This window comes from Triturus cristatus, chromosome 5_1 (assembly GCF_964204655.1).
Source record: "Triturus cristatus chromosome 5_1, aTriCri1.1, whole genome shotgun sequence".
Taxonomy (NCBI): Eukaryota; Metazoa; Chordata; class Amphibia; order Caudata; family Salamandridae; genus Triturus; species Triturus cristatus.
This window is the reverse complement of record NC_140587.1, coordinates 131525954-131598042: the sequence shown is the minus strand read 5'-3', so window position 1 is coordinate 131598042 and position 72089 is coordinate 131525954.

Here is a 72089-nt window from a genome sequence, read left to right as displayed (position 1 = left end):
AGGGTTCACCCCTGGATGGAAGTGTGAGAATAAAACACTTCACATACTCAGGAAAGTGTATTTAGCTGCTTTACAGTATCAGAATAAGGCCTGCAAGGCCTTGGGCCTACTTCCAGCCTCCTGGCACCAGTTTTACTGATACTTGTGACATTTGCAGGTGTTAGGCTTCAAGGGGATGAAGTCGCACCTTCTACCCAGAGTTATGGAGCTCCGCGCAGGGTGAGATTTCAGGGTTCACCCCTGGATGGAAGTGTGAGAATAAAACACTTCACATACTCAGGAAAGTGTATTTAGCTGCTTTACAGTGTCAGAATAAGGCCTGCAAGGCCTTGGGCCTACTTCCAGCCTCCTGGCACCAGTTTTACTGATACTTGTGACATTTGCAGGTGTTAGGCTTCAAGGGGATGAAGTCGCACCTTCTACCCAGGGTCATGGAGCTCCGAGCAGGGTGAGATTTCAGGGTTCACCCCTGGCTGCAGGTGTGAAAATAAAACACTTCACATACTCAGGAAAGTGTATTTAGCTCCTTTACAGTATCAGAATAAGGCCTGCAAGGCCTTGGGCCTACTTCCAGCCTCCTGGCACCAGTTTCACTGATACTTGTGACATTTGCAGTTGTTAGGCTTCAAGGGGATGAAGTCGCACCTTCTACCCAGGGTCATGGAGCTCCGCGCAGGGTGAGATTTCAGGGTTCACCCCTGGCTGCAGGTGTGAAAATAAAACACTTCACATACTCAGGAAAGTGTATTTAGCTCCTTTACAGTATCAGAATAAGGCCTGCAAGGCCTTGGGCCTACTTCCAGCATCCTGGCACCAGTTTTACTGATACTTGTGACATTTGCAGGTTTTAGGCTTCAAGGGGATGAAGTCGCACCTTCTACCCAGGTTTATGGAGCTCCGCGCAGGGTAAGATTTCAGGGTTCACCCCAGGCTTGAGCTGAGAAAATAAAACCCTTCACATTCTCAGGAAAGTGTTTTTATCTCCTTTCCAGTATCAGAATAGGGCCTGCAAGGCCTTGGGCCTACTTCCAGCCTCCTGGCACCAGTTTTTCTGATACTTGTGACATTTGCAGGTGTTAGGCTTCAAGGGGATGAAGTCGCACCTTCTACCCAGGGTTATGGAGCTCCGCGCAGGGTGAGATTTCAGGGTTCACCCCTGGATGGAAGTGTGAGAATAAAACACTTCACATACTCAGGAAAGTGTATTTAGCTGCTTTACAGTATCAGAATAAGGCCTGCAAGGCCTTGGGCCTACTTCCAGCCTCCTGGCACCAGTTTTACTGATACTTGTGACATTTGCAGGTGTTAGGCTTCAAGGGGATGAAGTCGCACCTTCTACCCAGAGTTATGGAGCTCCGCGCAGGGTGAGATTTCAGGGTTCACCCCTGGATGGAAGTGTGAGAATAAAACACTTCACATACTCAGGAAAGTGTATTTAGCTGCTTTACAGTGTCAGAATAAGGCCTGCAAGGCCTTGGGCCTACTTCCAGCCTCCTGGCACCAGTTTTACTGATACTTGTGACATTTGCAGGTGTTAGGCTTCAAGGGGATGAAGTCGCACCTTCTACCCAGGGTCATGGAGCTCCGAGCAGGGTGAGATTTCAGGGTTCACCCCTGGCTGCAGGTGTGAAAATAAAACACTTCACATACTCAGGAAAGTGTATTTAGCTCCTTTACAGTATCAGAATACGGCCTGTAAGGCCTTGGGCCTACTTCCAGCATCCTGGCACCAGTTTTACTGATACTTGTGACATTTGCAGGTTTTAGGCTTCAAGGGGATGAAGTCGCACCTTCTACCCAGGTTTATGGAGCTCCGAGCAGGGTGAGATTTCAGGGTTCACCCCAGGCTTGAGGTGTGACAATAAAACACTTCACATACTCAGGAAAGTGTTTTTATCTCCTTTACAGTATCAGAATAGGGCCTGCAAGGCCTTGGGCCTACTTCCAGCCTCCTGGCACCAGTTTTACTGATACTTGTGACATTTAAAGGTGTTAGGCTTCAAGGGGATGAAGTCGCACCTTCTACCCAGGGTTATGGAACTCCGCGCAGGGTGAGATTTCAGGGTTCACCCCAGGCTTGAGGTGTGAACATAAAACACTTCACATACTCAGGAACGTGTATTTAACTCCTTTACAGTATCAGAATAAGGCCTGCAAGGCCTTGGGCCTACTTCCAGCCTCCTGGCACCAGTTTTACTGATACTTGTGACATTTGCAGGTGTTAGGCTTCAAGGGGATGAAGTCGCACCTTCTACCCAGGGTTATGGAACTCCGCGCAGGGTGAGATTTCAGGGTTCACCCCTGGATGGAAGTGTGAACATAAAACACTTCACATACTCAGGAAAGAGTATTTAGCTGCTTTACAGTATCAGAATAAGGCCTGCAAGGCCTCGGGCCTACTTCCAGCCTCCTGGCACCAGTTTTACTGATACTTGTGACATTTGCAGGTGTTAGGCTTTAAGGAGATGAAGTCGCACCTTCTACCCAGGGTCATGGAGCTCCAAGCAGGGTAAGATTTCAGGCTTCACCCCAGGCTGGAGGAGTGAAAATACAACACATCACATACTCAGGAAAGTGTATTTAACTCCTTTACAGTATCAGAATAAGGCCTGCAAGGCCTTGGGCCTACTTCCAGCCTCCTGGCACCAGTTTTACTGATACTTGTGACATTTGTAGTTGTTAGGCTTCAAGGGGATGAAGTCGCGCCTTCTACCCAGGGTCATGGAGCTCCGCGCAGGGTAAGATTTCAGGTTTCACCCCTGGCTGCAGGGGTGAAAACAAAACACTTCACAGACTCAGTAAAGTGTATTTAACTCCTTCACAGCATCAGAACAAGGCCTGCAAGGTCTTGGGTGTGTTTCCAGCCTCCAGGCACCAATTTACTGATACTTGTGACATTTGCAGGTGTTAGGCATCAAGGGGATGAAGTCGCACCTTCTACCCAGGGTTATGGAGCTCCGCGCAGGGTAAGATTTCAGGTTTCACCCCTGGCTGCAGGGGTGAAAACAAAACACTTCACATACTCAGTAAAGTGCATTTCACTCCTTTACAGTAACAGAACAAGGCCTGCAAGGCCTTGGGCCTACTTCCAGCCTCCTGGCACCAATTTACTGATACTTGTGACATTTGCAGGGGTTAGGCTTCAAGGGGATGAAGTCGCACCTTCTACCCAGGGTTATGGAACTCCGCGCAGGGTGAGATTTCAGGGTTCACCCCTGGATGGAAGTGTGAACATAAAACACTTCACATACTCAGGAAAGAGTATTTAGCTGCTTTACAGTATCAGAATAAGGCCTGCAAGGCCTTGGGCCTACTTCCAGCCTCCTGGCACCAGTTTTACTGATACTTGTGACATTTGCAGGTGTTAGGCTTCAAGGGGATGAAGTAGCACCTTCTACCCAGGGTCATGGAGCTCCAAGCAGGGTGAGATTTCAGGGTTCACCCCTGGCTGCAGGGGTGAAAACAAAACACTTCACAGACTCAGGAAAGTGTATTTAACTCCTTCACAGCATCAGAACAAGGCCTGCAAGGTCTTGGGTGTGTTTCCAGCCTCCAGGCACCAATTTACTGATACTTGTGACATTTTAAGGTGTTAAGCTTCAAGGGGATGAAGTCGCACCTTCTACCCAGGGTTATGGAGCTCCTCGCAGGGTATGATTTCAGGTTTCACCACTGGCTGCAGGGGTGAAAACAAAACACTTCACAGACTCAGTAAAGTGTATTTAACTCCTTCACAGCATCAGAACAAGGCCTGCAAGGTCTTGGGTGTTTTTCCAGGCACCAGTTTTACTGATACTTGTGACATTTGTAGTTGTTAGGCTTCAAGGGGATGAAGTAGCACCTTCTACCCAGGGTCATGGAGCTCCAAGCAGGGTGAGATTTCAGGGTTCACCCCTGGCTGCAGGGGTGAAAACAAAACACTTCACAGACTCAGGAAAGTGTATTTAACTCCTTCACAGCATCAGAACAAGGCCTGCAAGGTCTTGGGTGTGTTTCCAGCCTCCAGGCACCAATTTACTGATACTTGTGACATTTTAAGGTGTTAAGCTTCAAGGGGATGAAGTCGCACCTTCTACCCAGGGTTATGGAGCTCCTCGCAGGGTATGATTTCAGGTTTCACCACTGGCTGCAGGGGTGAAAACAAAACACTTCACAGACTCAGTAAAGTGTATTTAACTCCTTCACAGCATCAGAACAAGGCCTGCAAGGTCTTGGGTGTTTTTCCAGGCACCAATTTACTGATACTTGTGACATTTGCAGGTGTTAGGCATCAAGGGGATGAAGTCGCACCTTCTACCCAGGGTTATTGAGCTCCGCGCAGGGTAAGATTTCAGGTTTCACCCCTGGCTGCAGGGGTGAAAACAAAACACTTCGCATACTCAGTAAAGTGCATTTCACTCCTTTACAGTATCAGAACAAGGCCTGCAAGGCCTTGGGCCTACTTCCAGCCTCCTGGCACCAATTTACTGATACTTGTGACATTTGCAGGGGTTAGGCTTCAAGGGGATGAAGTCGCACCTTCTACCCAGGGTTATGGAGCTCCGCGCAGGGTGAGATTTCAGGGTTTACCCCTGGATGGAAGTGTGAACATAAAACACTTCACATACTCAGGAAAGTGTATGTAGCTGCTTTACAGTATCAGAATAAGGCATGCAAGGCCTTGGGCCTACTTCCAGCCTCCTGGCACCAGTTTTACTGATACTTGTGACATTTGCAGGTGTTAGGCATCAAGGGGATGAAGTCGCACCTTCTACCCAGGGTCATGGAGCTCCGCGCAGGGTGAGATTTCAGGCTTCGCCCCAGGCTGGAGTAGTGAAAATAAAACACATCACATACTCAGGAAAGTGTATTTAACTCCTTTACAGTATCAAAATAAGGCCTGCAAGGCCTTGGGCCTACTTCCAGCCTCCTGGCACCAGTTTTACTGATACTTGTGACATTTGTAGGTGTTAGGCTTCAAGGGGATGAAGTCGCACCTTCTACCCAGGGTCATGGAGCTCCGCGCAGGGTGAGATTTCAGGGTTCAACCCTGGCTGCAGGTGTGAAAATAAAACACTTCACATACTCAGGAAAGTGTATTTAACTCCTTTACAGTATCACAATAAGGCCTGTAAGGCCTTGGGTGTGTTTCCAGCCTCCAGGCACCAGTATTACTGATACTTTATGACATTTTAAGGTGTTAAGCTTCAAGGGGATGAAGTCACACCTTGTACCCAGGGTCATGGAGCTCCGCGCAGGGTAAAATTTCAGGCTTCACCCCAGGCTCGAGGAGTGAAAATAAAACACTTCACATACTCAGGAAAGTGTATTTAACTCCTTTACAGTATCAGAATAAGGCCTGCAAGTCCTTGGGCCTACTTCGAGCCTCCTGGCACCAGTTTTACTGATACTTGTGACATTTGCAGGTGTTAGGCTTCAAGGGGATGAAGTTGCACCTTCTACCCAGGGTTATGGAACTCCGCGCAGGGTGAGATTTCAGGGTTCACCCCAGGCTTGAGGTGTGAACATAAAACACTTCACATACTCAGGAAAGTGTATTTAACTCCTTTACAGTATCAGAATAAGGCCTGCAAGGCCTTGGGCCTACTTCCAGCCTCCTGGCACCAGTTTCACTGATACTTGTGACATTTGCAGTTGTTAGGCTTCAAGGGGATGAAGTCGCACCTTCTACCCAGGGTCATGGAGCTCCGCGCAGGGTGAGATTTCAGGGTTCACCCCTGGCTGCAGGTGTGAAAATAAAACACTTCACATACTCAGGAAAATGTATTTAGCTCCTTTACAGTATCAGAATAAGGCCTGCAAGGCCTTGGGCCTACTTCCAGCATCCTGGCACCAGTTTTACTGATACTTGTGACATTTGCAGGTTTTAGGCTTCAAGGGGATGAAGTCGCACCTTCTACCCAGGTTTATGGAGCTCCGCGCAGGGTAAGATTTCAGGGTTCACCCCAGGCTTGAGCTGAGAAAATAAAACACTTCACATTCTCAGGAAAGTGTTTTTATCTCCTTTCCAGTATCAGAATAGGGCCTGCAAGGCCTTGGGCCTACTTCCAGCCTCCTGGCACCAGTTTTTCTGATACTTGTGACATTTGCAGGTGTTAGGCTTCAAGGGGATGAAGTCGCACCTTCTACCCAGGGTTATGGAGCTCCGCGCAGGGTGAGATTTCAGGGTTCACCCCTGGATGGAAGTGTGAGAATAAAACACTTCACATACTCAGGAAAGTGTATTTAGCTGCTTTACAGTATCAGAATAAGGCCTGCAAGGCCTTGGGCCTACTTCCAGCCTCCTGGCACCAGTTTTACTGATACTTGTGACATTTGCAGGTGTTAGGCTTCAAGGGGATGAAGTCGCACCTTCTACCCAGAGTTATGGAGCTCCGCGCAGGGTGAGATTTCAGGGTTCACCCCTGGATGGAAGTGTGAGAATAAAACACTTCACATACTCAGGAAAGTGTATTTAGCTGCTTTACAGTGTCAGAATAAGGCCTGCAAGGCCTTGGGCCTACTTCCAGCCTCCTGGCACCAGTTTTACTGATACTTGTGACATTTGCAGGTGTTAGGCTTCAAGGGGATGAAGTCGCACCTTCTACCCAGGGTCATGGAGCTCCGAGCAGGGTGAGATTTCAGGGTTCACCCCAGGCTTGAGGTGTGACAATAAAACACTTCACATACTCCGGAAAGTGTATTTAACTCCTTTACAGTATTAGAATAAGGCCTGCAAGGCCTTGGGCCTACTGCCAGCCTCCTGGCACCAGTTTTACTGATACTTGTGACATTTGTAGGTGTTAGGCTTCAAGGGGATGAAGTCGCACCTTCTACCCAGGGTCATGGAGCTCCGCGCAGGGTGAGATTTCAGGGTTCAACCCTGGCTGCAGGTGTGAAAATAAAACACTTCACATACTCAGGAAAGTGTATTTAACTCCTTTACAGTATCACAATAAGGCCTGCAAGGCCTTGGGTGTGTTTCCAGCCTCCAGGCACCAGTATTACTGATACTTTATGACATTTTAAGGTGTTAAGCTTCAAGGGGATGAAGTCACACCTTGTACCCAGGGTCATGGAGCTCCGCGCAGGGTAAGATTTCAGGCTTCACCCCAGGCTGGAGGAGTGAAAATAAAACACTTCACATACTCAGGAAAGTGTATTTAACTCCTTTACAGTATCAGAATAAGGCCTGCAAGTCCTTGGGCCTACTTCGAGCCTCCTGGCACCAGTTTTACTGATACTTGTGACATTTGCAGGTGTTAGGCTTCAAGGGGATGAAGTTGCACCTTCTACCCAGGGTTATGGAACTCCGCGCAGGGTGAGATTTCAGGGTTCACTCCAGGCTTGAGGTGTGAACATAAAACACTTCACATACTCAGGAAAGTGTATTTAACTCCTTTACAGTATCAGAATATGGCCTGCAAGGCCTTGGGCCTACTTCCAGCCTCCTGGCACCAGTTTTACTGATACTTGTGACATTTGCAGGTGTTAGGCTTCAAGGGGATATAGTCGCACCTTCTACCCAGGGTCATGGAGCTCCGCGCAGGGTGAGATTTCAGGGTTCACCCCTGGCTGCAGGTGTGAAAATAAAACACTTCACATACTCAGGAAAGTGTATTTAGCTCCTTTACAGTATCAGAATAAGGCCTGCAAGGCCTTGGGCCTACTTCCAGCCTCCTGGCACCAGTTTTTCTGATACTTGTGACATTTGCAGGTGTTAGGCTTCAAGGGGATGAAGTCGCACCTTCTACCCAGGGTTATGGAGCTCCGCGCAGGGTGAGATTTCAGGGTTCACCCCTGGATGGAAGTGTGAGAATAAAACACTTCACATACTCAGGAAAGTGTATTTAGCTACTTTACAGTATCAGAACAAGGCCTGCAAGGCCTTGGGTGTGTTTCCATGCTCCAGGCAGCAGTTTTACTGATACTTGTGACATTTGCAGGTGTTAGGCTTCAAGGGGATGAAGTCGCACCTTCTACCCAGGGTTATGGAGCTCCGCGCAGGGTAAGATTTCAGGATTCACCCCTGGCTGGAGGTGTGAAAACAAATCACTTCACATACTCAGTAAAGTCTATTTAACCCCTAACAGTATCAGAACAAGGCCTGCAAGGCCTTGGGCCTACTTCCAGCCTCCTGGCACCAGTTTTACTGATACTTGTGACATTTAAAGGTGTTAGGCTTCAAGGGGATGAAGTCGCACCTTCTACCCAGGGTTATGGAACTCCGCGCAGGGTGAGATTTCAGGGACCACCACTGGATGGAAGTGTGAAAATAAAACACTTCACATACTCAGGAAAGTGTATTTAGCTACTTTACAGTATCAGAATAAGGCCTGCAAGGCCTTGGGCCTACTTCCAGCCTCCTGGCACCAGTTTTACTGATACTTGTGACATTTGCAGGTGTTAGGCTTCAAGGGGATGAAGTTGCACCTTCTACCCAGGGTTATGGAACTCCGCGCAGGGTGAGATTTCAGGGTTCACCCCAGGCTTGAGGTGTGAACATAAAACACTTCACATACTCAGGAAAGTGTATTTAACTCCTTTACAGTATCAGAATAAGGCCTGCAAGGCCTTGGGCCTACTTCCAGCCTCCTGGCACCAGTTTTACTGATACTTGTGACATTTGCAGGTGTTAGGCTTCAAGGGGATGAAGTCGCACCTCCTACCCAGGGTTATGGAACTCTGCCCAGGGTGAGATTTCAGGGTTCACCCCTGGATGGAAGTGTGAACATAAAACACTTCACATACTCAGGAAAGAGTATTTAGCTGCTTTACAGTATCAGAATAAGGCCTGCAAGGCCTCGGGCCTACTTCCAGCCTCCTGGCACCAGTTTTACTGATACTTGTGACATTTGCAGGTGTTAGGCTTTAAGGAGATGAAGTCGCACCTTCTACCCAGGGTCATGGAGCTCCAAGCAGGGTAAGATTTCAGGCTTCACCCCAGGCTGGAGGAGTGAAAATACAACACATCACATACTCAGGAAAGTGTATTTAACTCGTTTACAGTATCAGAATAAGGCCTGCAAGGCCTTGGGCCTACTTCCAGCCTCCTGGCACCAGTTTTACTGATACTTGTGACATTTGTAGTTGTTAGGCTTCAAGGGGATGAAGTCGCGCCTTCTACCCAGGGTCATGGAGCTCCGCGCAGGGTAAGATTTCAGGTTTCACCCCTGGCTGCAGGGGTGAAAACAAAACACTTCACAGACTCAGTAAAGTGTATTTAACTCCTTCACAGCATCAGAACAAGGCCTGCAAGGTCTTGGGTGTGTTTCCAGCCTCCAGGCACCAATTTACTGATACTTGTGACATTTGCAGGTGTTAGGCATCAAGGGGATGAAGTCGCACCTTCTACCCAGGGTTATGGAGCTCCGCGCAGGGTAAGATTTCAGGTTTCACCCCTGGCTGCAGGGGTGAAAACAAAACACTTCACATACTCAGTAAAGTGCATTTCACTCCTTTACAGTAACAGAACAAGGCCTGCAAGGCCTTGGGCCTACTTCCAGCCTCCTGGCACCAATTTACTGATACTTGTGACATTTGCAGGGGTTAGGCTTCAAGGGGATGAAGTCGCACCTTCTACCCAGGGTTATGGAACTCCGCGCAGGGTGAGATTTCAGGGTTCACCCCTGGATGGAAGTGTGAACATAAAACACTTCACATACTCAGGAAAGAGTATTTAGCTGCTTTACAGTATCAGAATAAGGCCTGCAAGGCCTTGGGACTACTTCCAGCCTCCTGGCACCAGTTTTACTGATACTTGTGACATTTGCAGGGGTTAGGCTTCAAGGGGATGAAGTCGCACCTTCTACCCAGGGTTATGGAGCTCCGCGCAGGGTGAGATTTCAGGGTTTACCCCTGGATGGAAGTGTGAAAATAAAACACTTCACATACTCAGGAAAGTGTATTAGGTGCTTTACAGTATCAGAATAAGGCCTGCAAGGCCTTGGGCCTACTTCCAGCCTCCTGGCACCAGTTTACTGATACTTGTGACATTTGCAGGGGTTAGGCTTCAAGGGGATGAAGTCGCACCTTCTACCCAGGGTTATGGAGCTCCGCGCAGGGTGAGATTTCAGGGTTTACCCCTGGATGGAAGTGTGAAAATAAAACACTTCACATACTCAGGAAAATGTATTTAGCTGCTTTACAGTATCAGAATAAGGCCTGCAAGGCCTTGGGCCTACTTCCAGCCTCCTGGCACCAGTTTTACTGATACTTGTGACATTTTCAGGTGTTAGGCTTCAAGGGGATGAAGTAGCACCTTCTACCCGGGGTCATGGAGCTCCGCGCAGGGTGAGATTTCAGGGTTCACCCCTGGCTGCAAATGTGAAAATAAAACACTTCACATACTCAGGAAAGTGTTTTTATCTCCTTTACAGTATCAGAATAGGGCCTGCAAGGCCTTGGGCCTACTTCCAGCCTCCTGGCACCAGTTGTTCTGATACTTGTGACATTTGCAGGTGTTAGGCTTTAAGGGGATGAAGTCGCACCTTCTACCCAGGGTTCTGGAACTCCGCGCAGGGTGAGATTTCAGGGACCACCCCTGGATGGAAGTGTGAACATAAAACACTTCACATACTCAGGAAAGTGTATTTAGCTGCTTGACAGTATCAGAATAAGGCCTGCAAGGCCTTGGGCCTACTTTCAGCCTCCTGGCACCAGTTGTACTGATACTTGTGACATTTTGCAGGTGTTAGGCATCAAGGGGATGAAGTCGCACCTTCTACCCAGGGTTATGGAGCTCCGCGCAGCGTAAGATTACAGGTTTCACCCTTGGCTGCAGGGGTGAAAACAAAACACTTCACAGACTCAGGAAAGTGTATTTAACTCCTTCACAGCATCAGAACAAGGCCTGCAAGGTCTTGGGTGTGTTTCCAGCCTCCAGGCACCAATTTACTGATACTTGTGACATTTTAAGGTGTTAAGCTTCAAGGGGATGAAGTCGCACCTTCTACCCAGGGTTATGGAGCTCCGCGCACGGTAAGATTACAGGTTTCACCCCTGGCTGCAGGGGTGAAAACAAAACACTTCACAGACTCAGGAAAGTGTATTTAACTCCTTCACAGCATCAGAACAAGGCCTGCAAGGTCTTGGGTGTGTTTCCAGCCTCCAGGCACCAATTTACTGATACTTGTGACATTTTAAGGTGTTAAGCTTCAAGGGGATAAAGTCGCACCTTCTACACAGGGTTATGGAGCTCCTCGCAGGGTAAGATTTCAGGTTTCACCCCTGGCTGCAGGGGTGAAAACAAAACACTTCACAGACTCAGTAAAGTGTATTTAACTCCTTCACAGCATCAGAACAAGGCCTGCAAGGTCTTGGGTGTGTTTCCAGACTCCAGGCACCAATTTACTGATACTTGTGACATTTGCAGGTGTTAGGCATCAAGGGGATGAAGTCGCACCTTCTACCCAGGGTTATGGAGCTACGCGCAGGGTAAGATTTCCGGTTTCACCCCTGGCTGCACGGGTGAAAACAAACCACTTCGCATACTCAGTAAAGTGCATTTAACTCCTTTACAGTATCAGAACAAGGCCTGCAAGGCCTTGGGCCTACTTCCAGCCTCCTGGCACCAATTTACTGATACTTGTGACATTTGCAGGGGTTAGGCTTCAAGGGGATGAAGTCGCACCTTCTACCCAGGGTTATGGAGCTCCGCGCAGGGTGAGATTTCAGGGTTTACCCCTGGATGGAAGTGTGAAAATAAAACACTTCACATACTCAGGAAAATGTATTTAGCTGCTTTACAGTATCAGAATAAGGCCTGCAAGGCCTTGGGCCTACTTCCAGCCTCCTGGCACCAGTTTTACTGATACTTGTGACATTTGCAGGTGTTAGGCTTCAAGGGGATGAAGTAGCACCTTCTACCCGGGGTCATGGAGCTCCGCGCAGGGTGAGATTTCAGGGTTCACCCCTGGCTGCAAATGTGAAAATAAAACACTTCACATACTCAGGAAAGTGTTTTTATCTCCTTTACAGTATCAGAATAGGGCCTGCAAGGCCTTGGGCCTACTTCCAGCCTCCTGGCACCAGTTGTTCTGATACTTGTGACATTTGCAGGTGTTAGGCTTTAAGGGGATGAAGTCGCACCTTCTACCCAGGGTTCTGGAACTCCGCGCAGGGTGAGATTTCAGGGACCACCCCTGGATGGAAGTGTGAACATAAAACACTTCACATACTCAGGAAAGTGTATTTAGCTGCTTTACAGTATCAGAATAAGGCCTGCAAGGCCTTGGGCCTACTTTCAGCCTCCTGGCACCAGTTTTTCTGATACTTGTGACATTTGCAGGTGTTAGGCTTCAAGGGGATGAAGTTGCACCTTCTACCCAGGGTTATGGAGCTCCGCGCAGGGTAAGATTTCAGGGTTCACTCCAGGCTTGAGCTGAGAAAATAAAACACTTCACATTCTCAGGAAAGTGTTTTTATCTCCTTTCCAGTATCAGAATAGGGCCTGCAAGGCCTTGGGCCTACTTCCAGCCTCCTGGCACCAGTTTTTCTGATACTTGTGACATTTGCAGGTGTTAGGCTTCAAGGGGATGAAGTTGCACCTTCTACCCAGGGTTATGGAGCTCCGCGCAGGGTGAGATTTCAGGGTTTACCCCTGGATGGAAGTGTGAACATAAAACACTTCACATACTCAGGAAAGTGTATGTAGCTGCTTTACAGTATCAGAATAAGGCATGCAAGGCCTTGGGCCTACTTCCAGCCTCCTGGCACCAGTTTTACTGATACTTGTGACATTTGCAGGTGTTAGGCTTCAAGGGGATGAAGTCTCACCTTCTACCCAGGGTCATTGAGCTCCGCGCAGGGTGAGATTTCAGGGTTCACCCCTGGCTGCAGGTGGGAAAATAAAACACTTCACATACTCAGGAAAGTGTATTTAGCTCCTTTACAGTATCAGAATGAGGCCTGCAAGGCCTTGGGCCTACTTCCAGACTCCTGGCACCAGTTTTACTGATACTTGTGACATTTGCAGAGGTTAGGCTTCAAGGGGATGAAGTCGCACCTTCTACCCAGGGTTATGGAGCTCCGCGCAGGGTAAGATTTCAGGTTTCACCCCCGGCTGCAGGTGTGAAAACAAAACACTTCACAGACTCAGTAAAGTGTATTTAACTCCTTCACAGCATCAAAACAAGGCCTGCAAGGTCTTGGGTGTGTTTCCAGCCTCCAGGCACCAATTTACTGATACTTGTGACATTTGCAGGTGTGAGGCATCATGGGGATGAAGTCGCACCTTCTACCCAGGGTTATGGAGCTCCGCGCAGGGTAAGATTTCAGGTTTCACCCCTGGCTGCAGGGGTGAAAACAAAACACTTCACAGACTCAGTAAAGTGTATTTAACTCCTTCACAGCATCAGAACAAGGCCTGCAAGGTCTTGGGTGTGTTTCCAGCCTCCCGGCACCAATTTACTGATACTTGTGACATTTGCAGGTGTTAGGCATCAAGGGGATGAAGTCGCACCTTCTACCCAGGGTTATGGAGCTCCGCGATGGGTAAGATTTCAGGTTTCACCCCTGGCTGCAGGGGTGAAAACAAAACACTTCGCATACTCAGTAAAGTGCATTTCACTCCTTTACAGTATCAGAACAAGGCCTGCAAGGCCTTGGGCCTACTTCCAGCCTCCTGGCACCAATTTACTGATACTTGTGACATTTGCAGGGGTTAGGCTTCGAGGGGATGAAGTCGCACCTTCTACCCAGGGTTATGGAGCTCCGCGCAGGGTGAGATTCCAGGGTTTACCCCTGGATGGAAATGTGAAAATAAAACACTTCATATACTCAGGAAAGTGTATTTAGCTGCTTTACAGTATCAGAATAAGGCCTGCAAGGCCTTGGGCCTACTTCCAGCCTCCTGGCACCAGTTTTACTGATACTTGTGACATTTGCAGGTGTTAGGCTTCAAGGGGATGAAGTAGCACCTTCTACCCGGGGTCATGGAGCTCCGCGCAGGGTGAGATTTCAGGGTTCACCGCTGGCTGCAGATGTGAAAATAAAACACTTCACATACTCAGGAAAGTGTTTTTATCTCCTTTACAGTATCAGAATAGGGCCTGCAAGGCCTTGGGCATACTTCCAGCCTCCTGGCACCAGTTTTTCTGATACTTGTGACATTTGCAGGTGTTAGGCTTTAAGGGGATGAAGTAGCACCTTCTACCCGGGGTCATGGAGCTCCGCGCAGGGTGAGATTTCAGGGTTCACCCCTGGCTGCAGATGTGAAAATAAAACACTTCACATACTCAGGAAAGTGTTTTTATCTCCTTTACAGTATCAGAATAAGGACTGCAAGGCCTTGGGCCTACTTTCAGCCTCCTGGCACCAGTTGTACTGATACTTGTGACATTTGTAGGTGTTAGGCTTCAAGGGGATGAAGTCACACGTTCTACACAGGGTCATGGAGCTCCGCGCAGGGTGAGATTTCAGGCTTCACCCCAGGCTGGAGGTGTGAAAATAAAACACTTCACATACTCAGGAAAGTGTATTTAACTCATTTACAGTATCAGAATAAGGCCTGCAAGGCCTTGGGCCTACATCTAGCCTCCTGGCACCAGTTTTACTGATACTTGTGACATTTGTAGGTGTTAGGCTTCCAGGGGATGAAGTCGCACCTTCTACCCAGGGTTATGGAGCTCCGCGCAGGGTAAGATTTCAGGTTTCACCCCCGGCTGCAGGTGTGAAAACAAAACACTTCACAGACTCAGTAAAGTGTATTTAACTCCTTCACAGCATCAAAACAAGGCCTGCAAGGTCTTGGGTGTGTTTCCAGCCCCCAGGCACCAATTTACTGATACTTGTGACATTTGCAGGTGTGAGGCATCATGGGGATGAAGTCGCACCTTCTACCCAGGGTTATGGAGCTCCGCGCAGGGTAAGATTTCAGGTTTCACCCCTGGCTGCAGGGGTGAAAACAAAACACTTCACAGACTCAGTAAAGTGTATTTAACTCCTTCACAGCATCAGAACAAGGCCTGCAAGGTCTTGGGTGTGTTTCCAGCCTCCAGGCACCAATTTACTGATACTTGTGACATTTGCAGGTGTTAGGCATCAAGGGGATGAAGTCGCACCTTCTACCCAGGGTTATGGAGCTCCGCGATGGGTAATATTTCAGGTTTCACCCCTGGCTGCAGGGGTGAAAACAAAACACTTCGCATACTCAGTAAAGTGCATTTCACTCCTTTACAGTATCAGAACAAGGCCTGCAAGGCCTTGGGCCTACTTCCAGCCTCCTGGCACCAATTTACTGATACTTGTGACATTTGCAGGGGTTAGGCTTCGAGGGGATGAAGTCGCACCTTCTACCCAGGGTTATGGAGCTCCGCGCAGGGTGAGATTCCAGGGTTTACCCCTGGATGGAAATGTGAAAATAAAACACTTCATATACTCAGGAAAGTGTATTTAGCTGCTTTACAGTATCAGAATAAGGCCTGCAAGGCCTTGGGCCTACTTCCAGCCTCCTGGCACCAGTTTTACTGATACTTGTGACATTTGCAGGTGTTAGGCTTCAAGGGGATGAAGTAGCACCTTCTACCCGGGGTCATGGAGCTCCGCGCAGGGTGAGATTTCAGGGTTCACCGCTGGCTGCAGATGTGAAAATAAAACACTTCACATACTCAGGAAAGTGTTTTTATCTCCTTTACAGTATCAGAATAGGGCCTGCAAGGCCTTGGGCATACTTCCAGCCTCCTGGCACCAGTTTTTCTGATACTTGTGACATTTGCAGGTGTTAGGCTTTAAGGGGATGAAGTAGCACCTTCTACGCGGGGTCATGGAGCTCCGCGCAGGGTGAGATTTCAGGGTTCACCCCTGGCTGCAGATGTGAAAATAAAACACTTCACATACTCAGGAAAGTGTTTTTATCTCCTTTACAGTATCAGAATAAGGACTGCAAGGCCTTGGGCCTACATCTAGCCTCCTGGCACCAGTTTTACTGATACTTGTGACATTTGTAGGTGTTAGGCTTCAAGGGGATGAAGTCGCACCTTCTACCCAGGGTTATGGAACTCCGCGCAGGGTGAGATTTCAGGGTTCACCCCTGGATGGAAGTGTGAACATAAAACACTTCAAATACTCAGGAAAGTGTATTTAGCTTCTTTACAGTATCAGAATAAGGCCTGCAAGGCCTTGGGCCTACTTCCAGCCTCCTGGCACCAGTTTTACTGATACTTGTGACATTTGCGGATGTTAGGCTTCAAGGGGATGAAGTCGCACCTTCTACCCAGGGTCATGGAGCTCCGCGCAGCGTGAGATTTCAGGGTTCACCCCTGGCTGCAGGTCTGAAAATAAAACACTTCACATACCCAGGAAAGCGTATTTAGCTATTTTACAGTATCAGAATATGGCCTGCAAGGCCTTGGGCCTACTTCCAGACTCCTGGCACCAGTTTTACTGATACTTGTGACATTTGTAGGTGTTAGGCTTCAAGGGGATGAAGTCTCACCTTCTACCCAGGGTCATGGAGCTCCGCGCAGGGTGAGATTTCAGGGTTCACCCCTGGCTGCAGGTGTGAAAATAATACACTTCTCATACTCAGGAAAGTGTATTTAACTCCTTTACAGTATCACAATAAGGCCTGCAAGGCCTTGGGTGTGTTTCCAGCCTCCAGGCACCAGTATTACTGATACTTTGTGACATTTTAAGGTGTTAACCTTCAAGGGGATGAAGTCACACCTTGTACCCAGGGTCATGGAGCTCCGCGCAGGGTAAGATTTCAGGCTTCACCCCAGGCTGGAGGAGTGAAAATAAAACACTTCACACACTCAGGAAAGTGTATTTAACTCCTTTACAGTATCAGAATAAGGCCTGCAAGGCCTTCGGCCTACTTCCAGCCTCCTGGCACCAGTTTTACTGATACTTGTGACATTTGTAGTTGTTAGGCTTCAAGGGGATGAAGTCGCACCTTCTACCCAGGGTTATGGAGCTCCGCGCAGGGTGAGATTTCAGGGTTCACCCCTGGATGGAAGTGTGAGAATAAAACACTTCACATACTCAGGAAAGTGTATTTAGCTGCTTTACAGTATCAGAATAAGGCCTGCAAGGCCTTGGGCCTACTTCCAGCCTCCTGGCACCAGTTTTACTGATACTTGTGACATTTGCAGGTGTTAGGCTTCAAGGGGATGAAGTCGCACCTTCTACCCAGGGTTATGGAGCTCCGCGCAGGGTGAGATTTCAGGGTTCACCCCTGGATGGAAGTGTGAGAATAAAACACTTCACATACTCAGGAAAGTGTATTTAGCTGCTTTACAGTATCAGAATAAGGCCTGCAAGGCCTTGGGCCTACTTCCAGCCTCCTGGCACCAGTTTTACTGATACTTGTGACATTTGCAGGTGTTAGGCTTCAAGGGGATGAAGTCGCACCTTCTACCCAGGGTCATGGAGCTCCGAGCAGGGTGAGATTTCAGGGTTCACCCCAGGCTTGAGGTGTGACAATAAAACACTTCACATACTCCGGGAAGTGTATTTAACTCCTTTACAGTATCAGAATAAGGCCTGCAAGGCCTTGGGCCTACTGCCAGCCTCCTGGCACCAGTTTTACTGATACTTGTGACATTTGTAGGTGTTAGGCTTCAAGGGGATGAAGTCGCACCTTCTACCCAGGGTCATGGAGCTCCACGCAGGGTGAGATTTCAGGGTTCACCCCTGGCTGCAGGTGTGAAAATAATACACTTCTCATACTCAGGAAAGTGTATTTAACTCCTTTACAGTATCACAATAAGGCCTGCAAGGCCTTGGGTGTGTTTCCAGCCTCCAGGCACCAGTATTACTGATACTTTGTGACATTTTAAGGTGTTAAGCTTCAAGGGGATGAAGTCACACCTTGTACCCAGGGTCATGGAGCTCCGCGCAGGGTAAGATTTCAGGCTTCACCCCAGGCTCGAGGAGTGAAAATAAAACACTTCACATACTCAGGAAAGTGTATTTAACTCCTTTACAGTATCAGAATAAGGCCTGCAAGTCCTTGGGCCTACTTCGAGCCTCCTGGCACCAGTTTTACTGATACTTGTGACATTTGCAGGTGTTAGGCTTCAAGGGGATGAAGTTGCACCTTCTACCCAGGGTTATGGAACTCCGCGCAGGGTGAGATTTCAGGGTTCACCCCAGGCTTGAGGTGTGAACATAAAACACTTCACATACTCAGGAAAGTGTATTTAACTCCTTTACAGTATCAGAATAAGGCCTGCAAGGCCTTGGGCCTACTTCCAGCCTCCTGGCACCAGTTTTACTGATACTTGTGACATTTGCAGGTGTTAGGCTTCAAGGGGATGAAGTCGCACCTTCTACCCAGGGTCATGGAGCTACGCGCAGGGTGAGATTTCAGGGTTCACCCCTGGCTGCAGGTGTGAAAATAAAACACTTCACATACTCAGGAAAGTGTATTTAGCTCCTTTACAGTATCAGAATAAGGCCTGCAAGGCCTTGGGCCTACTTCCAGCATCCTGGCACCAGTTTTACTGATACTTGTGACATTTGCAGGTTTTAGGCTTCAAGGGGATGAAGTCGCACCTTCTACCCAGGGTTATGGAGCTCCGCGCAGGGTGAGATTTCAGGGTTTACCCCTGGATGGAAGTGTGAAAATAAAACACTTCACATACTCAGGAAAGTGTATTAGGTGCTTTACAGTATCAGAATAAGGCCTGCAAGGCCTTGGGCCTACTTCCAGCCTCCTGGCACCAGTTTACTGATACTTGTGACATTTGCAGGGGTTAGGCTTCAAGGGGATGAAGTCGCACCTTCTACCCAGGGTTATGGAGCTCCGCGCAGGGTGAGATTTCAGGGTTTACCCCTGGATGGAAGTGTGAAAATAAAACACTTCACATACTCAGGAAAGTGTATTTAGCTGCTTTACAGTATCAGAATAAGGCCTGCAAGGCCTTGGGCCTACTTCCAGCCTCCTGGCACCAGTTTTACTGATACTTGTGACATTTGCAGGTGTTAGGCTTCAAGGGGATGAAGTAGCACCTTCTAGCCGGGGTCATGGAGCTCCGCGCAGGGTGAGATTTCAGGGTTCACCCCTGGCTGCAAATGTGAAAATAAAACACTTCACATACTCAGGAAAGTGTTTGTATCTCCTTTACAGTATCAGAATAGGGCCTGCAAGGCCTTGGGCCTACTTCCAGCCTCCTGGCACCAGTTGTACTGATACTTGTGACATTTTGCAGGTGTTAGGCATCAAGGGGATGAAGTCGCACCTTCTACCCAGGGTTATGGAGCTCCGCGCAGCGTAAGATTACAGGTTTCACCCTTGGCTGCAGGGGTGAAAACAAAACACTTCACAGACTCAGGAAAGTGTATTTAACTCCTTCACAGCATCAGAACAAGGCCTGCAAGGTCTTGGGTGTGTTTCCAGCCTCCAGGCACCAATTTACTGATACTTGTGACATTTTAAGGTGTTAAGCTTCAAGGGGATGAAGTCGCACCTTCTTCCCAGGGTTATGGAGCTCCGCGCAGGGTAAGATTTCAGGTTTCACCCCTGGCTGCAGGTGTGAAAACAAAACACTTCACAGACTCAGTAAAGTGTATTTAACTCCTTCACAGCATCAGAACAAGGCCTGCAAGGTCTTGGGTGTGTTTCCAGCCTCCAGGCACCAATTTACTGATACTTGTGACATTTGCAGGTGTTAGGCATCAAGGGGATGAAGTCGCACCTTCTACCCAGGGTTATGGAGCTCCGCGCAGGGTAAGATTACAGGTTTCACCCCTGGCTGCAGGGGTGAAAACAAAACACTTCACAGACTCAGGAAAGTGTATTTAACTCCTTCACAGCATCAGAACAAGGCCTGCAAGGTCTTGGGTGTGTTTCCAGCCTCCAGGCACCAATGTACTGATACTTGTGACATTTTAAGGTGTTAAGCTTCAAGGGGATGAAGTCGCACCTTCTACCCAGGGTTATGGAGCTCCTCGCAGGGTAAGATTTCAGGTTTCACCTCTGGCTGCAGGGGTGAAAACAAAACACTTCACAGACTCAGTAAAGTGTATTGAACTCCTTCACAGCATCAGAACAAGGCCTGCAAGGTCTTGGGTGTGTTTCCAGACTCCAGGCACCAATTTACTGATACTTGTGACATTTGCAGGTGTTAGGCATCAAGGGGATGAAGTCGCACCTTCTACCCAGGGTTATGGAGCTCCGCGCAGGGTGAGATTTCAGGGTTTACCCCTGGATGGAAGTGTGAACATAAAACACTTCACATACTCAGGAAAGTGTATGTAGCTGCTTTACAGTATCAGAATAAGGCATGCAAGGCCTTGGGCCTACTTCCAGCCTCCTGGCACCAGTTTTACTGATACTTGTGACATTTGCAGGTGTTAGGCATCAAGGGGATGAAGTCGCACCTTCTACCCAGGGTCATGGAGCTCCGCGCAGGGTGAGATTTCAGGGTTCACCCCTGGCTGCAGGTGGGAAAATAAAACACTTCACATACTCAGGAAAGTGTATTTAGCTCCTTTACAGTATCAGAATGAGGCCTGCAAGGCCTTGGGCCTACTTCCAGACTCCTGGCACCAGTTTTACTGATACTTGTGACATTTGCAGAGGTTAGGCTTCAAGGGGATGAAGTCGCACCTTCTACCCAGGGTTATGGAGCTCCGCGCAGGGTAAGATTTCAGGTTTCACCCCCGGCTGCAGGTGTGAAAACAAAACACTTCACAGACTCAGTAAAGTGTATTTAACTCCTTCACAGCATCAAAACAAGGCCTGCAAGGTCTTGGGTGTGTTTCCAGCCTCCAGGCACCAATTTACTGATACTTGTGACATTTGCAGGTGTGAGGCATCATGGGGATGAAGTCGCACCTTCTACCCAGGGTTATGGAGCTCCGCGCAGGGTAAGATTTCAGGTTTCACCCCTGGCTGCAGGGGTGAAAACAAAACACTTCACAGACTCAGTAAAGTGTATTTAACTCCTTCACAGCATCAGAACATGGCCTGCAAGGTCTTGGGTGTGTTTCCAGCCTCCAGGCACCAATTTACTGATACTTGTGACATTTGCAGGTGTTAGGCATCAAGGGGATGAAGTCGCACCTTCTACCCAGGGTTATGGAGCTCCGCGCAGGGTAAGATTTCAGGTTTCACCCCTGGCTGCAGGGGTGAAAACAAAACACTTCGCATACTCAGTAAAGTGCATTTCACTCCTTTACAGTATCAGAACAAGGCCTGCAAGGCCTTGGGCCTACTTCCAGCCTCCTGGCACCAATTTACTGATACTTGTGACATTTGCAGGGGTTAGGCTTCAAGGGGATGAAGTCGCACCTTCTACCCAGGGTTATGGAGCTCCGCGCAGGGTAAGATTTCAGGTTTCACCCCCGGCTGCAGGTGTGAAAACAAAACACTTCACAGACTCAGTAAAGTGTATTTAACTCCTTCACAGCATCAAAACAAGGCCTGCAAGGTCTTGGGTGTGTTTCCAGCCTCCAGGCACCAATTTACTGATACTTGTGACATTTGCAGGTGTGAGGCATCATGGGGATGAAGTCGCACCTTCTACCCAGGGTTATGGAGCTCCGCGCAGGGTAAGATTTCAGGTTTCACCCCTGGCTGCAGGGGTGAAAACAAAACACTTCACAGACTCAGTAAAGTGTATTTAACTCCTTCACAGCATCAGAACAAGGCCTGCAAGGTCTTGGGTGTGTTTCCAGCCTCCAGGCACCAATTTACTGATACTTGTGACATTTGCAGGTGTTAGGCATCAAGGGGATGAAGTCGCACCTTCTACCCAGGGTTATGGAGCTCCGCGCAGGGTAAGATTTCAGGTTTCACCCCTGGCTGCAGGGGTGAAAACAAAACACTTCGCATACTCAGTAAAGTGCATTTCACTCCTTTACAGTATCAGAACAAGGCCTGCAAGGCCTTGGGCCTACTTCCAGCCTCCTGGCACCAATTTACTGATACTTGTGACATTTGCAGGGGTTAGGCTTCAAGGGGATGAAGTCGCACCTTCTACCCAGGGTTATGGAGCTCCGCGCAGGGTGAGATTTCAGGGTTTACCCCTGGATGGAAGTGTGAAAATAAAACACTTCATATACTCAGGAAAGTGTATTTAGCTGCTTTACAGCATCAGAATAAGGCCTGCAAGGCCTTGGGCCTACTTCCAGCCTCCTGGCACCAGTTTTACTGATACTTGTGACATTTGCAGGTGTTAGGCTTCAAGGGGATGAAGTAGCACCTTCTACCCGGGGTCATGGAGCTCCGCGCAGGGTGAGATTTCAGGGTTCACCCCTGGCTGCAGATGTGAAAATAAAACACTTCACATACTCAGGAAAGTGTTTTTATCTCCTTTACAGTATCAGAATAGGGCCTGCAAGGCCTTGGGCATACTTCCAGCCTCCTGGCACCAGTTTTTCTGATACTTGTGACATTTGCAGGTGTTAGGCTTTAAGGGGATGAAGTAGCACCTTCTACCCGGGGTCATGGAGCTCCGCGCAGGGTGAGATTTCAGGGTTCACCCCTGGCTGCAGATGTGAAAAGAAAACACTTCACATACTCAGGAAAGTGTTTTTATCTCCTTTACAGTATCAGAATAAGGACTGCAAGGCCTTGGGCCTACTTTCAGCCTCCTGGCACCAGTTGTACTGATACTTGTGACATTTGTAGGTGTTAGGCTTCAAGGGGATGAAGTCACACGTTCTACCCAGGGTCATGGAGCTCCGCGCAGGGTGAGATTTCAGGCTTCACCCCAGGCTGGAGGTGTGAAAATAAAACACTTCACATACTCAGGAAAGTGTATTTAACTCCTTTGCAGTATCAGAATAAGGCCTGCAAGGCCTTGGGCCTACATCTAGCCTCCTGGCACCAGTTTTACTGATACTTGTGACATTTGTAGGTGTTAGGCTTCAAGGGGATGAAGTCGCACCTTCTACCCAGGGTTATGGAACTCCGCGCAGGGTGAGATTTCAGGGTTCACCCCTGGATGGAAGTGTGAACATAAAACACTTTAAATACTCAGGAAAGTGTATTTAGCTTCTTTACAGTATCAGAATAAGGCCTGCAAGGCCTTGGGCCTACTTCCAGCCTCCTGGCACCAGTTTTACTGATACTTGTGACATTTGCGGATGTTAGGCTTCAAGGGGATGAAGTCGCACCTTCTACCCAGGGTCATGGAGCTCCGCGCAGGGTGAGATTTCAGGGTTCACCCCTGACTGCAGGTCTGAAAATAAAACACTTCACATACCCAGGAAAGTGTATTTAGCTATTTTACAGTATCAGAATATGGCCTGCAAGGCCTTGGGCCTACTTCCAGACTCCTGGCACCAGTTTTACTGATACTTGTGACATTTGTAGGTGTTAGGCTTCAAGGGGATGAAGTCTCACCTTCTACCCAGGGTCATGGAGCTCCGCGCAGGGTGAGATTTCAGGGTTCACCCCTGGCTGCAGGTGTGAAAATAATACACTTCTCATACTCAGGAAAGTGTATTTAACTCCTTTACAGTATCACAATAAGGCCTGCAAGGCCTTGGGTGTGTTTCCAGCCTCCAGGCACCAGTATTACTGATACTTTGTGACATTTTAAGGTGTTTATTTATTTATTATTTTATTTTAGGTTTTTATAGAGCGCGTAGTCACCCTCGAGTATCCCAGCGCTGAAACCTCGAACTCCTAAAGGGGGGGGGCAAGGGAGAAATCAGGGAAAGAGGAGGGTTTTGAGGGATCTCCTAAATCTTAGAAGGTTTGGTTCCGCTCTAAGGTTCGGGGGAAGTGCGTTCCAATTCTTGGCCGTGTTTACCGAGAATCTGCGGCCGCCGACGCGGGTTTTCTTCACCCTGGGGACCACGATAAGGTTTCCCTGTTCAGACCGGAGCGCTCTCGGTGGTCTGTATGGGGTGATCCATGTGCTCAGAATGGGGGGGCCGGCGTTGTGCAGGGTCTTGTGGGCTAGGCAGAGGGCCTTGAATGCGACTCTTTCCCTTACGGGGAGCCAGTGGAGTTTTCTCAACGCTGGTTTGGCCGATGTTCTTGATGGAGTGTTTGTGAGCAGGCGGGCTGCGGCATTTTGGGTTTTTTGTAAGATCTGGAAGGTGGCTTCCGGTGCGCCGAGGTAAATAGCGTTGCTGTAGTCCAGCCTTGCTAGCACTAGACCTTGAATTAGCAGGAGGCGAGACTGGAATGGTAGTAGGGGAAGTACCTTTCTGCATGATCTCAGAAGCCCATAGCAGATGCCGGCAGTTTTCCTAGCCTGAGTCCTAAAGGTGAGATCTGTCTCAAGCCACACTCCTAGACTCTTGACCTCTGTTTTGGGGGAGGGGGGGTCACCCATACTGGCAGGCCAGATGTCAGGTGGAAGACTCGAGGCTTTGTGGCCGAGGAGCAAGATCTCTGTTTTTGACCCGTTGAGCTTTAGGTCAGAGTCGCTCATCCATTGGTGGACGGTGGAGAGACAGTCACGCAGGTTGGAGGGTTTAAGTTTGGGGTGTGAAAGAGTCACCACTAGCTGGGTGTCGTCTGCGTAGCTGACGATCGTGACTCCGAATGGGGCGACCAGCTCCTCCAGTGGGGCCATATACACGTTGAAAAGCGTGGGGCTCAGTGAGGAGCCCTGCGGCACGCCACACCAGAGGGGAATTGGGGGGGAGCGGCTTTCTCCTTCCCAAACTTGGAAGGAGCGTTGGGAGAGGAAAGATGTGAGCCATGTCAGCGCACTGTCTTGTATGCCTGTGTTGTCTAGGCGCTGGGCTAGAACCTGATGGTTGACAGTGTCGAAAGCCGCGCTGAGGTCCAGGAGGACCACTGCCACTGATCCTCCCGTGTCAATGATTTCCCTCGCTTTTTCTACGGCCGCCAGGAGGGCGGTGTCTGTCCCCTGACCTGGTCTGACGCCGGTTTGGGAGTTTTTTAAGAGAAGGTTAGCCTCCAAGAAGTGGGACAGCTGTTTATTTGCAAGCTTCTCTGCAACCTTCCCTATCCAGGGAAGGAGTGAGATGGGTCGATAGTTGGCCAAGTCCGTGGGGTCTAGTGATGGCTTCTTCAATAGGCCTTTAACCACGGCCTCCTTCCAGCTTTGAGGGACTTCTCCTTGGGTGAACGAGGTGTTAATGAGGGCCGTGAGTCTAGCTACAATAGTCCGTGCGATGATTTTTGTGAACCGTACTGGCACTGAGTCGCTGGGAGCGCCACTTTTCGTGGCTGCTAGGGTGGTTGCCACTTCTTCTTCCGTAAATGGTCCGAATGAGGCTAAACGAGGGAGATCGGACGAGTCCGTGGGATTTCTTGATGTGAGGATACAGTCCTTGGCTGATCCGGGGGGGGCCTGATTAGTAGTGGGTAGGGAGGAAAGGATATTCTTTATTTTATTATCAAAGAAATTAGCCAGGTTGGTGCATTTTTCCTCGGCTGCTTTGGGGTCCAGGGCTATCTGGGTGGGGGCTGGGACATGGAGAAGCTCTTTAAGGATGGAAAAGGTCTCCTTAGCAGAGCACACTGAGCTCTTTATTCTTTCCTCAAAGAAGGAGCTTTTTGCGCTGTGGAGGGCTTGTTTGTATGCCTTCATGGTTGTTTGGTAGGCGTTTTTGTTCATTAGCGATTTATTTTTCCTCCAAGTTCGCTCCGTCTTTTTGCACTCCTTCCTGAGGATGTTCAGGGCCGGAGTGTACCAAGGGGCATGGTTAATCCTTTTTACATGCTTGAGGGCGCGTGTTAGTGGGACGAGGCTGTCTAGGGGGTTGGTGAGCCAGCTATTAAACTCCCTATCGGCGGTGTTGGGGTCAGTGGAAAGGGGACCGTCGGATTCCCTCAGCTTCATTTCCCATTCTTCTGGTCTTAGCTTGTTCCAACGTCTGGTTAGAATCTTGGTTTTCTGTTTAGGAACCGTGGCGGGCTGATAGGACCAGTGCATGGGGACCATAAAGTGGTCGGTCCATGGAAGAGGGGTGGGGTCTTGTGTTTGAAGATTTTTGATGTTAGAGAAGACTGGGTCTAGGAGGTGCCCTTTCTCCTGCGTGGGTTTCGAGTTCAGGAGCAGGAGGTCAGCTGACATGAGGTCTGCTTGGAGATTGGCGGCCGTGTTATCTGCTTTGTCTAGAAAGTGTTAAGCTTCAAGGGGATGAAGTCACACCTTGTACCCAGGGTCATGGAGCTCCGCGCAGGGTAAGATTTCAGGCTTCACCCCAGGCTGGAGGAGTGAAAATAAAACACTTCACACACTCAGGAAAGTGTATTTAACTCCTTTACAGTATCAGAATAAGGCCTGCAAGGCCTTCGGCCTACTTCCAGCCTCCTGGCACCAGTTTTACTGATACTTGTGACATTTGTAGTTGTTAGGCTTCAAGGGGATGAAGTCGCACCTTCTACCCAGGGTTATGGAGCTCCGCGCAGGGTGAGATTTCAGGGTTCACCCCTGGATGGAAGTGTGAGAATAAAACACTTCACATACTCAGGAAAGTGTATTTAGCTGCTTTACAGTATCAGAATAAGGCCTGCAAGGCCTTGGGCCTACTTCCAGCCTCCTGGCACCAGTTTTACTGATACTTGTGACATTTGCAGGTGTTAGGCTTCAAGGGGATGAAGTCGCACCTTCTACCCAGGGTTATGGAGCTCCGCGCAGGGTGAGATTTCAGGGTTCACCCCTGGATGGAAGTGTGAGAATAAAACACTTCACATACTCAGGAAAGTGTATTTAGCTGCTTTACAGTATCAGAATAAGGCCTGCAAGGCCTTGGGCCTACTTCCAGCCTCCTGGCACCAGTTTTACTGATACTTGTGACATTTGCAGGTGTTAGGCTTCAAGGGGATGAAGTCGCACCTTCTACACAGGGTCATGGAGCTCCGAGCAGGGTGAGATTTCAGGGTTCACCCCAGGCTTGAGGTGTGACAATAAAACACTTCACATACTCCGGAAAGTGTATTTAACTCCTTTACAGTATCAGAATAAGGCCTGCAAGGCCTTGGGCCTACTGCCAGCCTCCTGGCACCAGTTTTACTGATACTTGTGACATTTGTAGGTGTTAGGCTTCAAGGGGATGAAGTCGCACCTTCTACCCAGGGTCATGGAGCTCCGCGCAGCGTAAGATTACAGGTTTCACCCTTGGCTGCAGGGGTGAAAACAAAACACTTCACAGACTCAGGAAAGTGTATTTAACTCCTTCACAGCATCAGAACAAGGCCTGCAAGGTCTTGGGTGTGTTTCCAGCCTCCAGGCACCAATTTACTGATACTTGTGACATTTTAAGGTGTTAAGCTTCAAGGGGATGAAGTCGCACCTTCTACCCAGGGTTATGGAGCTCCGCGCAGGGTAAGATTTCAGGTTTCACCCCTGGCTGCAGGTGTGAAAACAAAACACTTCACAGACTCAGTAAAGTGTATTTAACTCCTTCACAGCATCAGAACAAGGCCTGCAAGGTCTTGGGTGTGTTTCCAGCCTCCAGGCACCAATTTACTGATACTTGTGACATTTGCAGGTGTTAGGCATCAAGGGGATGAAGTCGCACCTTCTACCCAGGGTTATGGAGCTCCGTGCAGGGTAAGATTACAGGTTTCACCCCTGGCTGCAGGGGTGAAAAAAAAACACTTCACAGACTCAGGAAAGTGTATTTAACTCCTTCACAGCATCAGAACAAGGCCTGCAAGGTCTTGGGTGTGTTTCCAGCCTCCAGGCACCAATTTACTGATACTTGTGACATTTTAAGGTGTTAAGCTTCAAGGGGATGAAGTCGCACCTTCTACCCAGGGTTATGGAGCTCCTCGCAGGGTAAGATTTCAGGTTTCACCCCTGGCTGCAGGGGTGAAAACAAAACACTTCACAGACTCAGTAAAGTGTATTTAACTCCTTCACAGCATCAGAACAAGGCCTGCAAGGTCTTGGGTGTGTTTCCAGACTCCAGGCACCAATTTACTGATACTTGTGACATTTGCAGGTGTTAGGCATCAAGGGGATGAAGTCGCACCTTCTACCCAGGGTTATGGAGCTCCGCGCAGGGTAAGATTTCCGGTTTCACCCCTGGCTGCAGGGGTGAAAACAAAACACTTCGCATACTCAGTAAAGTGCATTTAACTCCTTTACAGTATCAGAACAAGGCCTGCAAGGCCTTGGGCCTACTTCCAGCCTCCTGGCACCAATTTACTGATACTTGTGACATTTGCAGGGGTTAGGCTTCAAGGGGATGAGGTCGCACCTTCTACCCAGGGTTATGGAGCTCCGCGCAGGGTGAGATTTCAGGGTTTACCCCTGGATGGAAGTGTGAACATAAAACACTTCACATACTCAGGAAAGTGTATGTAGCTGCTTTACAGTATCAGAATAAGGCATGCAAGGCCTTGGGCCTACTTCCAGCCTCCTGGCACCAGTTTTACTGATACTTGTGACATTTGCAGAGGTTAGGCTTCAAGGGGATGAAGTCGCACCTTCTACCCAGGGTTATGGAGCTCCGCGCAGGGTAAGATTTCAGGTTTCACCCCCGGCTGCAGGTGTGAAAACAAAACACTTCACAGACTCAGTAAAGTGTATTTAACTCCTTCACAGCATCAAAACAAGGCCTGCAAGGTCTTGGGTGTGTTTCCAGCCTCCAGGCACCAATTTACTGATACTTGTGACATTTGCAGGTGTGAGGCATCATGGGGATGAAGTCGCACCTTCTACCCAGGGTTATGGAGCTCCGCCCAGGGTAAGATTTCAGGTTTCATCCCTGGCTGCAGGGGTGAAAACAAAACACTTCACAGACTCAGTAAAGTGTATTTAACTCCTTCACAGCATCAGAACAAGGCCTGCAAGGTCTTGGGTGTGTTTCCAGCCTCCAGGCACCAATTTACTGATACTTGTGACATTTGCAGGTGTTAGGCATCAAGGGGATGAAGTCGCACCTTCTACCCAGGGTTATGGAGCTCCGCGCAGGGTAAGATTTCAGGTTTCACCCCTGGCTGCAGGGGTGAAAACAAAACACTTCGCATACTCAGTAAAGTGCATTTCACTCCTTTACAGTATCAGAACAAGGCCTGCAAGGCCTTGGGCCTACTTCCAGCCTCCTGGCACCAATTTACTGATACTTGTGACATTTGCAGGGGTTAGGCTTCAAGGGGATGAAGTCGCACCTTCTACCCAGGGTTATGGAGCTCCGCGCAGGGTGAGATTTCAGGGTTTACCCCTGGATGGAAGTGTGAAAATAAAACACTTCATATACTCAGGAAAGTGTATTTAGCTGCTTTACAGTATCAGAATAAGGCCTGCAAGGCCTTGGGCCTACTTCCAGCCTCCTGGCACCAGTTTTACTGATACTTGTGACATTTGCAGGTGTTAGGCTTCAAGGGGATGAAGTAGCACCTTCTACCCGGGGTCATGGAGCTCCGCGCAGGGTGAGATTTCAGGGTTCACCCCTGGCTGCAGATGTGAAAATAAAACACTTCACATACTCAGGAAAGTGTTTTTATCTCCTTTACAGTATCAGAATAGGGCCTGCAAGGCCTTGGGCCTACTTCCAGCCTCCTGGCACCAGTTTTTCTGATACTTGTGACATTTGCAGGTGTTAGGCTTTAAGGGGATGAAGTAGCACCTTCTACCCGGGGTCATGGAGCTCCGCGCAGGGTGAGATTTCAGGGTTCACCCCTGGCTGCAGATGTGAAAATAAAACACTTCACATACTCAGGAAAGTGTTTTTATCTCCTTTACAGTATCAGAATAAGGACTGCAAGGCCTTGGGCCTACTTTCAGCCTCCTGGCACCAGTTGTACTGATACTTGTGACATTTGTAGGTGTTAGGCTTCAAGGGGATGAAGTCACACGTTCTACCCAGGGTCATGGAGCTCCGCGCAGGGTGAGATTTCAGGCTTCACCCCAGGCTGGAGGTGTGAAAATAAAACACTTCACATACTCAGGAAAGTGTATTTAACTCCTTTGCAGTATCAGAATAAGGCCTGCAAGGCCTTGGGCCTACATCTAGCCTCCTGGCACCAGTTTTACTGATACTTGTGACATTTGTAGGTGTTAGGCTTCAAGGGGATGAAGTCGCACCTTCTACCCAGGGTTATGGAACTCCGCGCAGGGTGAGATTTCAGGGTTCACCCCTGGATGGAAGTGTGAACATAAAACACTTTAAATACTCAGGAAAGTGTATTTAGCTTCTTTACAGTATCAGAATAAGGCCTGCAAGGCCTTGGGCCTACTTCCAGCCTCCTGGCACCAGTTTTACTGATACTTGTGACATTTGCGGATGTTAGGCTTCAAGGGGATGAAGTCGCACCTTCTACCCAGGGTCATGGAGCTCCGCGCAGGGTGAGATTTCAGGGTTCACCCCTGACTGCAGGTCTGAAAATAAAACACTTCACATACCCAGGAAAGTGTATTTAGCTATTTTACAGTATCAGAATATGGCCTGCAAGGCCTTGGGCCTACTTCCAGACTCCTGGCACCAGTTTTACTGATACTTGTGACATTTGTAGGTGTTAGGCTTCAAGGGGATGAAGTCTCACCTTCTACCCAGGGTCATGGAGCTCCGCGCAGGGTGAGATTTCAGGGTTCACCCCTGGCTGCAGGTGTGAAAATAATACACTTCTCATACTCAGGAAAGTGTATTTAACTCCTTTACAGTATCACAATAAGGCCTGCAAGGCCTTGGGTGTGTTTCCAGCCTCCAGGCACCAGTATTACTGATACTTTGTGACATTTTAAGGTGTTTATTTATTTATTATTTTATTTTAGGTTTTTATAGAGCGCGTAGTCACCCTCGAGTATCCCAGCGCTGAAACCTCGAACTCCTAAAGGGGGGGGCAAGGGAGAAATCAGGGAAAGAGGAGGGTTTTGAGGGATCTCCTAAATCTTAGAAGGTTTGGTTCCGCTCTAAGGTTCGGGGGAAGTGCGTTCCAATTCTTGGCCGTGTTTACCGAGAATCTGCGGCCGCCGACGCGGGTTTTCTTCACCCTGGGGACCACGATAAGGTTTCCCTGTTCAGACCGGAGCGCTCTCGGTGGTCTGTATGGGGTGATCCATGTGCTCAGAATGGGGGGGCCGGCGTTGTGCAGGGTCTTGTGGGCTAGGCAGAGGGCCTTGAATGCGACTCTTTCCCTTACGGGGAGCCAGTGGAGTTTTCTCAACGCTGGTTTGGCCGATGTTCTTGATGGAGTGTTTGTGAGCAGGCGGGCTGCGGCATTTTGGGTTTTTTGTAAGATCTGGAAGGTGGCTTCCGGTGCGCCGAGGTAAATAGCGTTGCTGTAGTCCAGCCTTGCTAGCACTAGACCTTGAATTAGCAGGAGGCGAGACTGGAATGGTAGTAGGGGAAGTACCTTTCTGCATGATCTCAGAAGCCCATAGCAGATGCCGGCAGTTTTCCTAGCCTGAGTCCTAAAGGTGAGATCTGTCTCAAGCCACACTCCTAGACTCTTGACCTCTGTTTTGGGGGAGGGGGGGTCACCCATACTGGCAGGCCAGATGTCAGGTGGAAGACTCGAGGCTTTGTGGCCGAGGAGCAAGATCTCTGTTTTTGACCCGTTGAGCTTTAGGTCAGAGTCGCTCATCCATTGGTGGACGGTGGAGAGACAGTCACGCAGGTTGGAGGGTTTAAGTTTGGGGTGTGAAAGAGTCACCACTAGCTGGGTGTCGTCTGCGTAGCTGACGATCGTGACTCCGAATGGGGCGACCAGCTCCTCCAGTGGGGCCATATACACGTTGAAAAGCGTGGGGCTCAGTGAGGAGCCCTGCGGCACGCCACACCAGAGGGGAATTGGGGGGGAGCGGCTTTCTCCTTCCCAAACTTGGAAGGAGCGTTGGGAGAGGAAAGATGTGAGCCATGTCAGCGCACTGTCTTGTATGCCTGTGTTGTCTAGGCGCTGGGCTAGAACCTGATGGTTGACAGTGTCGAAAGCCGCGCTGAGGTCCAGGAGGACCACTGCCACTGATCCTCCCGTGTCAATGATTTCCCTCGCTTTTTCTACGGCCGCCAGGAGGGCGGTGTCTGTCCCCTGACCTGGTCTGACGCCGGTTTGGGAGTTTTTTAAGAGAAGGTTAGCCTCCAAGAAGTGGGACAGCTGTTTATTTGCAAGCTTCTCTGCAACCTTCCCTATCCAGGGAAGGAGTGAGATGGGTCGATAGTTGGCCAAGTCCGTGGGGTCTAGTGATGGCTTCTTCAATAGGCCTTTAACCACGGCCTCCTTCCAGCTTTGAGGGACTTCTCCTTGGGTGAACGAGGTGTTAATGAGGGCCGTGAGTCTAGCTACAATAGTCCGTGCGATGATTTTTGTGAACCGTACTGGCACTGAGTCGCTGGGAGCGCCACTTTTCGTGGCTGCTAGGGTGGTTGCCACTTCTTCTTCCGTAAATGGTCCAAATGAGGCTAAACGAGGGAGATCGGACGAGTCCGTGGGATTTCTTGATGTGAGGATACAGTCCTTGGCTGATCCGGGGGGGGCCTGATTAGTAGTGGGTAGGGAGGAAAGGATATTCTTTATTTTATTATCAAAGAAATTAGCCAGGTTGGTGCATTTTTCCTCGGCTGCTTTGGGGTCCAGGGCTATCTGGGTGGGGGCTGGGACATGGAGAAGCTCTTTAAGGATGGAAAAGGTCTCCTTAGCAGAGCACACTGAGCTCTTTATTCTTTCCTCAAAGAAGGAGCTTTTTGCGCTGTGGAGGGCTTGTTTGTATGCCTTCATGGTTGTTTGGTAGGCGTTTTTGTTCATTAGCGATTAATTTTTCCTCCAAGTTCGCTCCGTCTTTTTGCACTCCTTCCTGAGGATGTTCAGGGCCGGAGTGTACCAAGGGGCATGGTTAATCCTTTTTACATGCTTGAGGGCGCGTGTTAGTGGGACGAGGCTGTCTAGGGGGTTGGTGAGCCAGCTATTAAACTCCCTATCGGCGGTGTTGGGGTCAGTGGAAAGGGGACCGTCGGATTCCCTCAGCTTCATTTCCCATTCTTCTGGTCTTAGCTTGTTCCAACGTCTGGTTAGAATCTTGGTTTTCTGTTTAGGAACCGTGGCGGGCTAATAGGACCAGTGCATGGGGACCATAAAGTGGTCGGTCCATGGAAGAGGGGTGGGGTCTTGTGTTTGAAGATTTTTGATGTTAGAGAAGACTGGGTCTAGGAGGTGCCCTTTCTCCTGCGTGGGTTTCGAGTTCAGGAGCAGGAGGTCAGCTGACATGAGGTCTGCTTGGAGATTGGCGGCCGTGTTATCTGCTTTGTCTAGAAAGTGTTAAGCTTCAAGGGGATGAAGTCACACCTTGTACCCAGGGTCATGGAGCTCCGCGCAGGGTAAGATTTCAGGCTTCACCCCAGGCTGGAGGAGTGAAAATAAAACACTTCACACACTCAGGAAAGTGTATTTAACTCCTTTACAGTATCAGAATAAGGCCTGCAAGGCCTTCGGCCTACTTCCAGCCTCCTGGCACCAGTTTTACTGATACTTGTGACATTTGTAGTTGTTAGGCTTCAAGGGGATGAAGTCGCACCTTCTACCCAGGGTTATGGAGCTCCGCGCAGGGTGAGATTTCAGGGTTCACCCCTGGATGGAAGTGTGAGAATAAAACACTTCACATACTCAGGAAAGTGTATTTAGCTGCTTTACAGTATCAGAATAAGGCCTGCAAGGCCTTGGGCCTACTTCCAGCCTCCTGGCACCAGTTTTACTGATACTTGTGACATTTGCAGGTGTTAGGCTTCAAGGGGATGAAGTCGCACCTTCTACCCAGGGTTATGGAGCTCCGCGCAGGGTGAGATTTCAGGGTTCACCCCTGGATGGAAGTGTGAGAATAAAACACTTCACATACTCAGGAAAGTGTATTTAGCTGCTTTACAGTATCAGAATAAGGCCTGCAAGGCCTTGGGCCTACTTCCAGCCTCCTGGCACCAGTTTTACTGATACTTGTGACATTTGCAGGTGTTAGGCTTCAAGGGGATGAAGTCGCACCTTCTACCCAGGGTCATGGAGCTCCGAGCAGGGTGAGATTTCAGGGTTCACCCCAGGCTTGAGGTGTGACAATAAAACACTTCACATACTCCGGAAAGTGTATTTAACTCCTTTACAGTATCAGAATAAGGCCTGCAAGGCCTTGGGCCTACTGCCAGCCTCCTGGCACCAGTTTTACTGATACTTGTGACATTTGTAGGTGTTAGGCTTCAAGGGGATGAAGTCGCACCTTCTACCCAGGGTCATGGAGCTCCGCGCAGCGTAAGATTACAGGTTTCACCCTTGGCTGCAGGGGTGAAAACAAAACACTTCACAGACTCAGGAAAGTGTATTTAACTCCTTCACAACATCAGAACAAGGCCTGCAAGGTCTTGGGTGTGTTTCCAGCCTCCAGGCACCAATTTACTGATACTTGTGACATTTTAAGGTGTTAAGCTTCAAGGGGATGAAGTCGCACCTTCTACCCAGGGTTATGGAGCTCCGCGCAGGGTAAGATTTCAGGTTTCACCCCTGGCTGCAGGTGTGAAAACAAAACACTTCACAGACTCAGTAAAGTGTATTTAACTCCTTCACAGCATCAGAACAAGGCCTGCAAGGTCTTGGGTGTGTTTCCAGCCTCCAGGCACCAATTTACTGATACTTGTGACATTTGCAGGTGTTAGGCATCAAGGGGATGAAGTCGCACCTTCTACCCAGGGTTATGGAGCTCCGCGCAGGGTAAGATTACAGGTTTCACCCCTGGCTGCAGGGGTGAAAAAAAAACACTTCACAGACTCAGGAAAGTGTATTTAACTCCTTCACAGCATCAGAACAAGGCCTGCAAGGTCTTGGGTGTGTTTCCAGCCTCCAGGCACCAATTTACTGATACTTGTGACATTTTAAGGTGTTAAGCTTCAAGGGGATGAAGTCGCACCTTCTACCCAGGGTTATGGAGCTCCTCGCAGGGTAAGATTTCAGGTTTCACCCCTGGCTGCAGGGGTGAAAACAAAACACTTCACAGACTCAGTAAAGTGTATTTAACTCCTTCACAGCATCAGAACAAGGCCTGCAAGGTCTTGGGTGTGTTTCCAGACTCCAGGCACCAATTTACTGATACTTGTGACATTTGCAGGTGTTAGGCATCAAGGGGATGAAGTCGCACCTTCTACCCAGGGTTATGGAGCTCCGCGCAGGGTAAGATTTCCGGTTTCACCCCTGGCTGCAGGGGTGAAAACAAAACACTTCGCATACTCAGTAAAGTGCATTTAACTCCTTTACAGTATCAGAACAAGGCCTGCAAGGCCTTGGGCCTACTTCCAGCCTCCTGGCACCAATTTACTGATACTTGTGACATTTGCAGGGGTTAGGCTTCAAGGGGATGAAGTCGCACCTTCTACCCAGGGTTATGGAGCTCCGCGCAGGGTGAGATTTCAGGGTTTACCCCTGGATGGAAGTGTGAACATAAAACACTTCACATACTCAGGAAAGTGTATGTAGCTGCTTTACAGTATCAGAATAAGGCATGCAAGGCCTTGGGCCTACTTCCAGCCTCCTGGCACCAGTTTTACTGATACTTGTGACATTTGCAGAGGTTAGGCTTCAAGGGGATGAAGTCGCACCTTCTACCCAGGGTTATAGAGCTCCGCGCAGGGTAAGATTTCAGGTTTCACCCCCGGCTGCAGGTGTGAAAACAAAACACTTCACAGACTCAGTAAAGTGTATTTAACTCCTTCACAGCATCAAAACAAGGCCTGCAAGGTCTTGGGTGTGTTTCCAGCCTCCAGGCACCAATTTACTGATACTTGTGACATTTGCAGGTGTGAGGCATCATGGGGATGAAGTCGCACCTTCTACCCAGGGTTATGGAGCTCCGCCCAGGGTAAGATTTCAGGTTTCATCCCTGGCTGCAGGGGTGAAAACAAAACACTTCACAGACTCAGTAAAGTGTATTTAACTCCTTCACAGCATCAGAACAAGGCCTGCAAGGTCTTGGGTGTGTTTCCAGCCTCCAGGCACCAATTTACTGATACTTGTGACATTTGCAGGTGTTAGGCATCAAGGGGATGAAGTCGCACCTTCTACCCAGGGTTATGGAGCTCCGCGCAGGGTAAGATTTCAGGTTTCACCCCTGGCTGCAGGGGTGAAAACAAAACACTTCGCATACTCAGTAAAGTGCATTTCACTCCTTTACAGTATCAGAACAAGGCCTGCAAGGCCTTGGGCCTACTTCCAGCCTCCTGGCACCAATTTACTGATACTTGTGACATTTGCAGGGGTTAGGCTTCAAGGGGATGAAGTCGCACCTTCTACCCAGGGTTATGGAGCTCCGCGCAGGGTGAGATTTCAGGGTTTACCCCTGGATGGAAGTGTGAAAATAAAACACTTCATATACTCAGGAAAGTGTATTTAGCTGCTTTACAGTATCAGAATAAGGCCTGCAAGGCCTTGGGCCTACTTCCAGCCTCCTGGCACCAGTTTTACTGATACTTGTGACATTTGCAGGTGTTAGGCTTCAAGGGGATGAAGTAGCACCTTCTACCCGGGGTCATGGAGCTCCGCGCAGGGTGAGATTTCAGGGTTCACCCCTGGCTGCAGATGTGAAAATAAAACACTTCACATACTCAGGAAAGTGTTTTTATCTCCTTTACAGTATCAGAATAGGGCCTGCAAGGCCTTGGGCCTACTTCCAGCCTCCTGGCACCAGTTTTTCTGATACTTGTGACATTTGCAGGTGTTAGGCTTTAAGGGGATGAAGTAGCACCTTCTACCCGGGGTCATGGAGCTCCGCGCAGGGTGAGATTTCAGGGTTCACCCCTGGCTGCAGATGTGAAAATAAAACACTTCACATACTCAGGAAAGTGTTTTTATCTCCTTTACAGTATCAGAATAAGGACTGCAAGGCCTTGGGCCTACTTTCAGCCTCCTGGCACCAGTTGTACTGATACTTGTGACATTTGTAGGTGTTAGGCTTCAAGGGGATGAAGTCACACGTTCTACCCAGGGTCATGGAGCTCCGCGCAGGGTGAGATTTCAGGCTTCACCCCAGGCTGGAGGTGTGAAAATAAAACACTTCACATACTCAGGAAAGTGTATTTAACTCCTTTACAGTATCAGAATAAGGCCTGCAAGGCCTTGGGCCTACATCTAGCCTCCTGGCACCAGTTTTACTGATACTTGTGACATTTGTAGGTGTTAGGCTTCAAGGGGATGAAGTCGCACCTTCTACCCAGGGTTATGGAACTCCGCGCAGGGTGAGATTTCAGGGTTCACCCCTGGATGGAAGTGTGAACATAAAACACTTCAAATACTCAGGAAAGTGTATTTAGCTTCTTTACAGTATCAGAATAAGGCCTGCAAGGCCTTGGGCCTACTTCCAGCCTCCTGGCACCAGTTTTACTGATACTTGTGACATTTGCGGATGTTAGGCTTCAAGGGGATGAAGTCGCACCTTCTACCCAGGGTCATGGAGCTCCGCGCAGGGTGAGATTTCAGGGTTCACCCCTGGCTGCAGGTCTGAAAATAAAACACTTCACATACCCAGGAAAGTGTATTTAGCTATTTTACAGTATCAGAATATGGCCTGCAAGGCCTTGGGCCTACTTCCAGACTCCTGGCACCAGTTTTACTGATACTTGTGACATTTGTAGGTGTTAGGCTTCAAGGGGATGAAGTCTCACCTTCTACCCAGGGTCATGGAGCTCCGCGCAGGGTGAGATTTCAGGGTTCACCCCTGGCTGCAGGTGTGAAAATAATACACTTCTCATACTCAGGAAAGTGTATTTAACTCCTTTACAGTATCACAATAAGGCCTGCAAGGCCTTGGGTGTGTTTCCAGCCTCCAGGCACCAGTATTACTGATACTTTGTGACATTTTAAGGTGTTAAGCTTCAAGGGGATGAAGTCACACCTTGTACCCAGGGTCATGGAGCTCCGCGCAGGGTAAGATTTCAGGCTTCACCCCAGGCTGGAGGAGTGAAAATAAAACACTTCACACACTCAGGAAAGTGTATTTAACTCCTTTACAGTATCAGAATAAGGCCTGCAAGGCCTTCGGCCTACTTCCAGCCTCCTGGCACCAGTTTTACTGATACTTGTGACATTTGTAGTTGTTAGGCTTCAAGGGGATGAAGTCGCACCTTCTACCCAGGGTTATGGAGCTCCGCGCAGGGTGAGATTTCAGGGTTCACCCCTGGATGGAAGTGTGAGAATAAAACACTTCACATACTCAGGAAAGTGTATTTAGCTGCTTTACAGTATCAGAATAAGGACTGCAAGGCCTTGGGCCTACTTCCAGCCTCCTGGCACCAGTTTTACTGATACTTGTGACATTTGCAGGTGTTAGGCTTCAAGGGGATGAAGTCGCACCTTCTACCCAGGGTTATGGAGCTCCGCGCAGGGTGAGATTTCAGGGTTCACCCCTGGATGGAAGTGTGAGAATAAAACACTTCACATACTCAGGAAAGTGTATTTAACTCCTTTACAGTATCAGAATAAGGCCTGCAAGGCCTTGGGCCTACTGCCAGCCTCCTGGCACCAGTTTTACTGATACTTGTGACATTTGTAGGTGTTAGGCTTCAAGGGGATGAAGTCGCACCTTCTACCCAGGGTCATGGAGCTCCGCGCAGGGTGAGATTTCATGGTTCACCCCTGGCTGCAGGTGTGAAAATAATACACTTCTCATACTCAGGAAAGTGTATTTAACTCCTTTACAGTATCACAATAAGGCCTGCAAGGCCTTGGGTGTGTTTCCAGCCTCCAGGCACCAGTATTACTGATACTTTGTGACATTTTAAGGTGTTAAGCTTCAAGGGGATGAAGTCACACCTTGTACCCAGGGTCATGGAGCTCCGCGCAGGGTAAGATTTCAGGCTTCACCCCAGGCTCGAGGAGTGAAAATAAAACACTTCACATACTCAGGAAAGTGTATTTAACTCCTTTACAGTATCAGAATAAGGCCTGCAAGGCCTTGGGCCTACTTCCAGCCTCCTGGCACCAGTTTTACTGATACTTGTGACATTTGCAGGTGTTAGGCTTCAAGGGGATGAAGTCGCACCTTCTACCCAGGGTCATGGAGCTCCGCGCAGGGTGAGATTTCAGGGTTCACCCCTGGCTGCAGGTGTGAAAATAAAACACTTCACATACTCAGGAAAGTGTATTTAGCTCCTTTACAGTATCAGAATAAGGCCTGCAAGGCCTTGGGCCTACTTCCAGCATCCTGGCACCAGTTTTACTGATACTTGTGACATTTGCAGGTTTTAGGCTTCAAGGGGATGAAGTCGCACCTTCTACCCAGGTTTATGGAGCTCCGCGCAGGGTAAGATTTCAGGGTTCACCCCAGGCTTGAGCTGAGAAAATAAAACACTTCACATTCTCAGGAAAGTGTTTTTATCTCCTTTCCAGTATCAGAATAGGGCCTGCAAGGCCTTGGGCCTACTTCCAGCCTCCTGGCACCAGTTTTTCTGATACTTGTGACATTTGCAGGTGTTAGGCTTCAAGGGGATGAAGTTGCACCTTCTACCCAGGGTTATGGAGCTCCGCGCAGGGTGAGATTTCAGGGTTCACCCCTGGATGGAAGTGTGAGAATAAAACACTTCACATACTCAGGAAAGTGTATTTAGCTGCTTTACAGTATCAGAATAAGGCCTGCAAGGCCTTGGGCCTACTTCCAGCCTCCTGGCACCAGTTTTACTGATACTTGTGACATTTGCAGGTGTAAGGCTTCAAGGGGATGAAGTTGCACCTTCTACCCAGGGTCATGGAGCTCCGAGCAGGGTGAGATTTCAGGGTTCACCCCAGGCTTGAGGTGTGACAATAAAACACTTCACATACTCCGGAAAGTGTATTTAACTCCTTTACAGTATCAGAATAAGGCCTGCAAGGCCTTGGGCCTACTGCCAGCCTCCTGGCACCAGTTTTACTGATACTTGTGACATTTGTAGGTGTTAGGCTTCAAGGGGATGAAGTCGCACCTTCTACCCAGGGTCATGGAGCTCCGCGCAGGGTGAGATTTCAGGGTTCACCCCTGGCTGCAGGTGTGAAAAAATAATACACTTCTCATACTCAGGAAAGTGTATTTAACTCCTTTACAGTATCACAATAAGGTCTGCAAGGCCTTGGGTGTGTTTCCAGCCTCCAGGCACCAGTATTACTGATACTTTGTGACATTTTAAGGTGTTAAGCTTCAAGGGGATGAAGTCACACCTTGTACCCGGGGTCATGGAACTCCGCGCAGGGTAAGATTTCAGGCTTCACCCCAGGCTCGAGGAGTGAAAATAAAACACTTCACATACTCAGGAAAGTGTATTTAACTCCTTTACAGTATCAGAATAAGGCCTGCAAGGCCTTGGGCCTACTTCCAGCCTCCTGGCACCAGTTTTACTGATACTTGTGACATTTGCAGGTGTTAGGCTTCAAGGGGATGAAGTCGCACCTTCTACCCAGGGTCATGGAGCTCCGCGCAGGGTGAGATTTCAGGGTTCACCCCTGGCTGCAGGTGTGAAAATAAAACACTTCACATACTCAGGAAAGTGTATTTAGCTCCTTTACAGTATCAGAATAAGGCCTGCAAGGCCTTGGGCCTACTTCCAGCATCCTGGCACCAGTTTTACTGATACTTGTGACATTTGCAGGTTTTAGGCTTCAAGGGGATGAAGTCGCACCTTCTACCCAGGTTTATGGAGCTCCGCGCAGGGTAAGATTTCAGGGTTCACCCCAGGCTTGAGCTGAGAAAATAAAACACTTCACATTCTCAGGAAAGTGTTTTTATCTCCTTTCCAGTATCAGAATAGGGCCTGCAAGGCCTTGGGCCTACTTCCAGCCTCCTGGCACCAGTTTTTCTGATATTTGTGACATTTGCAGGTGTTAGGCTTCAAGGGGATGAAGTCGCACCTTCTACCCAGGTTTATGGAGCTCCGCGCAGGGTAAGATTTCAGGGTTCACCCCAGGCTTGAGCTGAGAAAATAAAACACTTCACATACTCAGGAAAGTGTATTTAACTCCTTTACAGTATCAGAATAAGGCCTGCAAGGCCTTGGGCCTACTTCCAGCCTCCTGGCACCAGTTTTACTGATACTTGTGACATTTGCAGGTGTTAGGCTTCAAGGGGATGAAGTCGCACCTTCTACCCAGGGTCATGGAGCTCCGCGCAGGGTGAGATTTCAGGGTTCACCCCTGGCTGCAGGTGTGAAAATAAAACACTTCACATACTCAGGAAAGTGTATTTAGCTCCTTTACAGTATCAGAATAAGGCCTGCAAGGCCTTGGGCCTACTTCCAGCATCCTGGCACCAGTTTTACTGATACTTGTGACATTTGCAGGTGTTAGGCTTCAAGGGGATGAAGTCGCACCTTCTACCCAGGGTCATGGAGCTCCGCGCAGGGTGAGATTTCAGGGTTCACCCCTGGCTGCAGGTGTGAAAATAAAACACTTCACATACTCAGGAAAGTGTATTTAGCTCCTTTACAGTATCAGAATAAGGCCTGCAAGGCCTTGGGCCTACTTCCAGCATCCTGGCACCAGTTTTACTGATACTTGTGACATTTGCAGGTTTTAGGCTTCAAGGGGATGAAGTCGCACCTTCTACCCAGGTTTATGGAGCTCCGCGCAGGGTAAGATTTCAGGGTTCACCCCAGGCTTGAGCTGAGAAAATAAAACACTTCACATTCTCAGGAAAGTGTTTTTATCTCCTTTCCAGTATCAGAATAGGGCCTGCAAGGCCTTGGGCCTACTTCCAGCCTCCTGGCACCAGTTTTTCTGATACTTGTGACATTTGCAGGTGTTAGGCTTCAAGGGGATGAAGTCGCACCTTCTACCCAGGGTTATGGAGCTCCGCGCAGGGTGAGATTTCAGGGTTCACCCCTGGATGGAAGTGTGAGAATAAAACACTTCACATACTCAGGAAAGTGTATTTCGCTGCTTTACAGTATCAGAATAAGGCCTGCAAGGCCTTGGGCCTACTTCCAGCCTCCTGGCACCAGTTTTACTGATACTTGTGACATTTGCAGGTGTTAGGCTTCAAGGGGATGAAGTCGCACCTTCTACCCAGGGTCATGGAGCTCCGAGCAGGGTGAGATTTCAGGGTTCACCCCAGGCTTGAGGTGTGACAATAAAACACTTCACATACTCCGGAAAGTGTATTTAACTCCTTTACAGTATCAGAATAAGGCCTGCAAGGCCTTGGGCCTACTGCCAGCCTCCTGGCACCAGTTTTACTGATACTTGTGACATTTGTAGGTGTTAGGCTTCAAGGGGATGAAGTATCACCTTCTACCCAGGGTCATGGAGCTCCGCGCAGGGTGAGATTTCAGGGTTCAACCCTGGCTGCAGGTGTGAAAATAAAACACTTCACATACTCAGGAAAGTGTATTTAACTCCTTTACAGTATCACAATAAGGCCTGCAAGGCCTTGGGTGTGTTTCCAGCCTCCAGGCACCAGTATTACTGATACTTTATGACATTTTAAGGTGTTAAGCTTCAAGGGGATGAAGTTGCACCTTCTACCCAGGGTTATCGAACTCCGCGCAGGGTGAGATTTCAGGGTTCAATCCAGGCATGAGGTGTGAACATAAAACACTTCACATACTCAGGAAAGTGTATTTAACTCCTTTACAGTATCAGAATAAGGCCTGCAAGGCATTGGGCCTACTTCCAGCCTCCTGGCACCAGTTTTACTGATACTTGTGACATTTGCAGGTGTTAGGCTTCAAGGGGATGAAGTCGCACCTTCTACCCAGGGTCATGGAGCTCCGCGCAGGGTGAGATTTCAGGGTTCACCCCTGGCTGCAGGTGTGAAAATAAAACACTTCACATACTCAGGAAAGTGTATTTAGCTCCTTCACAGTATCAGAATAAGGCCTGCAAGGCCTTGGGCCTACTTCCAGCATCCTGGCACCAGTTTTACTGATACTTGTGACATTTGCAGGTTTTAGGCTTCAAGGGGATGAAGTCGCACCTTCTACCCAGGTTTATGGAGCTCCGCGCAGGGTAAGATTTCAGGGTTCACCCCAGGCTTGAGCTGAGAAAATAAAACACTTCACATTCTCAGGAAAGTGTTTTTATCTCCTATCCAGTATCAGAATAGGGCCTGCAAGGCCTTGGGCCTACTTCCAGCCTCCTGGCACCAGTTTTTCTGATACTTGTGACATTTGCAGGTGTTAGGCTTCAAGGGGATGAAGTCGCACCTTCTACCCAGGGTTATGGAGCTCCGCGCAGGGTGAGATTTCAGGGTTCACCCCTGGATGGAAGTGTGAGAATAAAACACTTCACATACTCAGGAAAGTGTATTTAGCTGCTTTACAGTATCAGAATAAGGCCTGCAAGGCCTTGGGCCTACTTCCAGCCTCCTGGCACCAGTTTTACTGATACTTGTGACATTTGCAGGTGTTAGGCTTCAAGGGGATGAAGTCGCACCTTCTACCCAGGGTTATGGAGCTCCGCGCAGGGTGAGATTTCAGGGTTCACCCCTGGATGGAAGTGTGAGAATAAAACACTTCACATACTCAGGAAAGTGTATTTAGCTGCTTTACAGTATCAGAATAAGGCCTGCAAGGCCTTGGGCCTACTTCCAGCCTCCTGGCACCAGTTTTACTGATACTTGTGACATTTGCAGGTGTTAGGCTTCAAGGGGATGAAGTCGCACCTTCTACCCAGGGTCATGGAGCTCCGAGCAGGGTGAGATTTCAGGGTTCACCCCAGGCTTGAGGTGTGACAATAAAACACTTCACATACTCCGGAAAGTGTATTTAACTCCTTTACAGTATCAGAATAAGGCCTGCAAGGCCTTGGGCCTACTGCCAGCCTCCTGGCACCAGTTTTACTGATACTTGTGACATTTGTAGGTGTTAGGCTTCAAGGGGATGAAGTCGCACCTTCTACCCAGGGTCATGGAGCTCCGCGCAGGGTGAGATTTCAGGGTTCAACCCTGGCTGCAGGTGTGAAAATAAAACACTTCACATACTCAGGAAAGTGTATTTAACTCCTTTACAGTATCACAATAAGGCCTGCAAGGCCTCGGGTGTGTTTCCAGCCTCCAGGCACCAGTATTACTGATACTTTATGACATTTTAAGGTGTTAAGCTTCAAGGGGATGAAGTTGCACCTTCTACCCAGGGTTATGGAACTCCGCGCAGGGTGAGATTTCAGGGTTCACCCCAGGCTTGAGCTGTGAAAATAAAACACTTCACATTCTCAGGAAAGTGTTTTTATCTCCTTTCCAGTATCAGAATAGGGCCTGCAAGGCCTTGGGCCTACTTCCAGCCTCCTGGCACCAGTTTTTCTGATACTTGTGACATTTGCAGGTGTTAGGCTTCAAGGGGATGAAGTCGCACCTTCTACCCAGGGTTATGGAGCTCCGCGCAGGGTGAGATTTCAGGGTTCACCCCTGGATGGAAGTGTGAGAATAAAACACTTCACATACTCAGGAAAGTGTATTTAGCTACTTTACAGTATCAGAACAAGGCCTGCAAGGCCTTGGGTGTGTTTCCAGGCTCCAGGCAGCAGTTTTACTGATACTTGTGACATTTGCAGGTGTTAGGCTTCAAGGGGATGAAGTCGCACCTTCTACCCAGGGTTATGGAGCTCCTCGCAGGGTAAGATTTCAGGATTCACCCCTGGCTGGAGGTGTGAAAACAAATCACTTCACATACTCAGTAAAGTCTATTTAACCCCTAACAGTATCAGAACAAGGCCTGCAAGGCCTTGGGCCTACTTCCAGCCTCCTGGCACCAGTTTTACTGATACTTGTGACATTTAAAGGTGTTAGGCTTCAAGGGGATGAAGTCGCACCTTCTACCCAGGGTTATGGAACTCCGCGCAGGGTGAGATTTCAGGGACCACCACTGGATGGAAGTGTGAAAATAAAACACTTCACATACTCAGGAAAGTGTATTTAGCTACTTTACAGTATCAGAATAAGGCCTGCAAGGCCTTGGGCTTACTTCCAGCCTCCTGGCACCAGTTTTACTGATACTTGTGACATTTGCAGGTGTTAGGCTTCAAGGGGATGAAGTTGCACCTTCTACCCAGGGTTATGGAACTCCGCGCAGGGTGAGATTTCAGGGTTCACCCCAGGCTTGAGGTGTGAACATAAAACACTTCACATACTCAGGAAAGTGTATTTAACTCCTTTACAGTATCAGAATAAGGCCTGCAAGGCCTTGGGCCTACTTCCAGCCTCCTGGCACCAGTTTTACTGATACTTGTGACATTTGCAGGTGTTAGGCTTCAAGGGGATGAAGTCGCACCTTCTACCCAGGGTTATGGAACTCCGCGCAGGGTGAGATTTCAGGGACCACCCCTGGATGGAAGTGTGAAAATAAAACACTTCACATACTCAGGAAAGTGTATTTAGCTACTTTACAGTATCAGAATAAGGCCTGCAAGGCCTTGGGCCTACTTCCAGCCTCCTGGCACCAGTTTTACTGATACTTGTGACATTTGCAGGTGTTAGGCTTCAAGGGGATGAAGTCGCACCTTCTACCCAGGTTTATGGAGCTCCGCGCAGGGTAAGATTTCAGGGTTCACCCCAGGCTTGAGCTGTGAAAATAAAACACTTCACATACTCAGGAAAGTGTTTTTATCTCCTTTACAGTATCAGAATAAGGCCTGCAAGGCCTTGGGCCTACTTCCAGCCTCCTGGCACCAGTTTTGCTGATACTTGTGACATTTGCATGTGTTAGGCTTCAAGGGGATGAAGTCGCACCTTCTACCCAGGGTTATGGAACTCCGCGCAGGGTGAGATTTCAGGGTTCACCCCTGGATGGAAGTGTGAACATAAAACACTTCACATACTCAGGAAAGAGTATTTAGCTGCTTTACAGAATCAGAATAAGGCCTGCAAGGCCTCGGGCCTACTTCCAGCCTCCTGGCACCAGTTTTACTGATACTTGTGACATTTGCAGGTGTTAGGCTTTAAGGAGATGAAGTCGCACCTTCTACCCAGGGTCATGGAGCTCCAAGCAGGGTAAGATTTCAGGCTTCACCCCAGGCTGGAGGAGTGAAAATAAAACACATCACATACTCAGGAAAGTGTATTTAACTCCTTTACAGTATCAGAATAAGGCCTGCAAGGCCTTGGGCCTACTTCCAGCCTCCTGGCACCAGTTTTACTGATACTTGTGACATTTGTAGTTGTTAGGCTTCAAGGGGATGAAGTCGCGCCTTCTACCCAGGGTCATGGAGCTCCGCGCAGGGTAAGATTTCAGGCTTCACCCCAGGCTGGAGGAGTGAAAATAAAACACATCACATACTCAGGAAAGTGTATTTAACTCCTTTACAGTATCAGAATAAGGCCTGCAAGGCATTGGGCCTACTTCCAGCCTCCTGGCACCAGTTTGACTGATACTTGTGACATTTGCAGGTGTTAGGCTTCAAGGGGATGAAGTCGCACCTTCTACCCAGGGTTATGGAACGCCGCGCAGTGTGAGATTTCAGGGACCACCCCTGGATGGAAGTGTGAAAATAAAACACTTCACATACTCAGGAAAGTGTATTTAACTCCTTTAAAGTATCAGAATAAGGCCTGCAAGGCCTTGGGCCTACATCCAGCCTCCTGGCACCAGTTTTACTGATACTTGTGACATTTGCAGGTGTTAGGCTTCAAGGGGATGAAGTCGCACCTTCTATCCAGGGTCATGGAGATCCGCGCAGGGTGAGATTTCAGGGTTCACCCCAGGCTTGAGGTGTGACAATAAAACACTTCACATACTCCGGAAAGTGTATTTAACTCCTTTACAGTATCAGAATAAGACCTGCAAGGCCTTGGGCCTACTTCCAGCCTCCTGGCACCAGTTTTACTGATACTTGTGACATTTACAGTTGTTAGGCTTCAAGGGGATGAAGTCGCACCTTCTACCCAGGGTCATGGAGCTCCGCGCAGGGTGAGATTTCAGGGTTCACCCCTGGATGCAGGTGTGAAAATAAAACACTTCACATACTCAGGAAAGTGCATTTAACTCCTTTACAGTATCAGAATAAGGCCTGCATGGCCTTGGGTGTGTTTCCAGCCTCCAGGCACCAGTTTTACTGATACTTGTGACATTTGCAGGTGTTAGGCTTCAAGGGGATGAAGTCGCACCTTCTACCCAGGGTCATGGAGCTCCGCGCAGGGTAAGATTTCAGGTTTCACCCCTGAATGGAAGTGTGAACATAAAACACTTTACATACTCAGGAAAGTGTATTTAGCTACTTTACAGTATCAGAATAAGGCCTGCAAGGCCTTGGGCCTACTTCTAGCCTCCTGGCACCAGTTTTACTGATACTTGTGACATTTGCAGGTGTTAGGCTTCAAGGGGATGAAGTCGCACCTTCTACCCAGGGTCATGGAGCTCCGCGTAGGGTGAGATTTCAGGGTTCACCCCTGGCTGCAGGTGTGAAAATAAAACACTTCACATTCTCAGGAAAGTGTATTTAGCTCCTTTACAGTATCAGAATAAGGCCTGCAAGGCATTGGGCCTACTCCCAGCCTCCTGGCACCAGTTTTACTGATACTTGTGACATTTGCAGGTGTTAGGCTTCAAGGGGATGAAGTCGCACCTTCTACCCAGGATTATGGAGCTCCGCGCAGGGTAAGATTTCAGGGTTCACCCCATGCTTGAGGTGTGAAAATAAAACACTTCACATATTCAGGAAAGTGTATTTAACTCCTTTACAGTATCACAATAAGGCCTGCAAGGCCTTGGGTGTGTTTCCAGCCTCCAGGCACCAGTATTACTGATACTTTGTGACATTTTAAGGTGTTAATTCTCAAGGGGATGAAGTCACACCTTGTACCCAGGGTCATGGAGCTCCGCGCAGGGTAAGAGTTCAGGCTTCACCCCAGGCTGGAGGAGTGAAAATAAAACACATCACATACTCAGGAAAGTGTATTTAACTCCTTTACAGTATCAGAATAAGGCCTGCAAGGCCGTGTGTGTGTTTCCAGCCTCCAGGCACCAGTATTACTGATACTTTGTGACATTTTAAGGTGTTAAGCTTCAAGGGGATGAAGTCACACCTTGTACCCAGGGTCATGGAGCTCCGCGCAGGGTAAGATTTCAGGCTTCACCCCAGGCTGGAGGAGTGAAAATAAAACACTTCACACACTCAGGAAAGTGTATTTAACTCCTTTAAAGTATTAGAATAAGGCCTGCAAGGCCTTGGGCCTACTTCCAGCCTCCTGGCACCAGTTTTACTGATACTTGTGACATTTGTAGGTGTTAGGCTTCAAGGGGATGAAGTCGCACCTTCTACCCAGGGTCATGGAGCCACACGCAGGGTGAGATTTCAGGGTTTACCCCTGGCTGCAGGTGTGAAAATAAAACAGTTCACATACTCAGGAAAGTGTATTTAACTCCTTCACAGTATCACAATAAGGCCTGCAAGGCCTTGGGTGTGTTTCCAGCCTCCAGGCACCAGTATTACTGATACTTTGTGACATTTTAAGGTGTTAAGCTTCAAGGGGATGAAGTCACACCTTGTACCCAGGGTCATGGAGCTCCGCGCAGGGTAAGATTTCAGGCTTCACCCCAGGCTGGAGGAGTGAAAATAAAACACTTCACATACTCAGGAAAGTGTATTTATCTCCTTTACAGTATCAGAATAAGGCCTGCAAGTCCTTGGGCCTACTTCGAGCCTCCTGGCACCAGTTTTACTGATACTTGTGACATTTGCAGGTGTTAGGCTTCAAGGGGATGAAGTTGCACCTTCTACCCAGGGTCATGGAGCTCCGCGCAGGGTGAGATTTCAGGGTTTACCCCTGGATGGAAGTGTGAAAATAAAACACTTCACATACTCAGGAAAGTGTATTTAGCTGCTTTACAGTATCAGAATAAGGCCTGCAAGGCCTTGGGCCTACTTCCAGCCTCCTGGCACCAGTTTTACTGATACTTGTGACATTTGCAGGTGTTAGGCTTCAAGGGGATGAAGTAGCACCTTCTACCCGGGGTCATGGAGCTCCGCGCAGGGTGAGATTTCAGGGTTCACCGCTGGCTGCAGGGGTGAAAACAAAACACTTCACAGACTCAGGAAAGTGTATTTAACTCCTTCACAGCATCAGAACAAGGCCTGCAAGGTCTTGGGTGTGTTTCCAGCCTCCAGGCACCAATTTACTGATACTTGTGACATTTTAAGGTGTTAAGCTTCAAGGGGATGAAGTCGCACCTTCTACCCAGGGTTATGGAGCTCCTCGCAGGGTAAGATTTCAGGTTTCACCCCTGGCTGCAGGGGTGAAAACAAAACACTTCACAGACTCAGTAAAGTGTATTTAACTCCTTCACAGCATCAGAACAAGGCCTGCAAGGTCTTGGGTGTGTTTCCAGACTCCAGGCACCAATTTACTGATACTTGTGACATTTGCAGGTGTTAGGCATCAAGGGGATGAAGTCGCACCTTCTACCCAGGGTTATGGAGCTCCGCGCAGGGTAAGATTTCAGGTTTCACCCCTGGCTGCAGGGGTGAAAACAAAACACTTCGCATACTCAGTAAAGTGCATTTCACTCCTTTACAGTATCAGAACAAGGCCTGCAAGGCCTTGGGCCTACTTCCAGCCTCCTGGCACCAATTTACTGATACTTGTGACATTTGCAGGGGTTAGGCTTCAAGGGGATGAAGTCGCACCTTCTACCCAGGGTTATGGAGCTCCGCGCAGGGTGAGATTTCAGGGTTTACCCCTGGATGGAAGTGTGAACATAAAACACTTCACATACTCAGGAAAGTGTATGTAGCTGCTTTACAGTATCAGAATAAGGCATGCAAGGCCTTGGGCCTACTTCCAGCCTCCTGGCACCAGTTTTACTGATACTTGTGACATTTGCAGGTGTTAGGCATCAAGGGGATGAAGTCGCACCTTCTACCCAGGGTCATGGAGCTCCGCGCAGGGTGAGATTTCAGGGTTCACCCCTGGCTGCAGGTGGGAAAATAAAACACTTCACATACTCAGGAAAGTGTATTTAGCTCCTTTACAGTATCAGAATGAGGCCTGCAAGACCTTGGGCCTACTTCCAGACTCCTGGCACCAGTTTTACTGATACTTGTGACATTTGCAGGTGTTAGGCTTCAAGGGGATGAAGTCGCACCTTCTACCCAGGTTTATGGAGCTCCGCGCAGGGTAAGATTTCAGGTTTCACCCCCGGCTGCAGGTGTGAAAACAAAACACTTCACAGACTCAGTAAAGTGTATTTAACTCCTTCACAGCATCAAAACAAGGCCTGCAAGGTCTTGGGTGTGTTTCCAGCCTCCAGGCACCAATTTACTGATACTTGTGACATTTGCAGGTGTGAGGCATCATGGGGATGAAGTCGCACCTTCTACCCAGGGTTATGGAGCTCCGCGCAGGGTGAGATTTCAGGGTTCACCCCTGGATGGAAGTGTGAACATAAAACACTTCACATACTCAGGAAAGAGTATTTAGCTGCTTTACAGTATCAGAATAAGGCCTGCAAGGCCTTGGGACTACTTCCAGCCTCCTGGCACCAGTTTTACTGATACTTGTGACATTTGCAGGTGTTAGGCTTCAAGGGGATGAAGTCGCACCTTCTACCCAGGGTCATGGAGCTCCACGCAGGGTAAGATTTCAGGCTTCACCCCAGGCTAGAGGAGTGAAAATAAAACACATCACATACTCAGGAAAGTGTATTTAACTCCTTTACAGTATCAGAATAAGGCCTGCAAGGCCTTGGGCCTACATCCAGCCTCCTGGCACCAGTTTTACTGATACTTGTTACATTTGTAGTTGTTAGGCTTCAAGGGGATGAAGTCGCGCCTTCTACCCAGGGTCATGGAGCTCCGCGCAGGGTAAGATTTCAGGTTTCACCCCTGGCTGCAGGGGTGAAAACAAAACACTTCACATACTCAGTAAAGTGCATTTCACTCCTTTACAGTATCAGAACAAGGCCTGCAAGGCCTTGGGCCTACTTCCAGCCTCCTGGCACCAATTTACTGATACTTGTGACATTTGCAGGGGTTAGGCTTCAAGGGGATGAAGTCGCACCTTCTACCCAGGGTTATGGAACTCCGCGCAGGGTGAGATTTCAGGGTTCACCCCTGGATGGAAGTGTGAACATAAAACACTTCACATACTCAGGAAAGAGTATTTAGCTGCTTTACAGTATCAGAATAAGGCCTGCAAGGCCTTGGGACTACTTCCAGCCTCCTGGCACCAGTTTTACTGATACTTGTGACATTTGCAGGGGTTAGGCTTCAAGGGGATGAAGTCGCACCTTCTACCCAGGGTTATGGAGCTCCGCGCAGGGTGAGATTTCAGGGTTTACCCCTGGATGGAAGTGTGAAAATAAAACACTTCACATACTCAGGAAAGTGTATTAGGTGCTTTACAGTATCAGAATAAGGCCTGCAAGGCCTTGGGCCTACTTCCAGCCTCCTGGCACCAGTTTTGCTGATACTTGTGACATTTGCATGTGTTAGGCTTCAAGGGGATGAAGTCGCACCTTCTACCCAGGGTTATGGAACTCCGCGCAGGGTGAGATTTCAGGGTTCACCCCTGGATGGAAGTGTGAACATAAAACACTTCACATACTCAGGAAAGAGTATTTAGCTGCTTTACAGAATCAGAATAAGGCCTGCAAGGCCTCGGGCCTACTTCCAGCCTCCTGGCACCAGTTTTACTGATACTTGTGACATTTGCAGGTGTTAGGCTTTAAGGAGATGAAGTCGCACCTTCTACCCAGGGTCATGGAGCTCCAAGCAGGGTAAGATTTCAGGCTTCACCCCAGGCTGGAGGAGTGAAAATAAAACACATCACATACTCAGGAAAGTGTATTTAACTCCTTTACAGTATCAGAATAAGGCCTGCAAGGCCTTGGGCCTACTTCCAGCCTCCTGGCACCAGTTTTACTGATACTTGTGACATTTGTAGTTGTTAGGCTTCAAGGGGATGAAGTCGCGCCTTCTACCCAGGGTCATGGAGCTCCGCGCAGGGTAAGATTTCAGGCTTCACCCCAGGCTGGAGGAGTGAAAATAAAACACATCACATACTCAGGAAAGTGTATTTAACTCCTTTACAGTATCAGAATAAGGCCTGCAAGGCATTGGGCCTACTTCCAGCCTCCTGGCACCAGTTTGACTGATACTTGTGACATTTGCAGGTGTTAGGCTTCAAGGGGATGAAGTCGCACCTTCTACCCAGGGTTATGGAACGCCGCGCAGTGTGAGATTTCAGGGACCACCCCTGGATGGAAGTGTGAAAATAAAACACTTCACATACTCAGGAAAGTGTATTTAGCTACTTTACAGTATCAGAATAAGGCCTGCAAGGCCTTGGGCCTACTTCTAGCCTCCTGGCACCAGTTTTACTGATACTTGTGACATTTGCAGGTGTTAGGCTTCAAGGGGATGAAGTCGCACCTTCTACCCAGGGTCATGGAGCTCCGCGTAGGGTGAGATTTCAGGGTTCACCCCTGGCTGCAGGTGTGAAAATAAAACACTTCACATTCTCAGGAAAGTGTATTTAGCTCCTTTACAGTATCAGAATAAGGCCTGCAAGGCATTGGGCCTACTCCCAGCCTCCTGGCACCAGTTTTACTGATACTTGTGACATTTGCAGGTGTTAGGCTTCAAGGGGATGAAGTCGCACCTTCTACCCAGGATTATGGAGCTCCGCGCAGGGTAAGATTTCAGGGTTCACCCCATGCTTGAGGTGTGAAAATAAAACACTTCACATATTCAGGAAAGTGTATTTAACTCCTTTACAGTATCACAATAAGGCCTGCAAGGCCTTGGGTGTGTTTCCAGCCTCCAGGCACCAGTATTACTGATACTTTGTGACATTTTAAGGTGTTAATTCTCAAGGGGATGAAGTCACACCTTGTACCCAGGGTCATGGAGCTCCGCGCAGGGTAAGAGTTCAGGCTTCACCCCAGGCTGGAGGAGTGAAAATAAAACACTTCACATACTCAGGAAAGTGTATTTAACTCCTTTACAGTATCAGAATAAGGCCTGCAAGGCCGTGTGTGTGTTTCCAGCCTCCAGGCACCAGTATTACTGATACTTTGTGACATTTTAAGGTGTTAAGCTTCAAGGGGATGAAGTCACACCTTGTACCCAGGGTCATGGAGCTCCGCGCAGGGTAAGATTTCAGGCTTCACCCCAGGCTGGAGGAGTGAAAATAAAACACTTCACACACTCAGGAAAGTGTATTTAACTCCTTTAAAGTATTAGAATAAGGCCTGCAAGGCCTTGGGCCTACTTCCAGCCTCCTGGCACCAGTTTTACTGATACTTGTGACATTTGTAGGTGTTAGGCTTCAAGGGGATGAAGTCGCACCTTCTACCCAGGGTCATGGAGCCACACGCAGGGTGAGATTTCAGGGTTTACCCCTGGCTGCAGGTGTGAAAATAAAACAGTTCACATACTCAGGAAAGTGTATTTAACTCCTTCACAGTATCACAATAAGGCCTGCAAGGCCTTGGGTGTGTTTCCAGCCTCCAGGCACCAGTATTACTGATACTTTGTGACATTTTAAGGTGTTAAGCTTCAAGGGGATGAAGTCACACCTTGTACCCAGGGTCATGGAGCTCCGCGCAGGGTAAGATTTCAGGCTTCACCCCAGGCTGGAGGAGTGAAAATAAAACACTTCACATACTCAGGAAAGTGTATTTATCTCCTTTACAGTATCAGAATAAGGCCTGCAAGTCCTTGGGCCTACTTCGAGCCTCCTGGCACCAGTTTTACTGATACTTGTGACATTTGCAGGTGTTAGGCTTCAAGGGGATGAAGTTGCACCTTCTACCCAGGGTCATGGAGCTCCGCGCAGGGTGAGATTTCAGGGTTTACCCCTGGATGGAAGTGTGAAAATAAAACACTTCACATACTCAGGAAAGTGTATTTAGCTGCTTTACAGTATCAGAATAAGGCCTGCAAGGCCTTGGGCCTACTTCCAGCCTCCTGGCACCAGTTTTACTGATACTTGTGACATTTGCAGGTGTTAGGCTTCAAGGGGATGAAGTAGCACCTTCTACCCGGGGTCATGGAGCTCCGCGCAGGGTGAGATTTCAGGGTTCACCGCTGGCTGCAGGGGTGAAAACAAAACACTTCACAGACTCAGGAAAGTGTATTTAACTCCTTCACAGCATCAGAACAAGGCCTGCAAGGTCTTGGGTGTGTTTCCAGCCTCCAGGCACCAATTTACTGATACTTGTGACATTTTAAGGTGTTAAGCTTCAAGGGGATGAAGTCGCACCTTCTACCCAGGGTTATGGAGCTCCTCGCAGGGTAAGATTTCAGGTTTCACCCCTGGCTGCAGGGGTGAAAACAAAACACTTCACAGACTCAGTAAAGTGTATTTAACTCCTTCACAGCATCAGAACAAGGCCTGCAAGGTCTTGGGTGTGTTTCCAGACTCCAGGCACCAATTTACTGATACTTGTGACATTTGCAGGTGTTAGGCATCAAGGGGATGAAGTCGCACCTTCTACCCAGGGTTATGGAGCTCCGCGCAGGGTAAGATTTCAGGTTTCACCCCTGGCTGCAGGGGTGAAAACAAAACACTTCGCATACTCAGTAAAGTGCATTTCACTCCTTTACAGTATCAGAACAAGGCCTGCAAGGCCTTGGGCCTACTTCCAGCCTCCTGGCACCAATTTACTGATACTTGTGACATTTGCAGGGGTTAGGCTTCAAGGGGATGAAGTCGCACCTTCTACCCAGGGTTATGGAGCTCCGCGCAGGGTGAGATTTCAGGGTTTACCCCTGGATGGAAGTGTGAACATAAAACACTTCACATACTCAGGAAAGTGTATGTAGCTGCTTTACAGTATCAGAATAAGGCATGCAAGGCCTTGGGCCTACTTCCAGCCTCCTGGCACCAGTTTTACTGATACTTGTGACATTTGCAGGTGTTAGGCATCAAGGGGATGAAGTCGCACCTTCTACCCAGGGTCATGGAGCTCCGCGCAGGGTGAGATTTCAGGGTTCACCCCTGGCTGCAGGTGGGAAAATAAAACACTTCACATACTCAGGAAAGTGTATTTAGCTCCTTTACAGTATCAGAATGAGGCCTGCAAGACCTTGGGCCTACTTCCAGACTCCTGGCACCAGTTTTACTGATACTTGTGACATTTGCAGGTGTTAGGCTTCAAGGGGATGAAGTCGCACCTTCTACCCAGGTTTATGGAGCTCCGCGCAGGGTAAGATTTCAGGTTTCACCCCCGGCTGCAGGTGTGAAAACAAAACACTTCACAGACTCAGTAAAGTGTATTTAACTCCTTCACAGCATCAAAACAAGGCCTGCAAGGTCTTGGGTGTGTTTCCAGCCTCCAGGCACCAATTTACTGATACTTGTGACATTTGCAGGTGTGAGGCATCATGGGGATGAAGTCGCACCTTCTACCCAGGGTTATGGAGCTCCGCGCAGGGTGAGATTTCAGGGTTCACCCCTGGATGGAAGTGTGAACATAAAACACTTCACATACTCAGGAAAGAGTATTTAGCTGCTTTACAGTATCAGAATAAGGCCTGCAAGGCCTTGGGACTACTTCCAGCCTCCTGGCACCAGTTTTACTGATACTTGTGACATTTGCAGGTGTTAGGCTTCAAGGGGATGAAGTCGCACCTTCTACCCAGGGTCATGGAGCTCCACGCAGGGTAAGATTTCAGGCTTCACCCCAGGCTAGAGGAGTGAAAATAAAACACATCACATACTCAGGAAAGTGTATTTAACTCCTTTACAGTATCAGAATAAGGCCTGCAAGGCCTTGGGCCTACATCCAGCCTCCTGGCACCAGTTTTACTGATACTTGTTACATTTGTAGTTGTTAGGCTTCAAGGGGATGAAGTCGCGCCTTCTACCCAGGGTCATGGAGCTCCGCGCAGGGTAAGATTTCAGGTTTCACCCCTGGCTGCAGGGGTGAAAACAAAACACTTCACATACTCAGTAAAGTGCATTTCACTCCTTTACAGTATCAGAACAAGGCCTGCAAGGCCTTGGGCCTACTTCCAGCCTCCTGGCACCAATTTACTGATACTTGTGACATTTGCAGGGGTTAGGCTTCAAGGGGATGAAGTCGCACCTTCTACCCAGGGTTATGGAACTCCGCGCAGGGTGAGATTTCAGGGTTCACCCCTGGATGGAAGTGTGAACATAAAACACTTCACATACTCAGGAAAGAGTATTTAGCTGCTTTACAGTATCAGAATAAGGCCTGCAAGGCCTTGGGACTACTTCCAGCCTCCTGGCACCAGTTTTACTGATACTTGTGACATTTGCAGGGGTTAGGCTTCAAGGGGATGAAGTCGCACCTTCTACCCAGGGTTATGGAGCTCCGCGCAGGGTGAGATTTCAGGGTTTACCCCTGGATGGAAGTGTGAAAATAAAACACTTCACATACTCAGGAAAGTGTATTAGGTGCTTTACAGTATCAGAATAAGGCCTGCAAGGCCTTGGGCCTACTTCCAGCCTCCTGGCACCAGTTTACTGATACTTGTGACATTTGCAGGGGTTAGGCTTCAAGGGGATGAAGTCGCACCTTCTACCCAGGGTTATGGAGCTCCGCGCAGGGTGAGATTTCAGGGTTTACCCCTGGATGGAAGTGTGAAAATAAAACACTTCACCTACTCAGGAAAGTGTATTTAGCTGCTTTACAGTATCAGAATAAGGCCTGCAAGGCCTTGGGCCTACTTCCAGCCTCCTGGCACCAGTTTTACTGATACTTGTGACATTTGCAGGTGTTAGGCTTCAAGGGGATGAAGTAGCACCTTCTACCCGGGGTCATGGAGCTCCGCGCAGGGTGAGATTTCAGGGTTCACCCCTGGCTGCAAATGTGAAAATAAAACACTTCACATACTCAGGAAAGTGTTTTTATCTCCTTTACAGTATCATAATAGGGCCTGCAAGGCCTTGGGCCTACTTCCAGCCTCCTGGCACCAGTTTTTCTGATACTTGTGACATTTTCAGGTGTTAGGCTTTAAGGGGATGAAGTCGCACCTTCTACCCAGGGTTATGGAACTCCGCGCAGGGTGAGATTTCAGGGACCACCCCTGGATGGAAGTGTGAACATAAAACACTTCACATACTCAGGAAAGTGTATTTAGCTGCTTTACAGTATCAGAATAAGGCCTGCAAGGCCTTGGGCCTACTTTCAGCCTCCTGGCACCAGTTGTACTGATACTTGTGACATTTTGCAGGTGTTAGGCATCAAGGGGATGACGTCGAACCTTCTACCCAGGGTTATGGAGCTCCGCGCAGCATAAGATTACAGGATTCACCCTTGGCTGCAGGGGTGAATACAAAACACTTCACAGACTCAGGAAAGTGTATTTAACTCCTTCACAGCATCAGAACAAGGCCTGCAAGGTCTTGGGTGTGTTTCCAGCCTCCAGGCACCAATTTACTGATACTTGTGACATTTTAAGGTGTTAAGCTTCAAGGGGATGAAGTCGCACCTTCTACACAGGGTTATGGAGCTCCGCGCAGGGTAAGATTTCAGGTTTCACCCCTGGCTGCAGGTGTGAAAACAAAACACTTCACAGACTCAGTAAAGTTTATTTAACTCCTTCACAGCATCAGAACAAGGCCTGCAAGGTCTTGGGTGTGTTTCCAGCCTCCAGGCACCAATTTACTGATACTTGTGACATTTGCAGGTGTTAGGCATCAAGGGGATGAAGTCGCACCTTCTACCCAGGGTTATGGAGCTCCGCGCAGGGTAAGATTACAGGTTTCACCACTGGCTGCAGGGGTGAAAACAAAACACTTCACAGACTCAGGAAAGTGTATTTAACTCCTTCACAGCATCAGAACAAGGCCTGCAAGGTCTTGGGTGTGTTTCCAGCCTCCAGGCACCAATTTACTGATACTTGTGACATTTTAAGGTGTTAAGCTTCAAGGGGATGAAGTCGCACCTTCTACCCAGGGTTATGGAGCTCCTCGCAGGGTAAGATTTCAGGTTTCACCCCTGGCTGCAGGGGTGAAAACAAAACACTTCACAGACTCAGTAAAGTGTATTTAACTCCTTCACAGCATCAGAACAAGGCCTGCAAGGTCTTGGGTGTGTTTCCAGACTCCAGGCACCAATTTACTGATACTTGTGACATTTGCAGGTGTTAGGCATCAAGGGGATGAAGTCGCACCTTCTACCCAGGATTATGGAGCTCCGCGCAGGGTAAGATTTCTGGTTTCACCCCTGGCTGCAGGGGTGAAAACAAAACACTTCGCATACTCAGTAAAGTGCATTTCACTCCTTTACAGTATCAGAACAAGGCCTGCAAGGCCTTGGGCCTACTTCCAGCCTCCTGGCACCAATTTACTGATACTTGTGACATTTGCAGGGGTTAGGCTTCAAGGGGATGAAGTCGCACCTTCTACCCAGGGTTATGGAGCTCCGCGCAGGGTGAGATTTCAGGGTTTACCCCTGGATGGAAGTGTGAACATAAAACACTTCACATACTCAGGAAAGTGTATGTAGCTGCTTTACAGTATCAGAATAAGGCATGCAAGGCCTTGGGCCTACTTCCAGCCTCCTGGCACCAGTTTTACTGATACTTGTGACATTTGCAGGTGTTAGGCATCAAGGGGATGAAGTCGCACCTTCTACCCAGGGTCATGGAGCTCCGCGCAGGGTGAGATTTCAGGGTTCACCCCTGGCTGCAGGTGGGAAAATAAAACACTTCACATACTCAGGAAAGTGTATTTAGCTCCTTTACAGTATCAGAATGAGGCCTGCAAGACCTTGGGCCTACTTCCAGACTCCTGGCACCAGTTTTACTGATACTTGTGACATTTGCAGGTGTTAGGCTTCAAGGGGATGAAGTCGCACCTTCTACCCAGGTTTATGGAGCTCCGCGCAGGGTAAGATTTCAGGTTTCACCCCCGGCTGCAGGTGTGAAAACAAAACACTTCACAGACTCAGTAAAGTGTATTTAACTCCTTCACAGCATCAAAACAAGGCCTGCAAGGTCTTGGGTGTGTTTCCAGCCTCCAGGCACCAATTTACTGATACTTGTGACATTTGCAGGTGTGAGGCATCATGGGGATGAAGTCGCACCTTCTACCCAGGGTTATGGAGCTCCGCGCAGGGTGAGATTTCAGGGTTCACCCCTGGATGGAAGTGTGAACATAAAACACTTCACATACTCAGGAAAGAGTATTTAGCTGCTTTACAGTATCAGAATAAGGCCTGCAAGGCCTTGGGACTACTTCCAGCCTCCTGGCACCAGTTTTACTGATACTTGTGACATTTGCAGGTGTTAGGCTTCAAGGGGATGAAGTCGCACCTTCTACCCAGGGTCATGGAGCTCCACGCAGGGTAAGATTTCAGGCTTCACCCCAGGCTAGAGGAGTGAAAATAAAACACATCACATACTCAGGAAAGTGTATTTAACTCCTTTACAGTATCAGAATAAGGCCTGCAAGGCCTTGGGCCTACATCCAGCCTCCTGGCACCAGTTTTACTGATACTTGTTACATTTGTAGTTGTTAGGCTTCAAGGGGATGAAGTCGCGCCTTCTACCCAGGGTCATGGAGCTCCGCGCAGGGTAAGATTTCAGGTTTCACCCCTGGCTGCAGGGGTGAAAACAAAACACTTCACATACTCAGTAAAGTGCATTTCACTCCTTTACAGTATCAGAACAAGGCCTGCAAGGCCTTGGGCCTACTTCCAGCCTCCTGGCACCAATTTACTGATACTTGTGACATTTGCAGGGGTTAGGCTTCAAGGGGATGAAGTCGCACCTTCTACCCAGGGTTATGGAACTCCGCGCAGGGTGAGATTTCAGGGTTCACCCCTGGATGGAAGTGTGAACATAAAACACTTCACATACTCAGGAAAGAGTATTTAGCTGCTTTACAGTATCAGAATAAGGCCTGCAAGGCCTTGGGACTACTTCCAGCCTCCTGGCACCAGTTTTACTGATACTTGTGACATTTGCAGGGGTTAGGCTTCAAGGGGATGAAGTCGCACCTTCTACCCAGGGTTATGGAGCTCCGCGCAGGGTGAGATTTCAGGGTTTACCCCTGGATGGAAGTGTGAAAATAAAACACTTCACATACTCAGGAAAGTGTATTAGGTGCTTTACAGTATCAGAATAAGGCCTGCAAGGCCTTGGGCCTACTTCCAGCCTCCTGGCACCAGTTTACTGATACTTGTGACATTTGCAGGGGTTAGGCTTCAAGGGGATGAAGTCGCACCTTCTACCCAGGGTTATGGAGCTCCGCGCAGGGTGAGATTTCAGGGTTTACCCCTGGATGGAAGTGTGAAAATAAAACACTTCACCTACTCAGGAAAGTGTATTTAGCTGCTTTACAGTATCAGAATAAGGCCTGCAAGGCCTTGGGCCTACTTCCAGCCTCCTGGCACCAGTTTTACTGATACTTGTGACATTTGCAGGTGTTAGGCTTCAAGGGGATGAAGTAGCACCTTCTACCCGGGGTCATGGAGCTCCGCGCAGGGTGAGATTTCAGGGTTCACCCCTGGCTGCAAATGTGAAAATAAAACACTTCACATACTCAGGAAAGTGTTTTTATCTCCTTTACAGTATCATAATAGGGCCTGCAAGGCCTTGGGCCTACTTCCAGCCTCCTGGCACCAGTTTTTCTGATACTTGTGACATTTTCAGGTGTTAGGCTTTAAGGGGATGAAGTCGCACCTTCTACCCAGGGTTATGGAACTCCGCGCAGGGTGAGATTTCAGGGACCACCCCTGGATGGAAGTGTGAACATAAAACACTTCACATACTCAGGAAAGTGTATTTAGCTGCTTTACAGTATCAGAATAAGGCCTGCAAGGCCTTGGGCCTACTTTCAGCCTCCTGGCACCAGTTGTACTGATACTTGTGACATTTTGCAGGTGTTAGGCATCAAGGGGATGACGTCGAACCTTCTACCCAGGGTTATGGAGCTCCGCGCAGCATAAGATTACAGGATTCACCCTTGGCTGCAGGGGTGAATACAAAACACTTCACAGACTCAGGAAAGTGTATTTAACTCCTTCACAGCATCAGAACAAGGCCTGCAAGGTCTTGGGTGTGTTTCCAGCCTCCAGGCACCAATTTACTGATACTTGTGACATTTTAAGGTGTTAAGCTTCAAGGGGATGAAGTCGCACCTTCTACACAGGGTTATGGAGCTCCGCGCAGGGTAAGATTTCAGGTTTCACCCCTGGCTGCAGGTGTGAAAACAAAACACTTCACAGACTCAGTAAAGTTTATTTAACTCCTTCACAGCATCAGAACAAGGCCTGCAAGGTCTTGGGTGTGTTTCCAGCCTCCAGGCACCAATTTACTGATACTTGTGACATTTGCAGGTGTTAGGCATCAAGGGGATGAAGTCGCACCTTCTACCCAGGGTTATGGAGCTCCGCGCAGGGTAAGATTACAGGTTTCACCACTGGCTGCAGGGGTGAAAACAAAACACTTCACAGACTCAGGAAAGTGTATTTAACTCCTTCACAGCATCAGAACAAGGCCTGCAAGGTCTTGGGTGTGTTTCCAGCCTCCAGGCACCAATTTACTGATACTTGTGACATTTTAAGGTGTTAAGCTTCAAGGGGATGAAGTCGCACCTTCTACCCAGGGTTATGGAGCTCCTCGCAGGGTAAGATTTCAGGTTTCACCCCTGGCTGCAGGGGTGAAAACAAAACACTTCACAGACTCAGTAAAGTGTATTTAACTCCTTCACAGCATCAGAACAAGGCCTGCAAGGTCTTGGGTGTGTTTCCAGACTCCAGGCACCAATTTACTGATACTTGTGACATTTGCAGGTGTTAGGCATCAAGGGGATGAAGTCGCACCTTCTACCCAGGATTATGGAGCTCCGCGCAGGGTAAGATTTCTGGTTTCACCCCTGGCTGCAGGGGTGAAAACAAAACACTTCGCATACTCAGTAAAGTGCATTTAACTCCTTTACAGTATCAGAACAAGGCCTGCAAGGCCTTGGGCCTACTTCCAGCCTCCTGGCACCAATTTACTGATACTTGTGACATTTGCAGGGGTTAGGCTTCAAGGGGATGAAGTCGCACCTTCTACCCAGGGTTATGGAGCTCCGCGCAGGGTGAGATTTCAGGGTTTACCCCTGGATGGAAGTGTGAACATAAAACACTTCACATACTCAGGAAAGTGTATGTAGCTGCTTTACAGGATCAGAATAAGGCATGCAAGGCCTTGGGCCTACTTCCAGCGTCCTGGCACCAGTTTTACTGATACTTGTGACATTTGCAGGTGTTAGGCATCAAGGGGATGAAGTCGCACCTTCTACCCAGGGTCATGGAGCTCCGGGCAGGGTGAGATTTCAGGGTTCACCCCTGGCTGCAGGTGGGAAAATAAAACACTTCACATACTCAGGAAAGTGTATTTAGCTCCTTTACAGTATCAGAATGAGGCCTGCAAGGCCTTGGGCCTACTTCCAGACTCCTGGCACCAGTTTTACTGATACTTGTGACATTTGCAGGGGTTAGGCTTCAAGGGGATGAAGTCGCACCTTCTACCCAGGGTTATGGAGCTCCGCGCAGGGTAAGATTTCAGGTTTCACCCCCGGCTGCAGGTGTGAAAACAAAACACTTCACAGACTCAGTAAAGTGTATTTAACTCCTTCACAGCATCAAAACAAGGCCTGCAAGGTCTTGGGTGTGTTTCCAGCCTCCAGGCACCAATTTACTGATACTTGTGACATTTGCAGGTGTGAGGCATCATGGGGATGAAGTCGCACCTTCTACCCAGGGTTATGGAGCTCCGCGCAGGGTAAGATTTCAGGTTTCACCCCTGGCTGCAGGGGTGAAAACAAAACACTTCACAGACTCAGTAAAGTGTATTTAACTCCTTCACAGCATCAGAACAAGGCCTGCAAGGTCTTGGGTGTGTTTCTAGCCTCCAGGCACCAATTTACTGATACTTGTGACATTTGCAGGTGTTAGGCATCAAGGGGATGAAGTCGCACCTTCTACCCAGGGTTATGGAGCTCCGCGCAGGGTGAGATTTCAGGGTTCACCCCTGGCTGCAGATGTGAAAATAAAACACTTCACATACTCAGGAAAGTGTTTTTATCTCCTTTACAGTATCAGAATAGGGCCTGCAAGGCCTTGGGCCTACTTCCAGCCTCCTGGCACCAGTTTTTCTGATACTTGTGACATTTGCAGGTGTTAGGCTTTAAGGGGATGAAGTAGCACCTTCTACCCGGGGTCATGGAGCTCCGCGCAGGGTGAGATTTCAGGGTTCACCCCTGGCTGCAGATGTGAAAATAAAACACTTCACATACTCAGGAAAGTGTTTTTATCTCCTTTACAGTATCAGAATAAGGAATGCAAGGCCTTGGGCCTACTTTCAGCCTCCTGGCACCAGTTGTACTGATACTTGTGACATTTGTAGGTGTTAGGCTTCAAGGGGATGAAGTCTCACCTTCTACCCAGGGTCATGGAGCTCCGCGCAGGGTGAGATTTCAGGCTTCACCCCTGGCTGCAGGTGTGAAAATAATACACTTCGCATACTCAGGAAAGTGTATTTAACTCCTTTACAGTATCACAATAAGGCCTGCAAGGCCTTGGGTGTGTTTCCAGCCTCCAGGCACCAGTATTAACGATACTTTGTGACATTTTAAGGTGTTAAGCTTCAAGGGGATGAAGTCACACCTTGTACCCAGGGTCATGGAGCTCCGCGCAGGGTAAGATTTCAGGCTTCACCCCAGGCTGGAGGAGTGAAAATAAAACACTTCACACACTCAGGAAAGTGTATTTAACTCCTTTACAGTATCAGAATAAGGCCTGCAAGGCCTTGGGCCTACTTCCAGCCTCCTGGCACCAGTTTTACTGATACTTGTGACATTTGTAGTTGTTAGGCTTCAAGGGGATGAAGTCGCACCTTCTACCCAGGGTTATGGAGCTCCGCGCAGGGTGAGATTTCAGGGTTCACCCCTGGATGGAAGTGTGAGAATAAAACACTTCACATACTCAGGAAAGTGTATTTAGCTGCTTTACAGTCTCAGAATAAGGCCTGCAAGGCCTTGGGCCTACTTCCAGCCTCCTGGCACCAGTTTTACTGATACTTGTGACATTTGCAGGTGTTAGGCTTCAAGGGGATGAAGTCGCACCTTCTACCCAGGGTCATGGAGCTCCGAGCAGGGTGAGATTTCAGGGTTCACCCCAGGCTTGAGGTGTGACAATAAAACACTTCACATACTCCGGAAAGTGTATTTAACTCCTTTACAGTATCAGAATAAGGCCTGCAAGGCCTTGGGCCTACTGCCAGCCTCCTGGCACCAGTTTTACTGATACTTGTGACATTTGTAGGTGTTAGGCTTCAAGGGGATGAAGTCGCACCTTCTACCCAGGGTCATGGAGCTCCGCGCAGGGTGAGATTTCAGGGATCACCCCTGGCTGCAGGTGTGAATATAATACACTTCTCATACTCAGGAAAGTGTATTTAACTCCTTTACAGTATCACAATAAGGCCTGCAAGGCCTTGGGTGTGTTTCCAGCCTCCAGGCACCAGTATTACTGATACTTTGTGACATTTTAAGGTGTTAAGCTTCAAGGGGATGAAGTCACACCTTGTACCCAGGGTCATGGAGCTCCGCGCAGGGTAAGATTTCAGGCTTCACCCCAGGCTCGAGGAGTGAAAATAAAACACTTCACATACTCAGGAAAGTGTATTTAACTCCTTTACAGTATCAGAATAAGGCCTGCAAGTCCTTGGGCCGACTTCGAGCCTCCTGGCACCAGTTTTACTGATACTTGTGACATTTGCAGGTGTTAGGCTTCAAGGGGATGAAGTTGCACCTTCTACCCAGGGTTATGGAACTCCGCGCAGGGTGAGATTTCAGGGTTCACCCCAGGCTTGAGGTGTGAACATAAAACACTTCACATACTCAGGAAAGTGTATTTAACTCCTTTACAGTATCAGAATAAGGCCTGCAAGGCCTTGGGCCTACTTCCAGCCTCCTGGCACCAGTTTTACTGATACTTGTGACATTTGCAGGTGTTAGGCTTCAAGGGGATGAAGTCGCACCTTCTACCCAGGGTCATGGAGCTCCGCGCAGGGTGAGATTTCAGGGTTCACCCCTGGCTGCAGGTGTGAAAATAAAACACTTCACATATTCAGGAAAGTGTATTTAGCTCCTTTACAGTATCAGAATAAGGCCTGCAAGGCCTTGGGCCTACTTCCAGCATCCTGGCACCAGTTTTACTGATACTTGTGACATTTGCAGGTTTTAGGCTTCAAGGGGATGAAGTCGCACCTTCTACCCAGGTTTATAGAGCTCCGCGCAGGGTAAGATTTCAGGGTTCACCCCAGGCTTGAGCTGAGAAAATAAAACACTTCACATTCTCAGGAAAGTGTTTTTATCTCCTTTCCAGTATCAGAATAGGGCCTGCAAGGCCTTGGGCCTACTTCCAGCCTCCTGGCACCAGTTTTTCTGATACTTGTGACATTTGCAGGTGTTAGGCTTCAAGGGGATGAAGTCGCACCTTCTACCCAGGGTTATGGAGCTCCGCGCAGGGTGAGATTTCAGGGTTCACCCCTGGATGGAAGTGTGAGAATAAAACACTTCACATACTCAGGAAAGTGTATTTAGCTGCTTTAAAGTATCAGAATAAGGCCTGCAAGGCCTTGGGCCTACTTCCAGCCTCCTGGCACCAGTTTTACTGATACTTGTGACATTTGCAGGTGTTAGGCTTCAAGGGGATGAAGTCGCACCTTCTACCCAGGGTTATGGAGCTCCGCGCAGGGTGAGATTTCAGGGTTCACCCCTGGATGGAAGTGTGAGAATAAAACACTTCACATACTCAGGAAAGTGTATTTAGCTGCTTTACAGTATCAGAATAAGGCCTGCAAGGCCTTGGGCCTACTTCCAGCCTCCTGGCACCAGTTTTACTGATACTTGTGACATTTGCAGGTGTTAGGCTTCAAGGGGATGAAGTCGCACCTTCTTCCCAGGGTCATGGAGCTCCGAGCAGGGTGAGATTTCAGGGTTCACCCCAGGCTTGAGGTGTGACAATAAAACACTTCACATACTCCGGAAAGTGTATTTAACTCCTTTACAGTATCAGAATAAGGCCTGCAAGGCCTTGGGCCTACTGCCAGCCTCCTGGCACCAGTTTTACTGATACTTGTGACATTTGCAGGTGTTAGGCTTCAAGGGGATGAAGTCGCACCTTCTACCCAGGGTCATGGAGCTCCGCGCAGGGTGAGATTTCAGGGTTCAACCCTGGCTGCAGGTGTGAAAATAAAACACTTCACATACTCAGGAAAGTGTATTTAACTCCTTTACAGTATCACAATAAGGCCTGCAAGGCCTTGGGTGTGTTTCCAGCCTCCAGGCACCAGTATTACTGATACTTTATGACATTTTAAGGTGTTAAGCTTCAAGGGGATGAAGTCACACCTTGTACCCAGGGTCATGGAGCTCCGCGCAGGGTAAGATTTCAGGCTTCACCCCAGGCTGGAGGAGTGAAAATAAAACACTTCACATACTCAGGAAAGTGTATTTAACTCCTTTACAGTATCAGAATAAGGCCTGCAAGTCCTTGGGCCTACTTCGAGCCTCCTGGCACCAGTTTTACTGATACTTGTGACATTTGCAGGTGTTAGGCTTCAAGGGGATGAAGTTGCACCTTCTACCCAGGGTTATGGAACTCCGCGCAGGGTGAGATTTCAGGGTTCACTCCAGGCTTGAGGTGTGAACATAAAACACTTCACATACTCAGGAAAGTGTATTTAACTCCTTTACAGTATCAGAATAAGGCCTGCAAGGCCTTGGGCCTACTTCCAGCCTCCTGGCACCAGTTTTACTGATACTTGTGACATTTGCAGGTGTTAGGCTTCAAGGGGATGAAGTCGCACCTTCTACCCAGGGTCATGGAGCTCCGCGCAGGGTGAGATTTCAGGGTTCACCCCTGGCTGCAGGTGTGAAAATAAAACACTTCACATACTCAGGAAAGTGTATTTAGCTCCTTTACAGTATCAGAATAAGGCCTGCAAGGCCTTGGGCCAACTTCCAGCATCCTGGCACCAGTTTTACTGATACTTGTGACATTTAAAGGTGTTAGGCTTCAAGGGGATGAAGTCGCACCTTCTACCCAGGGTCATGGAGCTCCAAGCAGGGTAAGATTTCAGGCTTCACCCCAGGCTGGAGGAGTGAAAATAAAACACATCACATACTCAGGAAAGTGTATTTAACTCCTTTACAGTATCAGAATAAGGCCTGCAAGGCCTTGGGCCTACTTCCAGCCTCCTGGCACCAGTTTTACTGATACTTGTGACATTTGTAGTTGTTAGGCTTCAAGGGGATGAAGTCGCGCCTTCTACCCAGGGTCATGGAGCTCCGCGCAGGGTAAGATTTCAGGCTTCACCCCAGGCTGGAGGAGTGAAAATAAAACACATCACATACTCAGGAAAGTGTATTTAACTCCTTTACAGTATCAGAATAAGGCCTGCAAGGCCTTGGGCCTACTGCCAGCCTCCTGGCACCAGTTTTACTGATACTTGTGACATTTGTAGGTGTTAGGCTTCAAGGGGATGAAGTCGCACCTTCTACCCAGGGTCATGGAGCTCCGCGCAGGGTGAGATTTCAGGGTTCACCCCTGGCTGCAGGTGTGAAAATAATACACTTCTCATACTCAGGAAAGTGTATTTAACTCCTTTACAGTATCACAATAAGGCCTGCAAGGCCTTGGGTGTGTTTCCAGCCTCCAGGCACCAGTATTACTGATACTTTGTGACATTTTAAGGTGTTAAGCTTCAAGGGGATGAAGTCGCACCTTCTACCCAGGTTTATGGAGCTCCGCGCAGGGTAAGATTTCAGGGTTCACCCCAGGCTTGAGCTGTGAAAATAAAACACTTCACATACTCAGGAAAGTGTTTTTATCTCCTTTACAGTATCAGAATAAGGCCTGCAAGGCCTTGGGCCTACTTCCAGCCTCCTGGCACCAGTTTTACTGATACTTGTGACATTTGCAGGTGTTAGGCTTCAAGGGGATGAAGTCGCACCTTCTACCCAGGGTCATGGAGCTCCGAGCAGGGTGAGATTTCAGGGTTCACCCCAGGCTTGAGGTGTGACAATAAAACACTTCACATACTCCGGAAAGTGTATTTAACTCCTTTACAGTATCAGAATAAGGCCTGCAAGGCCTTGGGCCTACTGCCAGCCTCCTGGCACCAGTTTTACTGATACTTGTGACATTTGTAGGTGTTAGGCTTCAAGGGGATGAAGTCGCACCTTCTACCCAGGGTCATGGAGCTCCGCGCAGGGTGAGATTTCAGGGTTCAACCCTGGCTGCAGGTGTGAAAATAAAACACTTCACATACTCAGGAAAGTGTATTTAACTCCTTTACAGTATCACAATAAGGCCTGCAAGGCCTTGGGTGTGTTTCCAGCCTCCAGGCACCAGTATTACTGATACTTTATGACATTTTAAGGTGTTAAGCTTCAAGGGGATGAAGTCACACCTTGTACCCAGGGTCATGGAGCTCCGCGCAGGGTAAGATTTCAGGCTTCACCCCAGGCTGGAGGAGTGAAAATAAAACACTTCACATACTCAGGAAAGTGTATTTAACTCCTTTACAGTATCAGAATAAGGCCTGCAAGTCCTTGGGCCTACTTCGCGCCTCCTGGCACCAGTTTTACTGATACTTGTGACATTTGCAGGTGTTAGGCTTCAAGGGGATGAAGTTGCACCTTCTACCCAGGGTTATGGAACTCCGCGCAGGGTGAGATTTCAGGGTTCACTCCAGGCTTGAGGTGTGAACATAAAACACTTCACATACTCAGGAAAGTGTATTTAACTCCTTTACAGTATCAGAATAAGGCCTGCAAGGCCTTGGGCTTACTTCCAGCCTCCTGGCACCAGTTTTACTGATACTTGTGACATTTGCAGGTGTTAGGCTTCAAGGGGATGAAGTCGCACCTTCTACCCAGGGTCATGGAGCTCCAAGCAGGGTAAGATTTCAGGCTTCACCCCAGGCTGGAGGAGTGAAAATAAAACACATCACATACTCAGGAAAGTGTATTTAACTCCTTTACAGTATCAGAATAAGGCCTGCAAGGCCTTGGGCCTACTTCCAGCCTCCTGGCACCAGTTTTACTGATATTTGTGACATTTGTAGTTGTTAGGCTTCAAGGGGATGAAGTCGCGCCTTCTACCCAGGGTCATGTAGCTCCGCGCAGGGTAAGATTTCAGGCTTCACCCCAGGCTGGAGGAGTGAAAATAAAACACATCACATACTCAGGAAAGTGTATTTAACTCCTTTACAGTATCAGAATAAGGCCTGCAAGGCATTGGGCCTACTTCCAGCCTCCTGGCACCAGTTTTACTGATACTTGTGACATTTGCAGGTGTTAGGCTTCAAGGGGATGAAGTCGCACCTTCTACCCAGGGTCATGGAGCTCCGAGCAGGGTGAGATTTCAGGGTTCACCCCAGGCTTGAGGTGTGAAAATAAAACACTTCACATACTCCGGAAAGTTTATTTAACTCCTTTACAGTATCAGAATAAGGCCTGCAAGGCCTTGGGCCTACTGCCAGCCTCCTGGCACCAGTTTTACTGATACTTGTGACATTTGTAGGTGTTAGGCTTCAAGGGGATGAAGTCGCACCTTCTACCCAGGGTCATGGAGCTCCGCGCAGGGTGAGATTTCAGGGTTCACCCCTGGCTGCAGGTGTGAAAATAATACACTTCTCATACTCAGGAAAGTGTATTTAACTCCTTTACAGTATCACAATAAGGCCTGCAAGGCCTTGGGTGTGTTTCCAGCCTCCAGGCACCAGTATTACTGATACTTTGTGACATTTTAAGGTGTTAAGCTTCAAGGGGATGAAGTCGCACCTTCTACCCAGGTTTATGGAGCTCCGCGCAGGGTAAGATTTCAGGGTTCACCCCAGGCTTGAGCTGTGAAAATAAAACACTTCACATACTCAGGAAAGTGTTTTTTATCTCCTTTACAGTATCAGAATAAGGCCTGCAAGGCCTTGGGCCTACTTCCAGCCTCCTGGCACCAGTTTTACTGATACTTGTGACATTTGCAGGTGTTAGGCTTCAAGGGGATGAAGTCGCACCTTCTACCCTGGGTTATGGAACTCCGCGCAGGGTGAGATTTCAGGGTTCACCCCTGGATGGAAGTGTGAGAATAAAACACTTCACATACTCAGGAAAGTGGATTTAGCTGCTTTACAGTATCAGAATAAGGCCTGCAAGGCCTTGGGCCTACTTCCAGCCTCCTGGCACCAGTTTTACTGATACTTGTGACATTTGCAGGTGTTAGGCTTCAAGGGGATGAAGTCGCACCTTCTACCCAGGGTCATGGAGCTCCGAGCAGGGTGAGATTTCAGGGTTCACCCCAGGCTTGAGGTGTGACAATAAAACACTTCACATACTCCGGAAAGTGTATTTAACTCCTTTACAGTATCAGAATAAGGCCTGCAAGGCCTTGGGCCTACTGCCAGCCTCCTGGCACCAGTTTTACTGATACTTGTGACATTTGTAGGTGTTAGGCTTCAAGGGGATGAAGTCGCACCTTCTACCCAGGGTCATGGAGCTCCGCGCAGGGTGAGATTTCAGGGTTCACCCTTGGCTGCAGGTGTGAAAATAATACACTTCTCATACTCAGGAAAGTGTATTTAACTCCTTTACAGTATCACAATAAGGCCTGCAAGGCCTTGGGTGTGTTTCCAGCCTCCAGGCACCAGTATTACTGATACTTTGTGACATTTTAAGGTGTTAAGCTTCAAGGGGATGAAGTCACACCTTGTACCCAGGGTCATGGAGCTCCGCGCAGGGTAAGATTTCAGGCTTCACCCCAGGCTCGAGGAGTGAAAATAAAACACTTCACATACTCAGGAAAGTGTATTTAACTCCTTTACAGTATCAGAATAAGGCCTGCAAGTCCTTGGGCCTACTTCGAGCCTCCTGGCACCAGTTTTACTGATACTTGTGACATTTGCAGGTGTTAGGCTTCAAGGGGATGAAGTTGTACCTTCTACCCAGGGTTATGGAACTCCGCGCAGGGTGAGATTTCAGGGTTCACCCCAGGCTTGAGGTGTGAACATAAAACACTTCACATACTCAGGAAAGTGTATTTAACTCCTTTACAGTATCAGAATAAGGCCTGCAAGGCCTTGGGCCTACTTCCAGCCTCCTGGCACCAGTTTTACTGATACTTGTGACATTTGCAGGTGTTAGGCTTCAAGGGGATGAAGTCGCACCTTCTACCCAGGGTCATGGAGCTCCGCGCACGGTGAGATTTCAGGGTTCACCCCTGGCTGCAGGTGTGAAAATAAAACACTTCACATACTCAGGAAAGTGTATTTAGCTCCTTTACAGTATCAGAATAAGGCCTGCAAGGCCTTGGGCCTACTTCCAGCATCCTGGCACCAGTTTTACTGATACTTGTGACATTTGCAGGTTTTAGGCTTCAAGGGGATGAAGTCGCACCTTCTACCCAGGTTTATGGAGCTCCGCGCAGGGTAAGATTTCAGGGTTCACCCCAGGCTTGAGCTGAGAAAATAAAACACTTCACATTCTCAGGAAAGTGTTTTTATCTCCTTTCCAGTATCAGAATAGGGCCTGCAAGGCCTTGGGCCTACTTCCAGCCTCCTGGCACCAGTTTTTCTGATACTTGTGACATTTGCAGGTGTTAGGCTTCAAGGGGATGAAGTCGCACCTTCTACCCAGGGTTATGGAGCTCCGCGCAGGGTGAGATTTCAGGGTTCACCCCTGGATGGAAGTGTGAGAATAAAACACTTCACATACTCAGGAAAGTGTATTTAGCTGCTTTACAGTATCAGAATAAGGCCTGCAAGGCCTTGGGCCTACTTCCAGCCTCCTGGCACCAGTTTTACTGATACTTGTGACATTTGCAGGTGTTAGGCTTCAAGGGGATGAAGTCGCACCTTCTACCCAGGGTCATGGAGCTCCGAGCAGGGTGAGATTTAAGGGTTCACCCCAGGCTTGAGGTGTGACAATAAAACACTTCAAATACTCCGGAAAGTGTATTTAACTCCTTTACAGTATCAGAATAAGGCCTGCAAGGCCTTGGGCCTACTGCCAGCCTCCTGGCACCAGTTTTACTGATACTTGTGACATTTGTAGGTGTTAGGCTTCAAGGGGATGAAGTCGCACCTTCTACCCAGGGTCATGGAGCTCCGCGCAGGGTGAGATTTCAGGGTTCAACCCTGGCTGCAGGTGTGAAAATAAAACACTTCACATACTCAGGAAAGTGTATTTAACTCCTTTACAGTATCACAATGAGGCCTGCAAGGCCTTGGGTGTGCTTCCAGCCTACAGGCACCAGTATTACTGATACTTTATGACATTTTAAGGTGTTAAGCTTCAAGGGGATGAAGTTGCACCTTCTACCCAGGGTTATGGAACTCCGCGCAGGGTGAGATTTCAGGGTTCAATCCAGGCATGAGGTGTGAACATAAAACACTT